The 72,089-nt window shown below is 32.6% G+C and overlaps 8 protein-coding genes across 12 annotated transcripts; 4 read left to right on the top strand and 4 right to left on the bottom strand.

Moving 5' to 3' along the window:
- On the bottom strand, positions 15,704-28,347 carry LOC105163836 (ABC transporter B family member 25, mitochondrial). Its single transcript, XM_011082326.2, has 20 exons — positions 27,827-28,347; positions 27,478-27,693; positions 27,204-27,390; positions 26,927-26,988; positions 24,947-24,990; positions 24,583-24,685; positions 24,310-24,417; positions 23,735-23,818; positions 23,574-23,634; positions 22,022-22,167; positions 21,783-21,899; positions 20,803-20,888; positions 19,732-19,820; positions 18,952-19,007; positions 18,531-18,611; positions 18,349-18,414; positions 18,179-18,271; positions 17,650-17,714; positions 16,604-16,739; positions 15,704-16,098 (listed from the first exon to the last, which is right to left on the bottom strand). Exons 1-20 carry the CDS (start codon positions 28,079-28,081, stop codon positions 15,955-15,957), a joined length of 2,199 nt encoding a protein of 732 aa, XP_011080628.1. The 5' UTR covers positions 28,082-28,347; the 3' UTR covers positions 15,704-15,954.
- Positions 29,124-30,685, top strand: LOC105163833 (NAD(P)H-quinone oxidoreductase subunit N, chloroplastic). Its single transcript, XM_011082324.2, has 4 exons — positions 29,124-29,760; positions 29,899-30,015; positions 30,104-30,189; positions 30,302-30,685. Exons 1-4 carry the CDS (start codon positions 29,380-29,382, stop codon positions 30,366-30,368), a joined length of 651 nt encoding a protein of 216 aa, XP_011080626.1. The 5' UTR covers positions 29,124-29,379; the 3' UTR covers positions 30,369-30,685.
- LOC105163834 (pentatricopeptide repeat-containing protein At2g13420, mitochondrial-like) lies at positions 30,247-34,166 on the bottom strand. 4 transcript variants are annotated; one of them, XR_002287323.1, is made up of 3 exons: positions 31,863-34,166; positions 31,610-31,657; positions 30,247-30,379 (listed from the first exon to the last, which is right to left on the bottom strand). XR_002287323.1 is itself a non-coding variant. In XM_011082325.2 (2 exons), the coding sequence occupies exon 1, from the start codon at positions 33,524-33,526 to the stop codon at positions 31,904-31,906; it is 1,623 nt and encodes a 540-aa protein (XP_011080627.1). In that variant the 5' UTR covers positions 33,527-34,166; the 3' UTR covers positions 30,959-31,248; positions 31,863-31,903. The 4 variants fall into 4 exon arrangements, 1 of the variants encoding a protein (XP_011080627.1); XR_847952.2 differs by lacking the exon at positions 30,247-30,379 and adding an exon at positions 30,818-30,943; XR_847953.2 differs by lacking the exon at positions 30,247-30,379 and adding an exon at positions 30,960-31,248.
- Positions 36,133-37,509, bottom strand: LOC105163971 (aspartic proteinase CDR1-like). Its single transcript, XM_020694879.1, has one exon. The coding sequence runs from the start codon at positions 37,507-37,509 to the stop codon at positions 36,133-36,135; it is 1,377 nt and encodes a 458-aa protein (XP_020550538.1).
- Positions 40,748-43,322, top strand: LOC105163832 (60S ribosomal protein L15). Its single transcript, XM_011082323.2, has 4 exons — positions 40,748-40,887; positions 41,001-41,167; positions 42,208-42,405; positions 42,816-43,322. Exons 1-4 carry the CDS (start codon positions 40,884-40,886, stop codon positions 43,059-43,061), a joined length of 615 nt encoding a protein of 204 aa, XP_011080625.1. The 5' UTR covers positions 40,748-40,883; the 3' UTR covers positions 43,062-43,322.
- On the top strand, positions 43,433-45,397 carry LOC105163970 (aspartic proteinase CDR1-like). Its single transcript, XM_020694873.1, has 2 exons — positions 43,433-43,498; positions 44,417-45,397. The coding sequence occupies exons 1-2, from the start codon at positions 43,433-43,435 to the stop codon at positions 45,395-45,397; spliced, it is 1,047 nt and encodes a 348-aa protein (XP_020550532.1).
- LOC105163831 lies at positions 50,701-51,675 on the top strand. The gene is made up of 2 exons (XM_011082322.2): positions 50,701-51,047; positions 51,506-51,675. The coding sequence occupies exons 1-2, from the start codon at positions 50,729-50,731 to the stop codon at positions 51,520-51,522; spliced, it is 336 nt and encodes a 111-aa protein (XP_011080624.1). The 5' UTR covers positions 50,701-50,728; the 3' UTR covers positions 51,523-51,675.
- On the bottom strand, positions 59,010-71,393 carry LOC105163829 (probable inactive purple acid phosphatase 27). 2 transcript variants are annotated; one of them, XM_011082319.2, is made up of 13 exons: positions 70,959-71,391; positions 70,384-70,471; positions 67,630-67,896; positions 64,734-64,845; positions 64,156-64,270; positions 63,062-63,194; positions 62,175-62,362; positions 61,588-61,774; positions 61,420-61,487; positions 60,766-60,865; positions 60,473-60,661; positions 60,150-60,230; positions 59,010-59,220 (listed from the first exon to the last, which is right to left on the bottom strand). In XM_011082319.2, exons 1-13 carry the CDS (start codon positions 71,366-71,368, stop codon positions 59,161-59,163), a joined length of 1,998 nt encoding a protein of 665 aa, XP_011080621.1. In that variant the 5' UTR covers positions 71,369-71,391; the 3' UTR covers positions 59,010-59,160. The 2 variants fall into 2 exon arrangements, with proteins under 2 accessions (XP_011080621.1, XP_011080622.1); XM_011082320.2 differs by lacking the exons at positions 59,010-59,220; positions 60,150-60,230 and having other exon boundaries at positions 60,543-60,679; positions 70,959-71,393.

The raw sequence follows: 72,089 nt of genomic DNA, 5'->3' as shown, positions 1-72,089 counted from the left end.
GAACTATTTATCATATAATTAATTTAAATTTAGCCAAATTTAATTTAAATTAAAATGTTCACTTTCATTATGATGCGGCCAAAAAAAGCACAAATTCAATTGATATGGACTATGTTCAAAGTTTGGACCGAAGCAAATACAAATCCTGAATCGGGGACGTGCAAGAAAGTCGTTAGCACTCCGACGCACAAATTAGCTTTGGATTTAGGAGAAAAATGATCCTAAGAAATAAAATGTAATGAGAAGTCGTGATAGAGTAAGCAATTTCATGAGATAAATTGTGCTAATAGTGCAATTCGAATGTTAAAGCAAAAATATAAGTAGTTTTCTAGATTCTGGAGGGTGTCTCCATAGAGGGATTGAAGGTGTCCCTATTGGAGGACTGCACCTATATATATAGGGCGTCCCCCTAGGTTGGAACTCTGCAGACCTCATTTATTCTCAGAAAATGAGGCGAAATATGTGAAGATAAAGTAGGATTCGATTTTATCTTCAACTGATCAGTTAACAACAAACACGTCTTTGCATAGAAAGGACTCCTTTCATGCGTGGACTCCTCTTTTGCAGTGAGTCCTAGATTTAGGAATCTTGGGTCTTTGGAGATGCCTCCCTTCTTCTAGGCTAACCTAGTTGTCAAGGAGGGTGGGTCCTCCTAGGGCTGATGTGGTTCAATGTAGATGTTGACCTCTAGGTTGATGAGATGCCACGTGAAGAGTGAACTGCCACATGTGTGAGCCATTCGGACCGAATATTTATCGAGCTTTGATCATAACCCGATTAGGAAAATACCTTCAACCTCCTTCCTTTGCTAATGTGTTTTCTTGGGCACCCCGCCAAGGCCGTTTGTTTGGCCCTCTTAGGCCTTTTAAGATGTTAAAAGCCTCTTTTTTCTTTCTTATTTTGGATCGCGTGGCCTCTTTGGGCCAACCTATTTTTATGCATATCACATTCATAAACCAATAAATTCAAATTCATATTCATATTCATATAAAAATCCAAAGATGTATAATCACTACAAGAAAATATGATATTATTGACAAATTATGAAAAAAATGTCATTTTTCGTCCTATAACTTAGAGCGTTTCCACCTTTGATTCATTATTTACAGGATTCTCACTTTTGATCCTATAATATTAAAAAAAATATCAATTTTGGTCCCATGACACCTGTTTGTTAGATGTTTAACAAAAAAGCATACGTGGTTGTTAAATGCATGAGACCGAAGATGCTACTTTTTTAAAGTTATTGGACCAAAAGTGAGAATTCCCAACATATAAGATTGAAAAGTGTAAAAGCTGTAATAGCCACGTAATATTCCATTAAAATATATATAAAAATGTGTCATGAGACCAAAAGTACTATTTTTTAAAAGTTATAGGGGCAAAAATAACAATAATACCATAACCAATGAGACCAAAAATGAAAAAATCTAAGTTATGTGACGAAAAGTATCATTACCCCCACAAACTATTGAGTGAAAATTCTAAACTTATACTTATTAGTGACAAAAAACATGTACAAAATTATCACTAAATACAATTAGTGACACGACTATAGTAACAATATAGTGACAATTATTATTTGTTATAACTAAATTGTCACTATAAATGAGTCACTAATCATATTTAGCACAATTTTGTGCACATTTTTTAATCACTAATTTATCCTAATAACAATATTACAAAATAATAGTAATTACTAAACTTATGATATTCATTATTATAACAAAGTAAACATTTTTGTCACTAAATATATATAATTAGTGATAATAATAAAATTATTACTTAATATTTTCTTTATCACTAATCTTCTATTTTTTATATAATGAATCCAACCCAATCTAACTCAACTCAACTCAAATCGTTCACATGGAAAAGGAAAAAACACAAATTCATACACATGAGTCAAAAAATTTAGAATCCAAGCCAACCCAACTCAACTCAACTCGATTTGTTCGCCAAAAAAGAAAACTCAAACTCGCATACAAGTCCGAAAACTCCCCCACCCAACCCAACTCGACTCGTTTAAAGAAACCATGATCACCATGCGTAAAAGCCACACGCAAGCAAGCAGACGAGCCCAACTAAACTCAACTCAAATCTTTTTATAATATATATAAAAGCAGAAGCATCCCCATACACAATCCCACACGAGATTTTTCTCAGACAAGTGAGTTGGAAATAAAACAACTCATCGTACTTGCGGTCTCGATCCGCACAATGAACTCCATTTCTTTATTGCTCCAACTGCATAGAATCCTCAGATGAGAGGAGAGACTTTCCACACAAACTTCCCCCCACGTCCGAGGACTTAAAATAATAATTAAGGGTTTTTGGCTTAGGGCAAAAACAAGATATTCTGGTTTGAATAAACTAATTGTCATGCCGCAGACACAACTGTGTGTGTCGTGTATTAATTAAGTGAAAAGGGCTGCACGAACGTCGACAAACACCAATAGATAATTGCATTAGCTTCAAGTTCCAAGATAGCATAGCATAGGCTGCCCACAAAAAACCATTTTAGGCACAAGCCGGAGTTTGTGAACTAGCCACTAGATTAGCTCAACCCTACACCACCACAAAGCTGCAACTGCATACACACACACATGTGTGTGTGTGTGTTTTTCATGTATTATTACACACCTATGCTTGTTTGTGTAAACATGGGACAAATGTAAGTTCTGTACATGCACTTATTTATCTGGGAATGGAAGAGTATATATGTAGATGGTGGTGACAGCTTTAAAGGGCTGCAGAAAAAGAGAAAGTGGTCTATACACTGTCATTGACAGGGAAAAACAAAGAAAAAAGAATCCCTCTTCCCACCATTGGTTTCTCCTCAAATGGAGAGACTTTTCATGTCAGTTTACCTTAACTTTATCTGGGAATTTTTCACTTTAGTGTTGGAGGTGTTGATATTCTTGGATGCTTGTTTGTCTTACTTTGTTTAACTATATGTATATATAGGAGCCCTTCATTAAAACAAATGAGAAATATATTGGTAAGTATATGATAAACATGTTAAATTTAAGTCCAAATATACCAATAAAAAAGGAGGTGAAAATGGAAAAGAACATTTTGATTGAATTTTCTGTTTCAAATTCTATTGAATTTTCTATTTCACCTTAATATATATACACGTTATGTGTATAAAAATTAATACAAAAGAATGTAAAAGAGAAAAATTTACCACAAAAGAGAGAAAAAGACTAGCTGGAAAAGGATCCTCGTTCATTGAGTTAGAAAAGCTGGAAAGGTGATTTTATGAACTGGTCACTATATAGAACAAACCATTTAATGAGTATCACTACCCTGTTTAATTATCAACTCATAATAATTAGTGAATGTAGATGCCGGAAATCCCCTTATGAAGCTGCATTCCAAGTTTAATGATATATAAATGAAATAAGAAGCACATTGAAAAGACAAGCAAAGGGAGCTCCCTTCAGTCCAAGCACAGAGAAGGGATAGGGTGAAATTTATCTCCCGCATCATTCACACATTCACAGTAGCAACGAGCTCAACTCCTCTACTGTGTTTGAATGAATGAGACGGCAGCAAATTCAGACCCTTCACATATCCATGAGTGGGCTGAAGGAAGCTCTCTCAAACCATCATCCACAACACGGAGCCACTTAAGAAATGCACGTACCAGTAAATCATTGGACAAGCAAAAATGTAACAAGAGGCATCGATATGTCTGCTCAGCCAAATACTATGCAACAGGTTTAGGCCATCTCTGAAAGGGAAACAATTCTAGATGGTCTAAGTTAAGGTAAATCCGATTAAAAATCGACAACGTGACATCCCTAGCATAGCAAATGATTTACATCGTAGCAGACCTCACCATATCTTGCAACATTGCTAGTTGTATATTGCCAAACTGAACATTACGACATCTACCAGCAATATCTGTCACGCCTTTTTCTCGAAATTTAACTATGACTATGTCACATTGTATATATATGTCTGATAATTTACTGAGGATTTATACTTAACTAGGAATTATGAGGAATGAATACTACATATTCTGGAACATTAATATCACAGAGGTGAAAAGAGAAACTGGGTCTCACCCCATCAGAAGAATTGGATCATCCCTAGACTAATTAATGCCTCGAGGTAGAGAAAGAACTGCAGAATTTTGTTTGGGGCAGACAATATATATAGAAGTAAACCTAATATCCTCCTGATCAAAGAAAATACCCTATGTTAGCCATTAGTCCTGGTCATAAGGCAATCAAGAATTTGCATGAACCCTAACCCTAACCCTGGAAAGAACACTAGGAACAGAACCCTTTAAACGTCAGATCCTAAATAATCAAATCACAAAGGACAATATACTCAGATCCATGAAAATTTATCTCTCCAGAATCAAAATTCAACGTGAGTTCACGAGCATATAATCCATTTTCTTAACACATATATTTCTTCTGCAATGGGTGTAAATTTTTCAGGAGAAAATCAGACGCAGTATAACATTTGAACCCCATTGAAAGATATCTTGAAAATGTATTGCACACACAGCAAATACATGTATATATGTGTAAAGACATGATCAAAGGAGAGAAGATTAGAGCTACCGAACTCACTGAATATATTTTCTTGAAATATAAAGCAAGTTCCCACCACAAAGATGAACTCTTTCGTCTACCAGGAGAACCATTCAGTGACTGAAAGGTAGAAAAACAACCAAGAAAGTAGGTAGATGACATAGTATTCTGGCAGTAGTGGGAACAGTTTGCAGAAATCACGGAGGAGAAGAAGTGTTGAGATGAGATGATGGGTCGCTGTCGTTATGAGAGTCAGAGAAATAGAGAAAGCGATGGGGAGAGATCTCTATGAAATCTGGAAATAAAAGAAGAGATAGCGAAAATGAACTGAAGGGGCCTTCCACTTTTCTTTTCTTTTCTTTCCTCAGGAGATTTCTTTTCAGAAGGTGTGATGATGTTGTAGTTGCAAGAAAGCTGGGAAATATGTGTATTTATACACATACGGATAAAGGGCCGAGGGCTGCACCACCGACTCCTCCTTTCCAACCCTCTTCCCCCTCTCTCTTGAGGAAAGGAGAAAGAGAAAAACATGATGTGGTGGGCTATTCTTTGACCATTACTCCTTTTGGTGTGATCTCTCTCTCTCTGTCTCTCTCTCTCTTTCTCGTCAGAGGTTGTAGGCAAATTAGCAGTGGTCATTGCATAATTAAACCTGGTCTGGGGAATGGGATTTCACATGTGGAGAACTATTCACTTGTAGGGTTCAAGAATGCACCATTTTTGTTTTGGATTTTCTTGTGAAGAATATTTTAGGAAATAATTTTGGGGAGATTTAATTAAGAGATGTGCAATTATATATATATAGATATATTTATTTTTTTCATTTTTTTCCATAGGAATCATGTCTTCTTTTCATATAATATTTTATTTTTTTAGTTGTGTCATTAAGGGGAATAGCATTTTTTTAGTTGTGTCATTAATTTTTTAAGGGGAATAGCATTTTTTATCCCATAATTTAGGGTCTTTTCACTTTTGATTATCATGATTATATAATTCTCATTTTTTGTTCTATAACTTTAAAAATATAACAATTTTGGTCAAATGTCACCTACTGTTAGCTATTGAACGAAAAGGTCGTCTGACAGTTAAGTGCGTAGGACCAAAAATACTACTGTTTGAAAGTTATGCGACTAAAAAAGTAAGAATTTTGTAATACATGGGACCAAAAATGTAAAATTCTAAAGACCACGTTCATGTTCTGTTAAAATATATGATAAAAATGTATTATGGGACCAAAAGTATTATTTTTAAGAAGTTATATGACCAAAAATGAGAATCTTGTAATTAATGGGATCAAAATGCAAAAGCTCTAAGTTATGGACGAAAATTGTCATTTTTCCTTTTTTTCATTATTAAGTGGGATTGATGTATAGTAACTCCTTTTGATTGGTGAATGTGTGTTAATTAACTTAAATACAGTTCGTTTTAATAAAAAATAAATAAAAGTTAAAAGGTATAAATAGAAAATCATACTCCCTAATACTAAAATCCACATTTGCAAGCGCCCTATATTGTATATATATTCTTAGTGTTATATTTTCAGAAAAAATCTCATTATATATACGTTATTTTTCATTTATATTTTATTTTAAAATTTTAATATACTTCATCAATCTTCTCAATGATATTTTTTTTCATTATTATTATGATTAAATTATACATATTTAGAGTGTTCATTTGACATTAATACTAACTTCTTTTTATAGTAGCATAAGAAGAAACATGCATTTTCACTATAGTTACTTATCATGATTAAAGAGAAAAAACAATAATGGTGGATATTGATTATTATTAAATACTGTGCAATAATTATTATATTTAATATAATTTAAATTGTAAATATTTATATGATTATAATCACTACAAGAAAATAGGTTAATAGCAATGTCGAGGTAGTTAGCAAGTAATTTTCTCATTGCTAAATCACATTATTTAACACAAGATTTTACTTGTATTTAGCAACGAAAATTTACTTGCTAACGCATTTAACTACAAATTGTTTATAATATATATTAAATAGTGTATTAGCAACGAAAATTGTACTTGCTAATTAGCTTGACCCTAACTTTAGCATCAAAGTTTTTCGCAGCTATTGAGCTATTTTCTTGTAATGAATATTGATTAACCATGGTCAAAGGTTGTACGTAAGGGATTGTTATACTTCCTCCCCTGAAACTTGATATAATTATACGTAAACCCCCTGTAGTACCCTTAAAATTGGTTTTCATTACAAATATATCCATTCGTTAGTTAAAATTTATTGAGTTTGTTGGTATTAATAAATAAATAAAAAGTTGAATAAAAAATAATAATACTACCTTTGATTGACTTATTACTGATTTTTTATAAATTAAATAATTTTTTTCTTACTAAATTATCCTTATTTTTGAAATTCAGAACATAATGATTTACAGTATAGAAAATAATTAATATTTTTTGCAATATAGTTTGTGGAAAAAAGTGTCGAAGAATACGAATATGATAACATTTCTGGGGAAGGGAAATAGTTTCAAGAAACAGTATATTCATTTTATTTACCGACGGAATCACGAAAGGTTGGCGACGGAAAGTCAGTCTAAAGTCTGGCAAGTAAAACTTCAAATCAAAATACATTTATAAGTGAGAGTCCGACGCTGTGCTTCGTTTTATTTTCAGTTTTAATTTTTCGATTTCTAGTGGAAGTATATGTTATTTTTTTTAATTCATTTCTATGTAGAAATATAAATATATTTAATTTTTTTCTTTTTGTTTGTGTTCGTAATAGTAAAATATATTTAAATTAGTTAATGATAATATATTATTTTATTATTAGTAATGTCAAATAAATATTTTTATATGAATGAAATTTATGGTTTGTTATTTTTTCTTAATATTTATGATTGGTAAGTGATGCCATATGATGTGTATATAACTAAAAATTTAATTTTATTATTATATTATCAAGTTAATGATTGAAAGAATATGTATATTAGTGTTTGTATATGTGTGCATGATTTATTAAAAATCAAAAGATAATTAAACCACTTACCAATGGTAAATATTAAAACAGATAATTAAATAAGACTATAAGAAATTAGAAAATGGAGAAAAAATAAATGTGAAAGTTTAGAATAAATAAAGTTGGTGAAATAATTTTAAAAATGAAAAAGAACATGGAAGTTGGTAAGAGATAGAATTTTATTTCTTTTCATGCAATATTTAAAAGTACAAGAAAAAAACACAAAAAAGATGCTTTTTGTCCTATAAAAAAAGAGAGATTGGCATTTAAGGACTCTTAATATTTGGGGGTGGCAAATTTAAAAATTGAATTCATAACTTATTATTAGAAAAAAAATGCAAGCAACTCTCTTGTGATATTACAAATGAGCAAATTACCCCCTTATGAAAAAACTAATAGCGATTTATCTCTCTATGTTTTCTAAAATGAAGCAATATACCTCCCTGTATAAGGAGGTAAATTGCTTCATTTTTAAAAGTAGGCGTTGGAGTCTTAACGGCTTTCTTTAGGTCCCTCCTTTAGGATTTGCATTCACTTCGATCCGAACTTTGAACGATAGTTTATATCCATTGACTTAGGCATTTTTTGAACATATTATATAGATTTTTTTGAAATAACTTTAAAATTGTTACTTGATATCTTCTCAATAAAGTTACATTTTTCCTAATGTAAATTAAAGCGGGATTAAAGATCTCTGATTGGTTCAATCCTCAAATTGCACAAATTTATCAACTCATGAGCTCAAAATTTGCTACCCAATCTCTACCAGTGCTTAAATGTTACTCTGTCATATTTAAGAGTACGTAAAAATGCATAAAATGTAATTTTTCGTTATCAAATCGCGTAAAATTTGTAAGTTATTAAATTCACTTGTAGCTGAATGTCTAAAATCATTATAAGGAAATAGCTAAATAATTGCAAAAAAAATTAATGTCGATTTAATTAGTAAGTAAAATTTTAGTTGTTAATCTACATTATTTAATACAAGTAATTTACTTGTTAATATTTAGGAACAAAAAGTTACTTGCTAAAGATTTAGAAACTAATTGTTTAAAATATAAATTAAATAATGTAGATTAACAATGAAAATTTAACTTATTAATTAGCTCGATATTGATTTTAAAATTAATTTTTTTCCTAACTATTGTGCCATTTTGGTAGAGTGAAATCCTAAAGAAAGAACTAAACCTAAACAAACCATGCGTTCATGTTGCCTGAATCAAAACATCAAACTCATTTAAATGTAACACTCACCTAAATTGGAATGTCATATGCCAAATATGGTTATGGCCCCATGTAATTAATTAGTTGTCAGGTAAAGTTTAGAACATTTTTTCAATTAATAAACACACCAATGTTATATATATATATATATATATATATTCATATCCAAATAGAATTTTTTTTGTATATCTATAGTGATCTTGCTCGAGCTTTACGATCTCAAGGGATGACCTCTGAGCTGGATACTTACTCTACCAAGATTGAGTGATGGGCTCCTAAGAACAAAACAAGAACGTGAAGCTCATTGGGTGCGTTCCTGACAACGACCCTCCAACACTTAAGTTAGTGGTGTTCGAGGTGAAAATGTGCGATCAGATGAATATAGGTCGAAAATGAGAATAACACAGTTACCTCTCAAACAACGCATTGGCGTATTTATAGGGCCCAAGTGGTTACTGTTGTTTGGGTCACGTGTAAACATCTGAGGCACGGGTGTCTTCAATCGGACGGCCCTCCGTGTACTAGAGTCTTTTGTAAGTAATCGCATCATAATCATGGGCTATCCGACCCGCTGAGTCTGATTTGCGAATTTGCTTTTATAATATCGAAAATGAAGGATATTTTTGATATTTCGTATTAAAAATGGGGTTTTCCCCATCACATAGTTTATACAAAATTCTGCCTCAAAGAAGTCAATAAATTAAAATGCTCTCATTGCCAAATCAACACTCTGATGAGATTTATTATGATCCTTTCTTTAGGGGTAATTAAATTACAGCTATTTTTTTTTTAAACTGTCGTAATTATAAATACAATCTCGTTATTAAAAAAATTATAAATGATCTTTTTAAATCGAAAATAATTATATAATCCCTAAACAATGAGGTAAAAGTTGTACTTTATCCTTGTTGATTTTTGTTTTCCGACAAAAATAAACATTTGAAAAAATATAAAAAGAATTTGAGGTTGGGTAAAGTAAACAATCCATAGAGCTTATTGGTCCACAATATTATTTGAGAAAATTCTAAAAATATGTAAAATTATAATTGATAATTCAAAATAATATTTTGGGCAACTCAACACAAAAATCAAATGAAAATCTATAGGAGGTTAATGAACTTGTTTATACGAACGTTAAAATTAAAGGTATTTATAATTTTTCAAATAATAAAAAAATATTTATAATTATAGTAAATTTTATACAACATAGTTCTAATTTACCCTTGTTTAAATGTCGGTGTGTCACGAAATTATGACATAAGCACCATATTTATAATTAAACAATATTTATGGGGAAAAATTCCTATAAAAACAGCTCATCCGACCAATAATATACTCTATTTTCTATATATTTATTATAATTACATATAAACTCTCTATAATTTGAAAAATTACATTTAGTATCCTTGAGGTTTGCTTCTGTCTAGCAAATAAGTCCCTCAATTAGTCAAAATTCACCAAATTTGATGATATTAACAAAAAAAAAAATTAGATACAATTTCATATCCACTCCAAATTGAATTGTTACCAACTTATATTTGGTCAAATAAATCTTTTTTTATAATCAAACTATCTTTATACATCTCACACATAATGTATATGATGAGGTATATCTTACCGTTATAGGGGTAGTTTAGTCATAAAGATTTGTTTGACTTAAAATAAGTCAATTGAGGGCAAATATTTATTTGTATTCGTTCGACGAAAACAACCCTATGTACTTTTTCTAATCATAAAAAAATTATTTATAATTACAATAAATTTCGTTAAGAGTATAATTATCCCTATATATATATCATTTACCTCAACACCAAATCATCAATTTTAAATTCCAACTTGTATAAAAATAAAAATAAAATCCCGATTCGACATGAGCAATCTTTTGATAATCGCACGAAAACTAGAAATGTGAATTATAATAAATAATATCCCTATGTATGTTTTTAAGGTAGGTAATTACAAATTAAGTGTACTAACCTAACCACGAATAAAGCCTTAAATTAAGGAGATATATGTCACGCAAGTTGTAATCATCACTCTAAGCAGCCATAAAATATTTCAAACTTAGGAAGACTATTGGAGTCCAATAGAGCCGTAAATAATTCAAGTCGAATCGGACACATCATTATTAAAATTTATTTGGATTAATATTAATTTAAAAAATTATATTTGTATTTGATTTGGTTATTATTATAATCAAGTTTTAATTGGATCAAATATGAGTTCCAGCTAGAATATTTTGATATTTTAATTAAATATATTTTATTATTTTACACTAATCGAAATCCAGCTAAAATCAAGTTTGCGCATAAATTAAATTCAAACAAATTTTTACAAATCAACTTCATTCAAATATCAAATAATTCGATTTAATTTTCAGCCTTGAGCTCATTTTTATTGTCTTAGCGTTGGGTAAAATTAATAAGAATATTACTTAAAAGTTAAGATAAAAAAATACTCCCAATAGGATCTTAAAATTTTCAAATTTGAAACCCAACATCCACGAACTTCATCGAGTTAGCTCGAACCCCATCTGACTCGACCTGACAATGCGGCACAATTATCGTCAATTTCCGACACTTAAAAGGTCGAGATTTGTGAAACGTGGATCAATATAAGTACAAAAAACTAACCTTTATATATACTCTAAGCTACCTTGAAGGAAGATACATATTATACTTGTATTCTACTTGTATCTTGCATCAAACGGATGTAAAAACCTTCCAACAACCCTAAAACTTATTGGTTATAATTTTTAAAATTGGGACATGACTCGAGCAGAGGAATATTGGGAGATGTAGGAAAAAGTTTTCTTGTGGCTAATAATATTGCTTTTGAAATGCAGAAGTAGACTCAGCATTCATCATCTTTACTTTGAGTGAAATTGAGGATGACCAGACATGATTGATTGGATGTTGTCCTTAAAGTTTTGCTTCGAGGGCCATTTGATTCCAAGAAAAATAATACCAATCAGCTCTATTAGTTCTCCATAATTATGTACATATTATTTAATTGCTAAAATTTAATAGTAAAACAGTAATTTTCGATGCATTGATACACTAAGTTGGTAATAAAATATATACTACAGTCTGATTATATTTATTTAGCAACTTTAATATATAGGAATATATATATATATATTTAAAAAGAATAAAATATCGTAATTAATCTCTTAAGTTTGTATATAAAATTACTTTATTCAATCATCTTCATTTCCTCATGTTAATAACCCTAATATTTAGTTTTGTTTCAACTTAGTCATTTTAACCACTTTCGACAAAAAATTGACTGGAAAAGGATGTGATCGTTAGCCCAAACACCTCATTGTAGCATTTTTCGGACATATTATACTCGGGCTTGATGTTCATTAGCCGGTTAATCGTCAACAATAAAGATTGATCACAACTGTTGTACAACGTCTGATTGACGCATTAAATACATTGAAAAATCAATCTGATAAGCTGAATACATCATAACCGTAGACTTCCAGATATAGTGTGAACTAGGAAAGGAGCCAGCACCCTCAGGTCGGGCTCGATATGCCATGACAAAAACAACAAACATCAGCGTAAATCATCTTCTAGTCTCAATTCATCTACTGGTAATCACCTCAGTGCATTTCTCGTGTCAGGTGCAATAGAAATTGGCGCATGAACCAATGCAAACAAATCATCATAGTACTCCATCACAAGTGCCTTGCTTTGGATAGTTGAATTGTAGTATCCCTCCACAAACGCTTTCATACATAAGTCAAACATAAAATCATCTGTCCTTTAAGACTTACAATTTTTGCACTTACAACATGTGAACATAATTTTCCCGCTACTCATGTATGCATGCTAATCCTTAACCTTATTTACGAAATTCTGAACACACCTTCAAATTCTTGCCCAACTCCTACATTTTTCTGCAGATTCTTCTTATACATGTATTCGATCAGTTGTCTTAATATTTTTAATTAATTATATCTATATATATATTAATATTAATTATAAACCATTAGAAAAAAATATGATTTTCTGCTATAGTTAATTACCTATAGCCAAAAGAAGAAAATCGTGGAAAAAATAAATCAACCACAACTTTCCAACAACCATTAATTGTTGTTTCTACAAGTGTGACCAAAATGTTAGCATGGCTAAAATCATGTGATCCGGGTAGCAAGTCATTAGTCACCTCACGCCCTCGGAAGAGTAGTGGACCTGAGAAAAGAGAGCAGATTGTTAGGCTCGCTAGGTGGTCCCTAGCTAAAAAATCATCTGATACTTAAGTCAATGAGGTATTCGAGATCGAATAGGTAATAGAAATACAAGCTGAAGCGATCTAAAGTGGGTTACTGGAGTAATTAATGTTGTACCATAAATGAATTGACCATATGATATTTATAATGTTTGAGTGGGTCCACTTGAATGCCTGAGAGGTCCACTCGCATTTTACCACGTATTGTCATCTTACCCCAATGATGTACAAATCAACAGTCTACAAGTATGGGTTTTCAGGGTCGAGTCACCATGGCAAACGTTTTGTCTTGATTTTATTTATCATAGTTAATAGTATTAATTTACCATAATTTTTAAATTATGGTCATTTATAATGTATCGAAAACTCAATTTTTGTAGCGAGCACCTTAAGAATTATAACCTTATCGTAATTAATAATATTAAAAACAAAAATAAAATAAGCGTTCCAATGGTTTAATTAGTACTTGGAATCTGACGCATTTCAATTTTCAAACAGAATAGTCAATCGCATTTCTAGACGTGCAAATTCAATAGTAATATATTGGGATAATTACACTTTTTTCTTTTAAAATTTGATGTAATTATACGTAAAATTCTTGTGGATTGAAATATTACATTTAGTAATCTTAATGTTTGTTTCTAAATAATAAATAGGTTCATCCGTTGGTCAAAATTCATACAATTTATTGATATTAACAAAAAAAAAAATGAATGAAGATATTTCCCTCGATTGATTTATTATTGATTTACTGCAGATCAAATAATTTTTTTATAACTAAATATAATTTTTCAAATCATAGAGGATCTACATGCAATTATACCAAATATTAAGAAAAATTTAAAGTATTACTTATATTAAATTAATATAAACAAAAGAAGAAACTCTGGATGTAAAGCCTTCAAGAAGAAAATTATTTAAATAATTTTTGAGGAAAAACGGTCCCCTTAGTTCTTACAATAAATTTTAAAAACTCATTCATATAATTTGATTTTAGGATTTTTCTATGTTGAAATTCATTGTTTAACCTTTTATTTTAAAATTTATTTATTTACTTTTTGTTAAGGAAGAAGGATAATTTTGTCCATTTTGGTTGAAAATTTAAAAGTAGGGGGTTTCTTGAAGGGTTTAAAACTAGAAGGAATTTTTAGTTTTTTTAAAAAAATATCATCTCCATATTACAAGGGACAAAATGAGTTTAAGCCGAATAGATAACACCAATTAGATTAATATAAAAAAAATTAAAAATCCAAAGTAAAAATATGAAATAAAAAAATTGCGACACAATTGCAAAAAATAAAATCGAAATATAGTGATATTTCAAAGTGGTAAATTAAAGAATTAATATAGATAATATTGTATCGAGTATAAGCTCAAAATATATTTAAAACACTTGAATGTGAAATTTGACTAGAATAATTATACAACCACACAATACAAGTTCAGATGCCATAGGTATGTTCAATTAGATCACTTTTTTATAAACAATAGTTCATAACTAATTAGTATAAAATCATTCAGAATTAATAATTTAAAGGTGCGGCTGGATCACCTTCTTTTGAGGGAGAGCTAATGTTTGTTCGGTATGATTTGACACTGCTTCACACCCAAAACAAAAAGAAGGGAGCTACGTCTGAGTTAAACTTGGAGATGGAAGTCTTCTTTCATTTCTCGACGGTGAAGTAACACCAAGCTCATGAGTTTATTATCCTAGATCCCTCATATAAAATTATTGACTCTAGAGATATAATAATATGGAGAAAACAAAATTGTTTCAAGCACCGACAGAACAGGAAGCGCCCCTTCTTTCAAAGAGAGGAGGACAGGTTATTCACATTTCATTTGATGGTCAGAGGCAAATTGTAATGGCAAAAAGAATATAATCTAGAGGAATAACGTAACAAAAATAAAATAATAATAGTACTTACGAAAAAACTAAAATAAAAAATAACTTATCTATGAAAAATGACTTATTTTATAAATATTTGTTTGTACTCTACTAATAAGTAATATATTTACTTCCAAATAAATGTTTTTACATATTCATGGTGCGTGATACTTCCTACTAATTATAAAATAGGGGTAATTACACTTAAACTTTCTCTAAAAATACAAAATTATACTTTTTTCAAAAAAACATCCCCTTCGAGTTTTGTCATTTACACTTGAAACTATTATGTTAGATTTGGTCCGAAGATGCTAACTTCAACAAAATATAATACATAAATTCTTAATTCTACCCCTCATTTAACATTTCCGTGTATATTTTTATATCTATAAAATGGTATCATAATATATGAAGTGAAGTTAGCATAATTATATTATTTTCCTTTGTAAGTACAAAAATATTACACAAGAATGTTAAATGAAGAATAAAATTAAAAACTTATATGATTTTTTACTAATATTAACATTTTTTATCCAAATCCTAATGATCAGAAAACATGTGTAAACAATGAATTTTCAATCAAGATATAAGTATAATTTCAAAACCTTTTAGAAGAAAAGTCTAGTTTCACATTTTCAAACCTAAGTGTAATAGTGTAGGTATAGAGATGACAAGGTGTTGGAATATTACAATTGTTGAGTTGCACCAATTCTTAACACAGACATAAAAAAGAATCATTTGAATTTTCTTTCACTTTATGTTCCAATAGCAAGTTACAAAAATGTATTGATGATGTTCCAAACAATCTTTAAAATAAACGAAAGAGAAAAAGGAACGAAAGAGAAAAAGGACCCTCATGCATATGATTACATGAATGCTGCTAGAGCCAAAATTGGTAAAAAAAAAAAAAAAAAAAAAATCAAATATAGACCTACAATAGTTACAATGTATGTGATTTCTGCAGAAGTTTAGATAACTCTGAGAATGAAACCTCAAATATATGCACTCTTTTTCCCTATTTGTAGCGCACAAGCAAATAGAGAATGTGGAGTTCAAGCCTCCAGCTTGATGGCTGCATCAATGGCATCAACGGTAGAATTTTGCTGTGTCCAAAGTTGGGCGTATCTGCCAGACTTCGACAATAGAACATCATGTGGTCCTTGTTCTACTACTCTCCCGTTCTCCAGAACAACAATCTGCCAACCGGCAACATAGAGGTAGTCAAACAAAAGCAATGTAGAAGTAGCTTGGAGTAGAGAACCCGAGTACATAAAAGAATGAAATTGGCAGACAGGTGTAGAAACGGTTTGCAATATGTAGAATGCATAAGTAGTTAGAAATGCAAGAATCTCGATTGCCTACAGTGGTCCTTGTATTACCCCATAAGAAGCCATTAGGGCATGTTACTTTATATGTTTGACATGGTGTGAAGACCTTGTTACTTTAATTCCAAAACATATGAAGGTAATCAACACAAAACTTTTGGTACAAATTCGTGGAATTAATACATTCAAACACTGGAGAAATTACATTGTGCACAGATCAGAGTAATAGGAAGCAAATCGTCATTCTATGTTGCTTTAGGTAACTACTAACCCTCTTCTGGGAAAACCTTAAAGAAAATGTGCAAAATAATATATACATATGTGGGCATGCATGTATATGTGAATATGTGTATAAAATATAATGCAGAACACATACCTCATCACATTGCATTGCCGTTGTGAGCCTATGAGCAATAAAAATTGAAGTCCGATCATTTGCCAGGGATTTCAGTGCATTTAGAATCTCTGCCTCGGTTGTGCTGTCAAGCGCACTTGTAGCTTCATCACAAAACCTAAGGCACAAAATGAGTTAACAAGGTGCAAGCGAAGCCAATGCTTGTCCCACGCTTCTAACCTCTTCAGTTCACCCAAAACTTCAAAAAGGTGGAGGAAAGCATTATGCAAAAAATCATCTATCACGTGTCTCCTTGAATTCAAGCTGCAGCCATAGGGTTTAATATGGACAGCAGCTTCCACAAGTTAACAGATCGGACAACATGCAAATCCATATTGACAAAAGCAACTAATATCCGTGCACTTTTTCGTTTATGGCAGATCCTTGGCCTGTCGAGGTGACTGCATAGCCTTTCATGTTGTATTGTACCGAGGTACTACTATTTATTTAATGAAATTTACATTTACCGAAAAAAAAAAAAAGCAACTAATATCCAGAGATTTATTCTCTTCACTAGATTGACCAATTAAACGGTACTCTAATATGGCATAGCTTAAGATTCCACTAGGGTTGGGTGAAAGGATAAATGCTTTAAAAATGTTGGGTAAACAGATATATTTACCAGATAAACAGGGGTGCCCATGTTGAATGCGTCCACACCATGAACATGGTTAAATGAGAGCAATACATTAAAAATAGAACTCTTTTTACTTATTAAAGGAGGCATCAAACAACTATATGATCCTTAGAACAGTGGCAGATGAAGGATATGAAGGACAACCTACGGATAGACCTGAAATCACTAGATAAGCAAGACCATCAATCTGATCTCTGGCTCATTATGACTTTTACCTGCCATGACCGAGATTTCAGGATGAACCACATTCAGAAAGAAAACGTTTAATATTTGTAAGCAGCCAACTCTACACCTCTTTCTCCGAAAAGACATACAAGAAACAGAAACAGAGAATGCTAGAGGAAGCAAAATGACTTAATTTGAATAAAGCACTTGAAAAAGAGATACTTACAATATTGGAGGTGCTTTCAAGAATGTACGAGCAAGTGCTACTCGTTGCTTTTCACCGCCACTCAACTGCAGAAAGGAGAGAGAGTATCATGTCCAAATGGGATTCATTGACTAATCAATTAGGAATCAGCACAAGAACAGACGTGAGTTTTCACTAGCATAGGCTAATTGTTGACTCATGTTTCAATCAACATGCATCCCTTTGCTGATCCATAGATCTCTAGAGGGGTGAACGCACACAACTTGAAATGGTGCAACCAGGGCCGAAAAGTAAAAAGACGCAAAAAAGAAATAGACACCAATATTCAAGAGACGTAATGGATACAAAAATAATTAACACAATCCTAATATTTTATATTAGATTAGTTCTCTCTAAATAAAGGTATTGTGAAGGTTCTCTATTTATATTCTTAAAGACTAAAACCAAAAAGACAAGAACAAATTATGACATGCAGGAACTAGAGCTATCTGATTAGCCTTTGTACTTCCAATGATAGTGGGATTAGAAAGAGAGAAAATAAAAGACATACCTTAAGTCCTCTTTCCCCTACGACAGTTGAATATTTCTCAGGGAAATTCATGATCGTGTCATGAATTGCTGCCCGACGAGCAGCATCATATACCTAATATTAGAAGGCAAATCAATGGAAAACCTAGAAAGTTAACAATCACTCGGTGTAAAAACAATTCAACAGATTACCTCCTCTTCTGTTGCTGAAAGGCGACCGTAATGTATGTTATGGAATATAGTATCATTGAACAGCACCTGCCACCAAAGTAAAACTTTTTCATCATTGGAACATGCTAAAATGTGCCGAATGCCCATGCGACCAACTAATCACCAATAATGAAGCAAATGCAGAGGTAATACTGCAAACTCACAGTATCTTGAGGAACAACACCAATGGATTTCCTAAGGCTTTCAAGTGTTACTGTTCGAATATCTTGCCCATCTATTTTTATCTGTTCAAATATCAAAGTGTCAATGGCATTTCATAGATAAAACCAAACAATGAGTTGAGCAAAACAAAGGAGGTAAGTGGAGATTCTATATGACATTTATATACCGTGGATTCTTTTTCATCTTTACCTTTTTCCTGGTAATTTGAATTAAGGAAGAAGCCATTATCATAAGCAGAAAAACATAACAAAGAACAAACAGATGATGGGAGACATGCTGTACTAGAGGTACCACGACAAAAAGGCTGAAAGAAGCAATATCAGAAGTAAAGGAGCTTGACAAAATTCCAAGCAGTAACTGTGAACTCTTGGCTTCTACAAAGGAAAGAGTTTTTAATCTTACACATCCAGAATGGGTGTCGAAGAATCTGAAAAGCAGTCTTAGAATGGTAGACTTCCCTGCAAATAAGTGCAGAGATATTAGAATAAAGCTGAATCTAGAAAAAGAATAAATATTTGAAATCGCAGAAGCAATAAATTAGAAAAAGAAAAAAGACATCAATGTCAAACACTATGTCCCAAGTCAACAATCACGTCCAAAAGATATACCAGCCCACATCAGTTGATGCGAAATCACTTCTGGCTTTGATTGAAACATATGTTGAAACACCAAGGATAGGGGATTGCCAAACCTATGGTGACTCCAATTGTTAGTGTCTCATGTAGTGGTCCATGACAAATTAATTCCATGTGAACAGATATTCAATGATTTCAACATACCCTTTTGTTTTTTTTTTTTTTTTTTTTTTTTTTCTGGTCAGAAACAGTTCAGTCAACATTAACACTTTGATTAGAAGAAACAAACCCTAGAAAGGTAGTAATCTTTTTTAACAATCAAATATTTGACATATGTCATGATGAAGCCGACTTGATTTCATTTTACTGTTAAACTGATCAAACTGCAAACAGCATAAGAGAAACTTAATTGCAAGTCTACATGGATACTCATTTCTTATGATAAAAACATACATCATATATATACACACACACACACACATAAATACATTTATTCAGTCTGAACAACAGTCATTAATCAAATTGGAACTCCATGAGCGCTAACCATGTAAATTACTGGGCCAAAAGATAGATCATTATTCTCTAGGAAATGAAATAATCTAATTACCACTTCCACTGGTACCAACAATAGCTACACTTTTCCCAGCTGGCACAACAAATGATATCCCATCAAGAATCTTCCTATCTGGCAGATAACTGCACAATTACAACACAGATTGAGCATCAATTAGCCACATTCTATGATCCTTATCCTCAAATGCAGTCAATTATCTTCATGGATATCAAATATGGCACTTGAAACATTCATAACAGTCATACAACCGAAACTAATAAGATGACGGAGCTGTTTACAAAAACACAACATTTTATTTTCGTCGTTATCAAAGGTCAGCATCAACATCCGCATTTCCAAATTGTAATTGAATGACCAAAGTTGTTTAAAAAGAATCAAAACATATGAATTCTTGAAAATCTTTAAACAAAGAGAAGTTTTCACAAGCACGGCTTGAATCACGCGCCTCCATTTGCACTGGAATCGCAGAATAAAATGTCATTCCAGATAATGCTGATATCAAGAAGCAAAGATTCCTTCAAATGATTCCGGGAACCCGCCAAGGAACAAATATACATGACCAAATGATATCATTCAGAAAGCTGAAGTCATGATGCAAGTCCCAAAGGTGGGAAACCTGGCAACTACCAGAAATCATGCATGTGTATCCAAGCCTAGGCTATCTATTACTTGTGCTATAATTTCCTTCTTCCCATTTGATCCAGTCTTCCAGCTGCAGATAACTTGCCTCTGAAATCAGTCTTATACTTCAATACTTAAATTTTCTAACAGAAGTAAACATAATTTAAGAGAGTTTCATTTATAGCATCTTATTTCTTCGAACAAATGTACTTATTTTCCATTTTATCCACTATTCCAGCTTAAGTTAACCTACCTCTACGATCAGTGTTTAATGTTTCTTGTGTAATTTAGCAGATTTTCACTTAGACTTATTCCCTATACAAATGTATACCTATAGGTTGATGACAGATCAACAATTGTCGCTAATGTTTTGAGCATCCGTACCACTTAGAAAAGATGATCTGGAAGATCTTGCAATGCTAAATCATTTTACACAAAGTTGACATATACCACAGTGATCCTAACCAGAAAAACTGGAGATACCTGAAGTGAACATCTTCAAATTCAACAGTACCCCCATATAGTTTCAAAGGCTTGGCATCATCCGCATCCACAATTTCGGACTTTTCCTGGAGATGTAAGGGGAAGACCGAGGATTAGTATTACAAGATTATAATACATGAAAATAAACAATCAGTGTCAATAAAGAACTCCTTGGTAATGCATCACACTACCCCACTCTCAAATCCTCTATAAGAAAATTCCGGTAATATACAACATTAACTCATCTTTACAAACAAACATCTCCATAATTGTGATGTAGGAAATCTATGAGTCATGAGGGGAGTTACACCGGTCAAAAACAAAAATCAGTAAGCACATTATAAGTCCACTATAATTATGGAAACATTTGAAACGTCCATAGAACAGGCATTTGTATTTTTAATAATCACTATATATTTGGGGAAATGGAGAGGAAAGCATGGCTTGGTCATGACTTCTATGATTATTCCTTGGAAATACAAACATTTCTATTAGAATGGAGGATGTGGGAATGCATAACCTAGGGCTTCTTCTGCAACATTTAATGAGCTTTTCTAGGTAAACTATTCAAAGTACTTCTCTTCCTCTAGTGCTTCTTTCCCTCACTTCTTGCCCATTGTATTTATAGCTGCAAGCTTCACTACACTTCCTATGTAAATCCTAGATTGACTCATCTCATACCACGTTTGTATTTTCTTTTGGTAGAACTTGAATAGAATATCAAGGAATAGAGAACAAAAAATATACGAGCAGCAGAAATGAAGCAGAGAGTTTAGAAAGATAGGTCATTTTGACAGGACTATTTAGATTACTAAGTTGCTCCCACAAGCTAGAAAGCAAGATCGAGACTGAGCATAGCTACTGGTTAACTCCCCAGCAAATAAACGAAAGAGCAACAGAAAGAAAAAAACGATGGAAAGGAAGAGCCTTCAGTACTATAGAAAGCAGAAAGTACAATTAACCAGAAAATCAGTAAATACCTCAAGTAATTGGAACATGGACTTCATGTCCACCAAACTTTGAATTGTTTCTCTATATACACTTCCAAGGAAGTTGAGTGGAAGAGAAAGTTGAAAAAGTAGCCCGTTTACCATGACCTATGAAGAAAACTGTTTAGTCATGATTTTATCAATCCCATATCGAAAATAAAATTATTCCCTATTCAAGTGAGCTCAAAACAGGTTTAACAGGAAGAACTTATTATAAATAACATTTTTACCAAGTCTCCAACGGTCATATTGCCGTTCATTATCCCACTTGAACACCATACCATGGCTGTTGAGATAGCTGCACTAAATAGCAAATTCTGGCCAAAGTTTAAAAAGGCAAGACTTCTTTGGGTTTTTAAGGCTGCATCTTCATATCCTGAAAGATGTCTCGTTGTTAATTAACTGAAATCCTCCCATTGCAGATGTAAAGAATAATTAAGCAGCACAAGGAGCAATATAAAAATTGTATTTCTCTTTCATTCAGAAGTGAAAAAAAAAAGAAAAAGGAAAGAAAGCTTCAATTACGGTTTCATTATTCATAAGATACAATGAGAACCATGGAACTGTTGAAACAATGGGCTCTCTAACATATCTAGAGTCCTAGACCCATAATTCGGAGGAGAGGAGTTACTGATTCGAAGATTTTGCAAAAAATAAAGCCATACAAACTATGGGTCCAGCATATTCTGGAGGTAACCAGTTAAGCAAAAGGGATCCATCAAGTCATTCATATAACATTTCATTGGCAATGAGTAACTAACATGATCGTAATATTTTGAGTTAAGATTATGAGAAGAAACACAAGATTCAATTATAAGATAAGCCCCTTTCTAGGTGAGATTATTTGCCTGACCAACTTTTGTTGAGCAAAAGATATATAATTTTGCTAGGAAAAGAGAGAAAATATCATGAATTTTCTAAACTTAGTTTACGAACTTTTTTGAGGATTTCGAATTCTAGGAACCAAGTTCATGAATTTATTTGAGGAAATCTGGTATCCTCAAAGCTCTTTTCTTTTTGCAGAAAAATTACATTTGATATTTGGCCCCTATATTACAGTTTTTGACACGGGTGTGTGTTTGTTACTTCCCTTGTTTAACTTGTCAGTATTAAAAGCTGATCCAACATGATGTTAATAATGCCTGATGCAGCTTTTTCAGCAACGTCTGCAATACAATGAAATATATACAGTGCTTCTATCTGTCGGACAATTTTATACTTCATGCCTTCAAAGACTGCTTTTTTCTGTCAAACAAATTTTTATACTTCCAAGTCTTTGTAGTTTCAAATTAATAGAGCATCATTCATGTTCTGAGGAAGATTACCTAGTGTTATTTATTCTATGTCATGGTATGCATAGGGCTTGCCACAGGTGTTGATAGGTCTTTCATATGTGTCCTCAGAGGCAAAAGCCAGTGAAGATCAGGCTCTCTTTACAAGTTGAAGTAGCTCAGTTTCAGCTAGTTTCTCTACTGAGCGAGAGAGGGTGGGTGCAAGATTCTTTATATCCCTTGCGCAGATATCCTTCTTCAATTCAGAGAATGCTTTCCTGAAGGAAATTATAATACTTCTTTATGACGTGTAAATTATATAAATAATCTCTACCTCTTTGCTTACTGGATTACGCTCCCCCTTTCATTTGCTAATTAGGTAGCTCACCCCCTTTTCCCCGCATCCAAACAAAGGCCTAAGAACTATTTACATCATTCCCATTTACCTGTATAAGGGTAGGAAAATGCTTAATCAATTCAAAGTAGACATTTTAAGAGGAAAAAAACTTACTCTCGAGAAACTCATCATACTTATCAGCTTCAAAAGCTTCATTGTTGAAATACTTGACAGTCTGAAAGCAAATATAAATGAATGACAACCATACTTCGAATTTAAATATTCCTATCTAGTTGAAGTGCAGAAAAATTCTCCAAGAGGGAGGGTGAACTCACCTCATAATTAATTAAAGAATCAATGGCACGTGTATTAGCATCATTATCAGCCTTATTCATTGCCTTCCTAAACTTGGTTCTCCACTGCAATTGAAAATCACAGTGTGATACTTCAAATGAAAAATATCACAAGTAGAACTGACTTAGAAGGAAGTAACAGAACGTATCAAGCGTCCCAGCAATAAATTTATGTCTCTCACAAGCAGTAACTCATAGAACGGAAGAAATGTGGAACAATTAAAAGAAAAGAAAAGGAAAGATGCAGCCTGTCCAGAGAATGGCACTCCTTATTAAAGAAATAAGTACTGCACAAATATGGAACAATTACAAGAAATAAAAAAAGAAAAGAATAAAGTGGTATGCATCCTGTCCAGAGAGCTCCTTCTAAATAAAGAAATAAGTACTGCAGAAATATGGAACAAATTAAAGAAATAAAAAAGAAAAGAAAAAAGAGGTGAATAGAGAAAGATGCATCCTGTCCAAAAAATGGCACTCCTTAATAAAGAAATATGTAGTGCAGAAACTAAAAGGTGGCTGAAACAGATGTGAAGATTTTGAATGAAAAGGAAAAATACCTGTGTCACAGCTAATGTGAAAGCTATATATGCTGCCATAGACAAAGAAGTAATCCATGCAAATGGTGCTCCAAACTTATAGGCAAGGATGCCAGATACCATTGATATCTGAAAGGCCATAAACTAATACTGTTAAAATTTTATCAAGAAACAGGCAACTGAGTTATAGCATTAATGATAAGTTCTTGACCAAACTTGCAGAAATAATTACTCATTGTAATGCAATGAAATTAAAGAGGAAACAGAAAAGTATATGTAGTACAAAAACTGTACCTCTAATATAGTAGGTACAACATTGAAGACCATTGATGAAAGAATAAAATTTATAGCTCGGCTACCACGATCAATAGTTCGATTAAGAGCACCTGTTTCTCGACTTCAAACAGAAAGAGATATAGAGTCAAGTTAATATCAAACTGTCTGCACATCAGGAACCATCAACAGCACAGCAAGCATGACACTCAGTTATACTGAAATTAAGCCAAAAAAATAGGATAACTCCAAAGAAAATGAAGGGCATTTGAGAACTTCAAGACACAAATACTTTAATATATCCCAATAGCACAGAAGATGCGGCAAGCAACTTCTGGCATCTCAGGAGTAAAGCTTTACTGAGAGAGTGTTGATTGATAAATACCTAAGGTGATATCGTAAGTCAAGCTCATGCAAATGTGAAAAGACCTGCAGGAAGATGGTGTCAATAACGTTCAACCAAAAAGCATTTCTAAACACGTCTTATCTACTGGAATATGTTATACTTGCAGGGACATATGGCATGTCTTGTGGCCATATAAAACTCAAGATTTCTTTATCAAATACAACCATTACAATCTCATCATCAGCTGTTCAGTTTGGTTCTCCACGTTGTTCATGTATTAAATTTGGCAATTTATAGGTAAGTCAGGGACATTGATGAATTGAGTTCTTCATACACCAGACAAGACAAACCGATTAACACCTCCACATTTCAATTTTATGTAGACACTTCTTTGTTATCTAACCCTTCCAACCAACAGTACATTTGTTTTTTCTCCTTTATTCTTTATTTTCTTCACTATCTTTTCTTACAAGTTCTCCTTCTCTTTACTTTCTTTCTCCTTCTAAAGGCATATCTCCCTATACGAGGGACTCCGCGATTTTCAATGAAGGGGGTCAAGAATTATTCTATAGTTCCTCTATCCCAAATTTACTGCTCCTATTGTTCTCTTTAAATGTCCCAAAATAAGAGTAGGTTTTTCCCAAAAAAAGATGCTCTCATTAAATAGAAATATGGCACTACTAACTACTATCTCAGAGAGCATAGTATACAATACTCAAAACTTACACTTTATCGATGCTCAGACATAACTCCATATTGGGTTAGAGCCCAGGACTGTAACATTAGGATGGAGAAAGTGGTCTTTGATTAAGTAAAGAATATAAGTCTTACCTAAAAGAACATTTTAAAATATCTTATTAACAAAGCTTTTGACTACTATCTGTTCTGTTTGTCATATTTTCAAAGTTGTGTGTATTATAATGCTATCATTTCTAGCACAATAGACACAATGTCCTAGTATATGCCACACTTTGTAGGCACCAAAATGTTAGAACTTGAAAAAACATATATGATACCTATTAGAAAGATTAACTTAGTGTAGTCATCTAATCTCAAATACAATGGTAGAGCCACCTCACTCGCACATCTATCTGCACAATTTTCTTATCTTTCTCTTCATCTCTCTTTCTTGCCTTCATTCTTTTTTATTTCCTTTTTATCAAGATCTTAGAGAAACAACTTCAGATCCAATAAACAACAAACAAATTAACTTGGGTCTTTGTTGATTTGGGTGGTGCTGGTGACTGTAATGGTGGGGAAAGGTAGGACGTGGCATAAGCTAAGGGGACAATGAAAGTAATGCCGATGAGAAGGACTGGGTGAGGACTGTAGCTGGGAACTTCAGTAGGGTGCAGGTGACAGTTTAGGAACACGAAAAGCTGGGCAAGCAGACATGAAAAGGGGGCTGAAGGAGGTTGAATTGACCGAAGAGTGGAAGGACTGGCTGGGAAGAGCCTAATGCATGATATTTTTGGAAGCCTTACAGTCTTTTCTTGGGCTAAAGCCTCAGCTCTTGTAAATCCAAGAAGGAAACCATTTTAGCTTTTAAAGCCAAAGAGTTTTTCATTGAGCATGCAAGACTCTTGTTCTGATTTCTGTTCTGCATTCATAAACTGCTGTGTGCTTGTAAGCTGGTTGTAATCCTAAAAGATCACCTAAATTTTCCCATATGACAATGATCTTCAGGATCTAAAAACCATTCATCTGAATCAATTAAGAGCAGAGAAAAGCTAAGAATAATCACATTCTCTAAGTTACTCCTTTTCAGCATTTACCCTCCTCTTGTTTTATATATTTAGAACTTTTTCTGCTTTCCCACCCCTGAATACAGAATTGTTTCATCTTGCAGACATATTCAAGCAGTCAACAAGAGAAGAAAGAGCGAAAAACAGCAGAATATGAACGGAAAAGAATATCAGCCAACATAAATGATATGCTCCTAAATGACTGCACAATCAGCATTATGAAATTTAAATTGGGAGATGATGAAAAAAAAAAATAAGGAACTTAGTCTCATACCTTCCGGGAAACCTGTCGAATTGTTCTCAAAGCCACCTTAGAGAATATTGCAGTTCGCAGTTCTACAGCAAAAGAATTGCAGTAAGTCCCAGAACAGAAGTAAAAGGTATATGTGTCATTCTACAGGGACTTTTTTCCATCGTAAGACAAAAGCATATAAGCTTGAAAGGCAGAATCATCATTTACCCATGACCAATTCTGATACTTGTAGGAGCAATTACATAGCACAAAGCAGAACAACTAAAAACTCAGGTCTGGTACGTTCACAGATATTTACCATTAAAAGCAGATGCCCCTGACCGCGCTATACCATATCCAATCAGAATCGCAGCTGGGCTTGCAAAAAGAGCTAATATAGTTGAATTAGCAGCAGTAAATTCAGCAAGAGCACCAGCATTGCCAGTGGCTGTTGCCAACCAATCAACAGCAAGCTTAAACAAGAACGGCACCTGAACATTAACAACCTACATATACCCAACCACAAAAAATTAAAAATGAAAAACAAAAATATTGTATGGCATGGACAGTAAGTGTGATTTTCGTCATGTTACTTTGGCGCCAATTAGGAGGCCCAAGGCCGCAATGACACGAAACCGAAATTCAACATTATCTTTCATCCAAAGGTATTTAGCGAGAGTTGCGATGATTTTAGTATCTGCGACTTGCTCTCCAGAAGCTCCAATTCTCTTCAATGTCGTCGTCTGCTCTTGCTTTGTTGCTGGTTTTGCCTCTGTTGAAAACAGAGCATGCCCATTGGGCGAGGAAATCTGTAAGCCAAAAATTTCCAGTCAACGATCATAAAGGGCCAGTTATCCATTCAATAAGATAAAGTTAAACACACATGAACAATTTTGAAGTGATAATCATAATTCAAAAGGAAATTGAAATAGATATGCTAACGGGGTTCTGAGGAGGTCTAGAGGGGAAATCGGAGAGGAAAGCGTTGAGCTTGAGCACATGCGGCCTCGTTCTTGCGGAGCTCCACAACCTGGGTTTACTTGACAGAATTCTAGCTCCAGGAAAAACGGAGCTCAGATTAGATTCAATCGCAACGCGAGGTGGGTGCAGAACTGCCTGCGAAATTTGATTAAAACAACGAGAAGGCGTGGAGCGACTCATGATCTCCAAACACCTCGAAGCAAATGTTGACTGCATGTTTTTCCCTTCTTGTCTCAGTGCATTTGAAGCAATCCCAAAAGGCGGTGAAAAGATTTTCACCAAGTATTCGATAAAATGCTTGAGAGTGGACTTTGGAAAGTAAATTTCGGCTGGCTATTCCTGATTTCAGACACGGTAGTTGCGGGCAAGACAAAATCTACACGTTGCTGCTATTCGGCGCTGAAATACTGCAAAAACGCAAGAATTCGTGTGCGATTTTGATAAAAACAGAAGAAAACCTTACACTTGAAACCGCACGAGAGTAAATGAGACATACTCTTCTTGTTACTCTCATTCACATTTTTGCACAGAATATTGTCCGTAAAGGGGTCCACATTCATTTATGTAATGAATTTTAGATTTCTCCAAACTAGTTTACCAATAAATAATTTTATGTCCCAAAAGTTTAATAACATCGTGTTCAAATTAATTGATCTGAAAGTAGGATTTCAGATAATTGATAATAGTTTTTTAAAATTTATTTGGATAATTTCATATTAAAAGTGATCCAAAATTTTCAAATCTCCTTCTGAACTATATTCTATAATTTTTTAATGGATTTTTAGGTCTTTTTTTTTTTAACAAATGTCGTTTGAAATCTTTTCCTGAACCCTTTAGTCCAAACGCAGCCTCATTCCTTGAATGCTTAAAAATAAATTGCAAAATATGACTTTCATCATTTTCTATCATCCATACCAATAAAATAAAATAAAATAATTAAACCATATAATAAATAATTTGAGTTGGTATTTGTTGACTGAAAAAATTCAAATTCATATGTCTCTCTTGTAAATTTCGTTCCTGATCTATATATATGATCTTAAGAGCTTAAAAATACAAGAATATATAAAAGATTTATAATTTCCGACTACTTCTGGATGGAAGGATTTGAACTGAACTCAGGGACAAAATTTCATATTATTTTATATTAAATAAATTTAAAATTCATCAAACACGAATTCGAAAATCGAAATGGATCCAAACATATATATTTGGAATTAATACAAGATCATTCAAACACACGAATGAAGTAAACAATGGCCCATGGACTACATGTTTGGACCACAGCATTTGTCCAAGACAAAATTCCCCTCATAAAGTTGTACAATAGTTCACATACTAACAATTGGCCAAACATGACTCAGTTTTTCTTATCTTCTTTTCCAACCATATAATATAGAACAACAGCATCTTCAATATGGTTCTCTCCCTTTTTCTTGCTTGCTTTAATTTCCATCTTTATGTTTATGGCATATTTTCTCCTTTACTTTTCCAGATAAAACTCTTGGACAGAAATGGCAGCTGCAGCAGCCTGCTCAGCACTTCTCCCTTCAATCAGCCAGAAACGGCTTCAACTCCACTGCATTACAAGTGCGGGAATAACTAGAAAGAATGCATCATCAACAGCAGCAAGAACATACAAGAAGTCTATAACAAGATGTAGTGTGAGTTTGGAAGATTTCATTGGGGGAGACCTCGTAAAGTTTGATTTAGGCCAGTGGTTGTCCGACGTCGAGGAGCATAAGGCCCTGGCTATTTACTCCCCGCACGAGGGTGGATATGAGGGCCGGTATCTCAACCGTCTCCGCTACCAAGGTTATCATTTCTTGGACCTATCGGCTAGGGGATTAGGCGACCCTGAGACCACCCTCACCAAGTTCCACCCCGTTTGCCCGGTGAGTAGGTTTGTCTTTTCGTTGATACATGTATGTTTATCGAGAATGTTGTTGAGATGCATCTATATATATATATATATATATATATATATATATATATATGAGAAAGAGATATGAGATAGTAGTAGAATATTTCAGGCTCATGTTGGGAAGCAACCAATAGCGAGGTGGTATTTTCCTCCAGAAGTTGATTACAGGCTCTCTTTGCTGCCTCCGGATGCCAAAGGGCTGGTGGTTTGGATTATTGAAGCTAAGGTTTGCTGTCATATCCTGTGCATGTATGGGAATATGACGTCCAATATTGTAAAGGTTTTATGATTTTTTGTACTGTTCCTATGTTCAGGTTTTGTCAAAAGCAGAACTGCAGTTTCTTGCCATACTTCCCTCACTGAGGCCGCGAGTCAGGGTCATTGCAGAATGTGGAAACTGGTAATGTGCCCCAACCTTTCCCAACAAAGACACACGCCACCCCTGGGCGGGCAGCTCTAAATTTACAATCAGAGCTTTTCCTAAACGACCGTTGTTTCACTTTCGCACGCAGGAGAAAGTTTATCTGGACACCACTGAAAGAAATTGCAGGACTACCAGCAGCAGCGGGACAACAATAGTTTCCAAATCACTGAAAGATGTACAGAAGTACTTCAGTCTATGTATCAGAAATTCGAGGAAACAATTGAATGTAGGTTCTTTACATTTCATGATCAGTAGTCTCCTGCAGTGAGGGATGGATGCAACATGAGCACCAAACATCAAACTACAGGCTACACATTGTACATTGGCAGGCATCACACGATTACATTGCAACAGAACAGAAATACACTCGGTTATCTTGTTGCTCTTTTGCGATCCACCATAGAATTGACTGTGAAGATTTCATCTGGATTTGGAAGAGAACTATGCAACATCTCTATTATTTGGCCAAAAATGTTTCACGGTTAGCAATCTGAATTATTGAGACTATTATCTGTTTTATAAGAAGAGTAAAGTGTTGCATGCAGACATCAGAAGACACCTTTTTGAGTTTGAGAGTGTAATACCAATGTTACTGGGTAGCTCTCCGCAGCACAATTTATGTACGAATTCAATGACAGACCCACCCCGTGATAATCAACAAGTTGCTCCAAAAGCCACATAACTTTGGTGAATCATTTATTTACAGAAGAGCTATACAAGGGACATTTAGCTGCTACCAATGTCAGGCATAGAAATGGCGAAAATTATTATAAAGGAATAATTGCATATATACAAAGAAAGGAAAGTATTACAAAAGCATGTTTCAATATATCATCTAAGTAATAACGAAAACTGCCCGAAATGAAGCCTAAACAAATATTAATAAATAAATGAACATGAAAAATTAAAATACAAACTACGGTGCTTCTAAATTAATAAATTAATAAACATAAAAAGTTAAATGTAAACTATGGTGTTTTTAACTTGCATTAGTGCATATTTTTGTGTTCTTCCGAAAGGCCATCTTCTTGTCAGCTGAAAAAAATTATCACAATAAATGATTTAAAAATTAAAGTAAATCTTGCATAATAAAAAGAAAAAAAATAAGAATCCAAAATTATTCAAATACTTTTGATGTAATTAAGTAGTAGTTTAGAAAGAAAAATTCATATGGCATACATATACACAAACTGATTGATTGCATGAGAGACTCAGCTAGCAAGTAACATGATCAGTCAAAAACTCTTTGAAGTATACTTGTACAAGGAGACTCAGCTAGCAAGTAACACTAAGCATTTATCGATCGATGTCTCAATTTTATAACAAGTAGAATAAGTCTACTTCTAAGTATATAGACATGCAAAATGCCAGTGTCAAGAGGATGAAACTTAATAACCTGGCTATCCGTTCGTTCAAGATTTCTTTTGAAAGTTTCTTCTGCATTCTGTAAAGGATGCCACAGCTATTCGTTAGAAAGCCAAAACATAATGTTACTCACACATTCTTATATATTTTCTTCAAATCTTGTTTGAATCTAACAACTAAATGTTAAAACTCATAACTTACTTTCAGCACCTTCACTTTATATAACTCTTCACTCTGTATAACTTTTTCATGAGATATGTCAAGCAAGTATTTTAAATTAGTACCTGAAAAGGCATAATCTTGCAACCAAAACATAGAACAAAGGTCATCTCTTATATGGCTTGAGATGATACTCTTTAAATTCTGAACCAAAAGTAATTGATTCTTCCTCAAGTTTCTTCTTCAATCTTCTCCAGGTCCTCAACATATCAGCTTGAATCAAGCCTCGGTAGAGTGTCTCAAAAGTAACCTTTTGTGGAAGAAACCCTTTCTCAATCATCTCCATGAAAAACTCACAAGCTTGGCTCCATTTCCTTCTCTCGCACAATCCGTGAACCAACATCGTATAAGCATCCAAATCTGGTCCAATCCCACTTGCATTCATATCATCCCAAATCTCCCATGCAAGACCCATTTTCCCTAATTTCAGGAACATTCCCAACAATATATTATAAGTGTGCATGTTAGGTGAAAGTAAAGAGTCATCCTCCTTCATCCTCCGGTACAACTTCATTGAGCCATCGACATCATTCCTACCTCTGTACTCCTTAAAAAAGCAATTGTACGTCTCTGCTGTGGGACTAACCCCAGAATGCACCATCTCATTCAACATCTCCTCAGCATCCCCCATCCTCCCACAAGAACAAAGACATTTTACAAGAGAAGTATATGTTGCAACACTCGGACAAATCCCCTTCTCTTTCATCATCCCCAACTTGTCTAAACACAACTGGGGCTTATGTGCCCTGCTGTACACATGAAGCAAAATTGAATAACTCGTGACATCAGGCTCCAACCCTCTGTCTCGCATTTCATCAAACACCTTCTCTGCTTCCCTAATCACCCTCTCGAACCTTCCCTCAGGGTGCAAACTGGCACGCCTGCAAATCCCATTCAACAAGACATTATAAGTGACTACGTTCGGTTCAATTTTCCTCTCCAACATCTCCAGCAGAAACCGCTTTCCCATCTCAATTCTTCCAACTTTACACCACCCATAGATCAAAACAGTATACAACTTTGCGTCCGTTTCCACTCTATATTTCTCCTTGTTAAACACTTCGACAGCAACCTTCACAAACCCATACTTGCAAAGCGTATCCAAAAGATAACAGAAACAAAAACTAAACCTTGACTCAAAAATCCGATTACCAAGAAAAATACCCATGTCGTAAAACGCGCGAATTGCAGTTCTCGTCAACCCTGCGGAAACCAGCCTTCTGATCAATATAAAGAAAGTCGTGAAATCTGGTTTCGAATCACTATTCTGGTTATCCATTTGCAAAATCAGCTGCCACGCGGCATCAAATTGGCGAACTTTGCACAAGATATCAATGATAATATTGTATGCTCCGGTATCGAAAAGAGGAGCAGAAACGGAGTGGTGATGGGACCGAGTATATTCAAAGAAAGCGAGAGCAATCTTGGAATGGTGCTTCAAGCGGTGGAGTGTCTGGTGGACTAAAGGCGGGGAGAGGGAAATACCGTATAGTTGGAGGGAAGATTCCATATGGTGGAACGGATTGTGGTGCCGGATTAGGACTTGGGATAGAGAGTCCGCCTCCGGCGAGTGCTGGAAAGGCGGGAGAGATGGTTTTTCCACGGAACCACAGGGTGGCCCAGATGGTTCATCATGTTCGGAGTCGGAAAATGAGTGGAAGAGTTTGAGCTGAAGAGTCATCTTCGCGAATGCGAAACGGGGGCGGAGGGAATGAGTTAGCGCCGCCATTTGAGGCCTCAAGCGGTTGCCGTTCGCACAGTATCAAATTTTTATCTTTATTTTTGCAGACTTTGTCCCAAAAAGCCTACCAAAATAGGGCATAAAAGCCCACAGGCCCCCTCATTTTCAGCAATTTCCTTGCACTGAGAACCACCACCTCTCACAACCCGTTTTGGCCGCCACCGTCACCACTCCGACGACCCACCGGCCGAGATGTACACCTATCGATTCCCCGCATCAAGGAAAACATTCCACTCCGATTGAATTGCATTTTCATCGACGTTTTCAGCGTACCGTAAGTTGCTCCGCCGCCTCGGTTCCAGCATCGATTCGCCGCCGTCTGAACGCTTCACGTCGCCGGACCACCACCATTCGTCTGCCCATCCTCCGACGAGCCCAACAGACCTTTCAGCAACTCTACGGCCAGATCGAGGTCCCTCGCCGAAGTCGCGATTGCGTTGCGTTGCCCCCTCGCCGCCGCGTTTCTTCACCACAAAGGGGCTTACAACTGCGTCTTCTCAAGAGAGATTAACCATTTTTGGACACAACAAGCTTGAGGAGAAGATGGTGCTGAACTCAAACTTTGTTCTTGAATTTGATGTTTTTTTCTTTTTTCTTTTACATCTTAATATGTATATAGTTTTTATTTTGTGTGTATTAATATTTCATTAAAATTTAATTTAAATTTTTTTAAGATACTTTTAAAATAAATTTATTGAAATTAATTTTAAATAATTTATTATTGAATAATCTATTTAAATTTATCAAGAATGTCCAAAAAATTCTTTTACCTGTTACTAATGTTAATAAAATTATTTATTAAATATTTAATTATTACTTAAAACATAAAGAAAATTATTTTGTAAATGATTTTATTATTATATATGAAGAATTACAATAATATATACTATTTAATATATATATATATATATATATTTGGATAAATTACATAACACCCCATGTATTTTAACAAAATTGCACAAAATCCCCTATGTTATATCTATAAATAAAAAAATCTCATGTGTTGTTTAAAAGGGAAATTACATTACCCTATGTTTTAATTTCTTAGCTAAAAATTCCTTGTGTTAATTTTACAGGCATAATTTTAAAATAATGCATACTTTCCCCTTCCGTTAATTTGAATTAACTGGGTTAAATTTTTCAAGGAGTTGACCGTTGTGCCCTTATAATTATAACTATTGATCTTCATTAAGTAAGAATGAATAGTTCAAATTTTAAATTATTTTAAATATATATTTTATATTTTATATATAATTATGTACATACATTTATATATATATATATATATATATATTATAAGGCGACGGTTGTATGGGTGATGACGCCCAACCTATGCGCGGCAGAGGTTGTCCACGTTGCCCAAATTCATGGCAAGGCGGTTAATTATATTTAAAATAGATGATTTTTTTTATCAATAACTTTTTTTATGATAATTAAATGATTTGTTTATAATTGTGAATAAGATTTTCAATTATAAAATAAATGTATAATATATTTAGAATAGATAATGTTTCTAGAGATCATGATCATCAGGTAATTATTTAAGATAAATATAAATTAAATTAGTAATAGTATTGGAGATAAAATTTAAAATAAATACAAAATAAAATATTAATATTTTTAAAATAAATAATATTTCTAAGCAATAAGACTTTTTCTTGATAATTAAAATATTGTGTAGATGATTATGTAGATAAATATAAATACAAATTATTAATTTAAAATAAATAAGATTTTCTAATCAATTAATTTCTTTTAATAATAAAACAATTCAAAAACACCCGAAAAACAGATTTGATCAAAATTAAATCAATTCAGTCAACCTATTCTGCTATATATATATATATATATACATAAATAGATTTGTACATTACTAGATTTGTATAATATACTATAAAATATTATTTACGTCTAATGCAGTTTTAACATTTAACGAGACATAACATTCGGCATAATTGTCTAATTTAGTATAATACAGTACATGGACTATAATAGTTGTTTTACAGGAGTTTATAGTAGTATACTATAATAAATTATTTTATTATATATTTCATAGTATATTATACTAAATATAATACATTTAAGAAACGTTAAAAAGTTTATGTAACTTCTTAAAATTAAAAAATTATTTCCTAGAAAGTGATCTAGCTATGATTCCATTCTTTTTTTTCTTAAAGGTCTCAATCCTATATTTCCTAATTTCACAAAATTAAGAAAAATGCAAGACACAGAAAATTCCAATCAGACCTAAGAATATTGCATCAAAATTTCACAAATTAGCTAGAAATTCACAAAAACTGAAAAATAGTTGCAACTAAAATTCACAGCCTCTGCATGTGTAGATCATTTCAGAAGAAAAAATAAAAAGAAAGAAAGTAGCCAATCAGACAGATAGTTCAGACATAACAAATATTTTCATTAATCAGACATAAAACAAATTTGGATGCATTCTGAAGTTGGTCAGCAGACCAGCCAATCATAGAGAAGCATATATAAAAGAAATATACATGATCATGAACCAAAAGAGAAAATCAACCGTTAAAAAGAAAATATAATTACTAGGACAGCAGAACCTAATAAAGATCAGAAATCCTTCAATGGGTCTTGCTGCAATCAGTTGGCAAGAAGTCCACCTTCTGATTCTCAAGATCATATCCAATTAGAAAATTCATCTGATGTAAGTTACCAAAAATGGCCAGATCTTGTGAGGGCACAAAAGTCAGACATACCACCCCTTTCTCTACCTCTATAAAGGTGCTTTCTTGTGTTAACTTCACATCAGCTCCTGTGAAATGTGCTATTATAGATGGGGCATTGAATTCTCCATTGCTAGGTAGCTCATAACACAACCCAAACAACCCTTGAGGATCAGACACACGCCTACCAGTAATCGATTTCTCCAATGTGGATTCCAATCCTTCATAAAGAGAACTAGGAAGGAACGTCAATGTTGTTCCAGAGTCGATGATTATGTTGCCTTCTTCGACCGATGCCTTGGAATTGGAGTTGGGAATGTAATTGTATGCCAAAGCCTCATTCCCAACACTAACACCCTCTAATGTGAGATAATAGAACGTATCGGGGGATTTCTGTACTAGAGGGGTAGACGAGAGGTTAGGCCCCGTCACGATAGCATTAGGTCCAAAACTAATCTTGCTAGAAGATTTCGAATCCAGGGTCGTGAGACAGTATGAGAATTTTCCACCGATGGTCGTCTCTAGTTGTCTCACTATTGAAACGGCGCCACCACCAAGGCCAACGATCCCAGAGCCCGTCTCGTTGAAAGTCCCGCCGTTGTTATGCCCGCAACCAAACACAATCTTAGGGAATACCACACTTTCTTTGGAAGTGGAAGAATCAAAAGTGAACGTTTCCACAGCTAAGTCACCATTGCTGTAGGAACTGTCCCCATAACTAACTTGGTAGAGACAACTATTTGATTTATCGCAGGATGAACTATCTGGTCCGAGTGATTGGCATTGTTGGGATGTGCATGAGACAGTTCTATAAGTTGTGGTTTTTGTGGGGTTGAAAAGTGGGGCATTTTGCTTGTAGCATTGTGTGCAAGGCACACACTGCGTCCACGTCAAATCGCTGCCCGTATCAACAATTGCTAGTATTTCAATTGGTGGGGTCCCGATATTGATTTTCATTAGGTATTCCCCACCAATGGGAGTTAGGGTAGCCTCGAATGAGTCTGGTGACTTTGAGGCTGACTTAAAAGAAGTTGACTTAAGAGAAGATTGGCGTGAAATGGAGCGATGAAACGAAGTCCTCAAACGCTCAAAACGGGTGGTGGAGGGGTCGTAGGAAGGCGAAAGAGGGGAGTCGCGGTGGATTAAATCAAGGGTTACGCCACCATTATTGATTGCTTGACTCAAAGAAATCAGGGAAATGGTAGTGAAGGAATTAGAGAGGAGGAGGAGGAGGGTTGCAAGAATGAGAGACAGGGGTTCGTAGTAGAAAGCCATTGTAATAATTAAGCAATATGCTTTGATTTAGAATTCTGTAGGTACGTAGATGTTGTAAATTGCAGGGGTTGGTACATACCTTAATTTATAGACAAAATGGATTAGTCGTTTTGGATTCAATTACGTAAATACATATATATGTGTTTCCATAGGGAGTGAAGAAATGTTGACGTACATATTAAATACATGAAAACCTTTCAATTTGACATTAATCTTTACAAATGTATTTGATTCAGTACATACAGTTGGTAATTAATCTGTGATTTCGTTAGCAATTTCACAAGCAATTGTGTTAAAGTCATACGTTAGCTTTCACACAGACACACACACATACAATATATATATATATATATAGAATCATGCAATACTGTATATATCAAAACCTGATTCAATGAATATACATACGAATATATATGCACATTTTAATCTGGACATGGATGAAATTAATTATGTGGGATTGCTTGAGGAAATTAATTACCTGGGATCCCATTTATGGTAATTTGTTGATTAATTAATTAATTAAAATTTTAAAGATATATATGAATCAAATCCCTGTAGATTTTGTCAATATAACTTTTTATTATTGTTATTATAATTATTGCATGTCTGGCGCCTCTATTCATAATTGGAGGCTGTAAAATGGAGATTTGGTTTGCAAACTTTGCGATTTTAGTCCTGGTCATTTAAGGTGATAGCAAAAATTAATTGGCGCACGACTTGAAAATATCAACTCCTATAAGTTATAGGACTGATAGAGATTTGGTTTGGAAAATTGTAATTTTAGTCCTGGTCACTTAAGGTGATGGCGAAAACCAATTAGCGCACAACTTGAAAATATCAACCCCTATAGTATTATATGTAAATTTTTAAATAATTCTTGTACATATCCAATTCTATATAAGAGATACAAAGTATATATAAAGCGACAACACTCTTTTGGTATCTCATTTAATTTTAGTATTTTATTTTTTATTAATGTGGTGATAGGAATGGCTTGAATGCTTACGGGTGTGGCATCCATGGGTCGTGCATAATACGAATCCTGCTTTCATCCTCGATTCTCCACCTGAGCCCTGCCTGTAACAATGGTTTCACCCACAACAGAGACCACCAAGTGAAAGAGGTTTGACCTTTCCCTTCCACAAGTGAGAATGAAGGGGCTGGAAAATACTTATCATGAAGCACATGGTACAATAGGCTATTAGTGTCCACCACAAGCCTCCACGCCTGCTTGCACAACATAGCCATATCAAATTCCTTTACGCTCCTAAAGTCGAGCCCCATAAATGCTTCCCCTTGCACAAGGTTTTCCAAGCCACCTAATGAATCTTTCTTTCACTATCCCGATGCCAGAAAGAATTAGCTGTCATACTCTCAATCTCATTCAACAACGTATGTGGGATCTTAAAATAGCTCATGACATAGGAAGGGATTGCTTGGATTACCAACTTGATAACCACACTTCGGACAGCTTGAGACAATTTCTTCGACTTCCAGCTCTGTGTTGGAATATCTTCTTCTTCAATGACTGCTGTGATTATGGATGTGGATGCTCATTTGCAGACTGCAGTTGCTGAAGGTGCTGGAGTTGCTTCAGACCTTCTTGATCAAGGATGACGTTGTCTTGAGCTTGCAACAAACGTGTTTCTATATTGCGTTTTTTGCTTAGTTAGTTGGGCATTGTACAGTCATCCTCCAGCCATTTATTCGCCTTTGTATTGGTCCACATCATCTGAAATGGTTGTTGTGGATTAGTTAGATTTTTGGAGGCTCTGTTATTTAAAACAGTCGTCTTCTTCCTCTGTTTTCATATCTGTAACTACATTCTGGTGAATAGAGAAGAATTCATGGCTGTTTCCATTTTTCTCTCTCAATCAATTATGTTTTCTGTTTGGTACTTCCACACTCTGGAGCTTCTGCTATATATATTATATCCTTGATTCCATTGAAGACATCCTGCTTACATTTACCGACTATAGATGGAAGCCCTAGGTATTTTTCATGTTTAGGTACGATCGCCACCCTCAATATCCAGCCGAGCTCCTGACATTCCAAATTCTAGCATATTCTTATTGAAGACCATGGCCGACTTTTGAAGATTAATCTTCAACCCCAATCCCACCTCAAACCTCCTCAACAGCTCATGTACACACATGAACTCCTCCCTCGTGGCTCGACAAAAAATCAAATTATCATCCGCAAATAACAGATGGGATACTCGTGGGCCATCTGGGCTAACAGAGAAGCCCGTAATGTGTCCATCATGTTCCTCTTGTTGCACCATACAACTAAATGTTTTAGCTTAACACGGAAAGAGATAAGGGGAGAGGGGGTTTCCTTGACGGATTCCCCTCTCCGACTTCAAAAAACCAAATGAAACTCCACTCAGCATAAATGAATATGACATACTAGAAACACATGTCATAATCAAGTCAACCAAATGTTTAGGAAACCTTGTGTAAGCAACACTCGTTCAAGAAAGATCCATTTCACGCGGTTGTAGACTTTACTGATATCTAGCTTCAAGGACACATGACCTAAGTGTATCCCAATATTTATGAGCTGGATAATGATAGTTCATAAGCTATAAGCATGTTATTGGTAATCAACCTGCTGGGGATGAAGGCCAATTGGGATAATTAAACAAATAAATGTGGTAAGCATCATGAATTCGATAATGTATTTACAAAAACATGTTGTTATTTTATTTTGGGATAATTGCACACTCCTCCCTTGAGATTTTTGGTATAATTGCACATAGACCTCATGTGATTTGAAATACTCCTAAAGTTTGCTTTATATAACAAATAGATCCCTCAATTAGTAAAAAAATATTGAATTTGTTGATATCAATAAAAAAAATAAATGATAACCCTCAATTTACTTATCATTAACTTATTGTAGGAAGGGTGATTTTATCATAAAATATTTATTTGATATGAAATAAAATAATAATAATTCAATTAAAAATATTATGCTTAATTACACTAAACTTTAAGAGTGACAACATAATTATCCCTTTTATTTTTTATTCAAAAACAATTTATTTCATACATATAATGCAAGTTAATATAGTTACTCTACACTCCTCAATCTTAATAATATGGTATAAATATTAAATATTAAGGGCAAAAGTGAAAAGATAAAATATTTAAATTTTTTTTATTTTTTGAACTAGGATAAAATATGTAAACGTGCTACAACACATATTAGTATTTAGCGCTAGCACGATTTTTCCTTTTCCTTTTTTTAAATTAAAGAGGTGGTAACTGAGAGCGAATCGAACCCTAATCCCAATTAAAAAACCCTAGCCGTCACCCTTATAAGCTTCTTCATCTGTCAGTCCTAAGCTTATTGCAGCTGCGGCGACAACAATGGGTAAACTTTTCTTCTCTTTCCGCCAAACCCTCATCCCCATTAGTGCTTCAGCATACATATTCTATGTAGATTTTGAATCGTTGTTTGATTTGGTGGGGTATTCGCCCACGCAGGTGCCTACACATACGTGTCGGAGCTATGGAAGAAGAAACAGTCCGATGTAATGCGGTTCTTGCTTCGGGTTCGCTGCTGGGAGTACCGTCAGCTTCCCGCTGTTGTACGTGTAACCCACTCCACCCGCCCCGACAAGGCCCGACGCCTCGGCTACAAGGCCAAGCAGGTATATTTACTACATTTCTGAAAGTTCTGATTATTCTGTTTTTTGACTCGTTTGTTCATGATGACTGTGTTAATTTAACAATCTTTAGAGGTAAAGAATGAGTAATTTGTAGATATCTGTAGAAAATGTTATTGTTTTCGATGTATGATTCGGAACGGCTTTATTGTTGTAGTTGAGAAAGTGGGTTCATTTGATAATAGACTGGGTTCAATCTAAGTGGTTTAGCGCGTGGTTTAATCTAGACAATTAAGTTTGTTCGCACTTATTTTCGGTTGAACTTCTATTTATTAAACTTGGTTTTGGGTTTAAACATGCAATCAATCATATTGCAAGTGCACAATATTGAGTCGCAATGAAGACTAAGTAGCTCGCTTTTGCCATATATTCGGCTAGACACAATGGATGATGCCCTACACGTTGAATACAATATTATATATTTGTTGGAACATTCTTTCTCTACTACTCTCTTCAAAAAACATTTAGCCAGTTTTTTTAAAAAGGTATATATTTTTCCAGTGGAAAAATAAAGAAGTTCAACCCTGAGACAAAATTGATGTCGATTAATTGCCAAAAGTTTGCAATTCATGAACATGCGTTAGTAAGTGTTGAAGGAATAGAAAACACTTGCGATTTACCTATCTCCTAAAATTATCCAGATAACTTTTCATGAGTGATTTTGCATGTGTGATGCAATAGTTAGTGATATGAGTGTGTTTATATATACCAAACATTTATGGTAGAAATAATAAATTCTTAACTAATAGAAATTTTCGAAATGTTTTTTCTTAAAGTACCACTAGTTGCATTTGTCTGCATCCGTTTCTTGTTTTCCAGAGTTTGTCTGAATATATGTACTTTTGTGTAAGACTGCGGCAGATCTGTAATCTATAGTGTCATATCTGCTTTTTCTGTTTATCAAGATACAAGTTTAATTTTGATTCCATATTCATCTATCTTTTTTTATTACTTTTCCTTTCTCTCTTTTTGTCGCTATTTGTGTTCTGTTTTTTCATGATTAGTGATTCAATTCTACCTTTCAGGGCTATGTGATCTACCGAGTTCGTGTTCGACGTGGTGGAAGGAAGAGGCCAGTTCCCAAAGGTATTGTGTATGGTAAGCCCACTAACCAGGGTGTTACTCAGCTGAAATTCCAGCGCAGCAAACGGTCAGTTGCAGAGGAACGTGCGGGCAGGAAACTTGGTGGCCTTAGAGTCCTGAATTCTTACTGGATTAATGAGGTTAGCATTCAGATGTCTTCACATTGTCAAGTTATATCTCTGTTTCATTTTATTATGGCCAATTCTTGTTTCAAATGGATTAAATGAGGGTTCTGGGATCCTGAAAATGTAATGGATGCAGGAAATAGGCTTCAATAACTGATAGACAACTTGAATATATGTTTTTTAATGATTAACTGGTTGGTTAAAACTCTTCAATTACCTATGTAATAAGAAAAAAGACCCATGTGGTTTTTTTGGGAAATTGAGTTTGTGCTTGATGATTCTCCTGAATTAGTAGATTTACAGACAATCAGGGAATTTGCTGGAAGGATGCAAAAGGAGTTATTAATCTCTGTTTAACTATTAACTTGACCATATTCGTGTCATACTTATCTCTGGAAAACCGCAACTGTGCGTCTACATTGCAGGATTCAACTTACAAGTACTTCGAAGTAATATTGATTGATCCTGCCCATACTACTATCCGTAATGACCCAAGGATCAACTGGATTTGCAATCCGGTCCACAAACACAGGGAGCTCCGAGGACTTACCTCAGCTGGAAAGAAGTACAGGGGTCTCCGAGGAAAGGGCCACTTGCACCACAAAGCACGTCCTTCGAGACGGGCCACCTGGAAGAGGAACCAGACACTGTCCCTTCGTCGCTATCGCTGATCTACTTGAAGTTTTTTGGTGTTCTTATCATAAACTTAGATCTTATGTCCGTCTCCTAGGAGTTTTCGGCCTCTTTACAAGAAGCTTAGTGTTTTTTTGGACTTACTACATTTGCTGAGTTCAGGTGCATCATGTGCTTGTTACTCTGTTACAGTGTTGATGAAAATTGAATTTTGTGATTGATGTGCGAACTCTTTTCGAGTCTTTTGACATTCGGATTTGCTGTTGTTCGTTGAGTTACTTTTTTGCTCTTTGCCTGAATTGTCAGTTGTTTCATTAACTTTTTAGGAAAGTGCGATTTACTTTCTTCACCCATTCTTTAAAAATGTGCAGTTTAAAAAATAATTAACTAGACTATTGTCTTTTATGATATGGCTGTAGATAGGGAAAAGTATGTTTTGCTTGCACTTGGTAGTTTTGGGAACAGGCTATCGGATGTATGCAGAATCATTATTGTGTTTGGTTTTGTTCTGAAATTGGTTAAAATACACTTAATGTTTGTCTGTTTTTTTTTTTTACACTTTATTTGTGTGGTATTTTATCTTGAATTTTTATATAAATACGATTAAATGTGGCACACTTATGTGTGTGCACAATGATTTAAATTTAAAAAAAAATATTATTATTTTAAAAATATATTAATTAAATTAATGAATATTAAAAAGTACAAAAAATGAGAGAAGAAAAAGAGATGTGGAAGTTGAGAAAAGAGAAGTTAAAAAAGATTGTGAAAAATAGAAAGTTGAAAAAAGAAAAAAAAGTAAATATTAAAAAAAATAAAAATTGACATATCAAAATTAAATAAGATAACAAATGGGTGCTATCACTTTATATATAGTATAGAAAGATATAATTTGACAATAAATAGTGACATTTGTCTCTCAAAACATAACATTAAACATATAACACTTATATATATATATAAAAGAGACATAATATAACAATGAACAGTACAACACTTATTTTAAATTATCTCGAAAAATAAATCTACACATATATATTTATTTTTTTATTTTTCTCTTTCTATCTTACAAAACACAACAAAATATTTAAAAAATGAATCCAAACTTTTCAATATCATTTTAACTAGTGATGGTAGTGGGACGAGTTTAGGACAGGTCTGACCAGACTATAGACCCCCCTCCCCCCCACCCCACCCCACCCCACCCCGCAAAGTGGGGTTTTGAGCTATGACTTTTAAATTTTAAATCTTTTTTTAACTACAAATGACTGTATTGTTATTTTAGATAACAACTACTAATTAGAGTTGAATAATTTAAACTAATTATTTAATTAGACTTAAATATATTCATAATTCAATTTGACGTGGACGCAGCGATTTGACGTGGACGCAGTGTGTGCCTTGCACACAATGCTACAAGCAAAATGCCCCACTTTTCAACCCCACAAAAACCACAACTTATAGAACTGTCTCATGCACATCCCAACAATGCCAATCACTCGGACCAGATAGTTCATCCTGCGATAAATCAAATAGTTGTCTCTACCAAGTTAGTTATGGGGACAGTTCCTACAGCAATGGTGACTTAGCTGTGGAAACGTTCACTTTTGATTCTTCCACTTCCAAAGAAAGTGTGGTATTCCCTAAGATTGTGTTTGGTTGCGGGCATAACAACGACGGGACTTTCAACGAGACGGGCTCCGGGATCGTTGGCCTTGGTGGTGGCGCCGTCTCAATAGTGAGACAACTAGAGACGACCATCGGTGGAAAATTCTCATACTGCCTCACGACCATGGATTCGAAATCTTCTAGCAAGATTAGTTTTGGACTTAATGCTATCGTGACGGGGCCTAACGTCTCGTCTACCCCTCTAGTACAGAAATCCCCCGATACGTTCTATTATCTCACATTAGAGGGTGTTAGTGTTGGGAATGAGGCTTTGGCATACAATTACATTCCCAACTCCAATTCCAAGGCATCAGTCGAAGAAGGCAACATAATCATCGACTCTGGAACAACATTGACGTTCCTTCCTAGTTCCCTTTATGAAGGATTGGAATCCGCATTGGAGAAATCGATTAGTGGTAGTCGTGTGTCTGATCCTCAAGGATTGTTTGGGTTGTGTTATGAGTTACCTAGCAATGGAGAATTCAATGCCCCACCTATAATAGCACATTTCACAGGAGCGGATGTTGAATTGACACAAGAAAGCATTTTTATAGAGGTAGAGAAGGGGGTGGTATGTCTGACTTTTATGCCCTCACAAGATCTGGCCATTTTTGGTAACTTACATCAGATGAATTTTCTGATTGGATATGATCTTGAAAATCAGAAGGTGGACTTCTTGCCAACTGATTGCAGCAAGACCCAATGAAGAATTTCTCATCTTTATTAGGTTTTGTCTCTCCTAATGCTGTTTAATGGTTGATTTCTCATTTAGTTCATGATCATGTAATATTCGTTTTATATATGCTTCTCAATGATTGGCTGGTCTATGGACCAACTTGACAATGTATCCAAGTTTGTTTTGTGTGATTAATGAAAATATTTGTTATGTCTGATTTTTCTGTCTGATTGGCTTCTTTCTTTCTTTTTTTTTCCCCCTTAATGTACACCTGTAGAGGCTCTGAGGATGAAATTTTTCTTTTTTTTTTAATGTTTATTTTGGGAATTTTGGTTGCAATTTTTTTGCATTTTTCTTTAGTTTTTGTGAATTTTATATGTGAATTTCTAGCTAATTTGTGAAATTTTGATGAAATATGCCTAAGTCTGATTGGGATTAATTGAATTTTAGGGAATTTTAGGGAATTAATTGAATTGGGATTAATATATTATATGAATCTAGTAACATAGAAATATCTATATCTATATATCTAAATAATGGTTGATCAAAATTAAGTTAATTTTGATGGAATACTAATTTTTGATAATTTTGAATTTTTTAAATGTCAAGAAAAATTTTGTTGGTTAGAATTTAGAAACATCATTCTACTTAAATATATTACATATTTATTTTGTATTTATTCAAAATTTTATATCTAATATTATAAAAAAAATTTAAATTATAAATAAAATCTTAATTAGAAACATCACCTATTTAAATATTTTGATATTTTGTTTTAAATCTCAAGAAAAAATCTTATTTGTTAGAAATATTATTTATTTTAAAAATATTAAAAATTTATTTTGTATTTATCTTAAATAATTACCTAATGATATTTTAAACATATAAAATATATTATTTTGTACTTATCCAAAATCTAATCTCAAATATTATAAATAATTTAATTTTTATTTATCTTAAATATTTACCTAATGATCATGGTCTCTAAGAAACATGATTTATTTTAAGTATTATATATTTAATTTATAATCCAAAATCTTATCTTGACAATTATAATCAAATTGTTTAATTATTATGACAAAATTTTGTTGGTTAGAAACATCATCTATTTTAAATATATCAAATATTTATATTTTATTTATCCAAAATCTTATTTTCAAGATTACGATACTAATTTAATTCCGATTTGTCTTCAATAATCACCTAAGAATCATGGTCTCTGTCATATTGTATTTAAATAGAAGGGAACATATTGTTGTTAAGAGACCGCAAAATTTAGTGGATCTTTTGCTATATCGCCTGCAAAAGCAATAAAATACATATTTCTAGTTCTAAAAGTACTATTACACAAAAAAGAAGTCGTGATTAATTTAATTCAAATGACATTGAAATCAATTTATGACATTGATGTCGCAATTAGAGATAGGGTTAGGAGAGAGTATTTGCTAAAAGGTGCTTATCAATGAATGATACCAAATTTTCAAAAAAAAAAAATAATAATAAGAAAATGAATAGACGCGATTTAGAGCTGCGTGGTTGAAAAGCAATGATTGGTTGGAGTATATACCTTTTAAAACAACCAGGAAAAAGTGCAAATCATGGGGGTGATACTTTTTCAAAGATTGGCTTTAGCAATTAGAAGAGGGCAACCGATGCCTTTAAAGAACATGTTGGTGGGGTTGATAGTGGTCACGATTATGCAAGACAATAAGTAGAGAATTTTATGAACCAAAGACAGAGTGTATCTCATGTATTTTTTTATCTTGTGTCCAAAAGTCGGAGAAAGTTTATCGAACTCGAGTTATAGCCGTTTTACATGTGAGACTTTTATATATTGATGCAAGGCCTTGCTTTTCGTGGTCATGATGCGTCAGTCACCTCCAAAATATGAAAAATTTTCTGGAGATATTTAATTGTTATGGGAAGAGGGTTTGATGATGTTCAAAGAGTAGTTAATAAAAATGCACCAGAAAATAATCAAATGACTTCTTCACAGATACAAAAGATTTGTTGAGAGCTTGTGGAATAAAAACAATGTCAAATATTATTAGTGAGAGTAGAGATATTTATTTATTATTTTTCGTGTTGATATAGGAGCGATGACTATGAACGTGAGGTTTGTGAATAAAAAAGGACAAGTTATTGAAAGATTTCTTGGTGTGGATCATGCTAGCGATACTTTATCTCCTTCTATAATAGCTCTAGACGGTATGTTTGCACGCTATCGTTCATCTATTTCTAGATTAAGAGGCAAGGATATGATGGTACCTTAAATATGAGAGGCCAATTTCATGGTCTGAAAACACTAATTGAAAAGGAAAATCCATTACTTTGCCCACTAGTGCAATTTGTGGTTGTTTCTGTTGTAAAAAATATTTTGGTTGTTTGTGACCTTTTCAATTATATTATTATGATTGTGAATATTGTGGGTGCTTCATGTAAAAGAAGAGATGTATTGCTTCAAAATCATCATCAGAAGATTGTAGACAAATTTAAAAAGCGTGAGATTTTTTCAAGAAGAGGCAAACATCAAGAGACTAATTTTGCTAGGCCAAGTGATACGCGTTGGGGTTCTCATCATATAACTCTAGTTCGTGTTTTGTATGTGCGTTTAGTTTTAGAAATATTGAGAAAATATCATGTCTTGACTCGAGAACTTTATTTGCCAAATTTGACCGTCAAATGCTCATTTGTTTTGCTAAAATTTATCCTGATGATTTCTCTTTTAATTGTTTTATTGAAAAACCTGCTCGAAACATATATTTTTTATGTGAGTAAAGTTATGAGTTTTTTATTGTTTGTGTTGTAACTTTGGATTAAAATTACATGTTAAATCCATATATTAGAAGTAAGGAATTGAGATATCCAACATAGGAATATGATGGGAAATAAAGAAACCTTGATATGAATATAAGGTGTGTGTGAGGTGAGTATGTTACACTCGTATTTCCTTGATATGTATATAGGAAGTTTATAATCAAAATAAACTTTTAATATTAAGTTCAAGTTCAAGTTGTGTGTGAAATGTTATGGAGACTAGAGTGAACATGGAGTTGTTTCACACAAGCATCGTCACTGCCCTCTCGCCCAACAGATGGTTAAATTTTTTTAAACTATTTTTTGATTTTAGCTGTTAAGTTTGAATGCCATTATTAGCAAATTTGAGACAGCCCTGCTATTTCAAATTGTGTGAAGGCTGCATTAAGAGGTTGTTTAATCGGTAACTGCTCGCCATGCCGGTAAAAAATTGGTGATGGTTCCCATTTTGAACATAAAACTAAAACACAAAAAACATAAAATTATCGAGATGCACAAGAGGAAGTTGCTAAGAATTTTTAAATATTTTTTAAGTTTTATCATTATTTTATAAATATTATGCTAATTATTTTGATATTCTACAGGAGGCAGCATTCAATCGGCCGCACTAGCATATGGAGCTAATTTCCAGATGCTACAAAAAGAAGGTGGACGGTGGTTGCGATATGCGATGACCGAGCACCAACTGTGGCTGGCTGCAGTTGGGGCCAAGAACAAGGGTCGTGTATTCGGCTTTGGTTTTAAGGCCCACGCGACAGCCCGTCGAACCTACACATCACCATCACCACCCTATCGCCACCGCCACTGCTACAAACAAACCCTGCAATGGAGGACCGCATCGACCTGCTGGAGTCGGTGATGGTCGACATGATGGCGATGATAGAAGAAATAGGGGCAGCTCCTTCACTGCGGGACCATCACAGTCGCTGGCCTCCACTACCACCCCAGCCCCAACCGAGCCTCCGATAGACCTCCCGTCCACGAACGAGGAGGATATGGACATGGAGGAATTAGATTAGGCTTTTTTTTTTTTAAAAAAAATGTAATTAAACAATATTTTTTAATAATTTAATATTTTTTATTAATTATTTATATTTTATAATGTTTATTACATTCCATTATTTTATTTTTTCAATTTTAAAAAATTAAATAAAATAATTGTTACAATATATAAATTAAATTATTTATTAAAATTTATTACATATATAAATATGACTGTTCCAAACATGTACACAATTACTAAATAAATTTCAAAAAGTATTCCTAAATTGCCTAAGACCATTCCTAAATGAATGTCAAATATAATATCTAGTATCATAAACATACAATTTAAAAGACCGTGCTAAATATATCCTCTTCATAAATACAATGAATTCCAAAATTTTATCAACAGTATTAGAAGGACCGTTTCAACTACGTTTCACAAAAGTATTTTTAAATTATCAAGACCGTTCCTAAATGTATGCCAAATACAATCTCCAATTCATAAGGATACAGTTCCTAAGATCGTGCCTAAATATATCCCCATCTTAAATACCATGAGTTCCAAAACTCTTTCACAAGTAGTATTAGGACTGTTCCTAAATTCATACTGAATTATTCCGTCGAACCGTTATTAATTTTATTCAAACCTTTTCAATAAAATAAATTATATTCTCATATTCAATTGTAATATTAGGAATGGTCAAGCACTCTGTATTACTATACCCGTGCCTATTTTTGCACAATTTTCTGTAAATCATTCCTAAATTTTTGTAACGCTGTCTTCGGCGACGGAATACAAATTGTTCATAAACAGTTCCTAGTACCGGTTCAAATTAATTATCCTATTCTGAACCGTTCCAAATGTTAAAAAACTCGTTCCTAAGCCCGTGCCAAATTTAGCATTTTTTTGTAGTGAGAGGCTAACAAGATAGACTCATTGTTAGACAAACGTTAAAATCAGGGGAGTATTTGTAATTCTTTAATCAATAATGAATTATTTATATTCATAACAAATCTCAGGAGATGTGATTATAATCTTTGGGTGGAGGTTTGGAATTGTCAACTTTACCCTTACTGTATTTTTTTTTTTTTTATAAAAAATCTGACGAGATGGATGGACTAATTAATTTTAAAAATTGTAAAAATTATCCATTTAATCCATAAAAAAATTAAAAAATTAAGTAAAATTAAATTCATAATCCACAAGGGAATTTTAATCAATTCAACACAAAAATAAATAAAAATACTGAGAAAATATTTATAATTATATCAAACTTGTGAAGAGTTGGTTTTAATTTATCTTACTTTTTTCACAAACCCTTTAGCTCAAAATCAGCTTGTTATAAGGAAGATATTATGACTAAGGACGATTGAGATACCGAAGGTGATATCACAAATCTCATGAATCAACTTCACATGCAACAACATGTCATAAAGTACATATCCTAGTCATTTTTCTAGCAAACCAACATGGAGTGTGTGAACCCTCTCCTTCTTACCTACCCTTTATATAGATCTAAGCTTGCTAAGCATACACAACACAAAGAGCGAGAGCGAGCAATGGCAACCTCAACAATCGGTTTCACGATATACCTAACCCTAGTTTCTACAATTGTCATCGCCTTCACAATTACTGTAGTATCCGCACAATGCGAAGGAGACCTCCAAGGTCTTATTGAACAATGTGCGAGATATGTTCAAAAGTCGGGGCCCCAAGAAACCCCGTCTCAAAAATGTTGTAATGTTGTAAAAACTGTCAATGTTCCATGTATGTGCGAGATCATCCCTCCTGAGGTCGAAAGAATAGTCAGCATGGAGAAAGCGGTGTTTGTTGTAGCATCTTGTGGCAAACCATTACCACATGGAACCAAATGTGGGGGTAAGAAACAATTAACCCAAAAGCCTAAATATCTTTTTTTATAGGAGAGGTAATTTGCTATAATTATTTTTCTTCAGGGATATTTGTTCATTTCACATATCATAGGGATAATATGCATTTAACCCTATATATATATATATGACTTGTTCATACCTTCTCCATCATAATCTTACCTATTGTTTTCTTACAAACTTATATCATTAGAAAAGGAATTACAATTTTTAGGTTACTCATTACTTTAGTCATGCAAGAAAAAGTTTTGCATTTTACACTTTGGGGGGATTTTGTCGTGTAATTTAAATATTTCCCTCATTGAGAATATAATTGACCAGAATTTATTAAAATGATTAGAAAAGTGTACGTGATCATCTCAATTAGGTGCACTTTTCATACTCTCGTCGTACGTATTTTTGCAAATTTGCTTACTTATAACTTTTATTGATTCTCATACGTTGCAGATTATACCGTTCCATGAAGCTAGAAATCGTTGTGGAATAATGCGTCGATGCTCAAAATTAGTCGATGTTTAATATCGAAAATAAGAGTATTAATTTGCAGATTATGAATTTCTGTATCATGATGTACGTATGGTTTTCTAATGAAGAAGGGTGATTGTATTTTACAAATATTTGTGTTTATTGGATTTAATTTGATTAATCTCACTTCATTCCACATTCTGATTTTGTAATTATTTTGGAAATACTACAAGAAAATGACTCACTACATAGTCACGAAGAACATTTGATTTGAGCTAGTTAGTAATAGCATGTAAAATTTTCGATTTCGTTGATAAATTTATTAGGGAGTAAATTTTTGTTGTTAAATTCATTACTAAGTAAATTTTTTATATTAAATAATTTAGATTAGGAACGAGAATTTAATTGCTAATTAGCTTGATGCTAATTTTTTTTTTTTTTTTTTGGTTTGTATTGACCAATTTTCTGGTAGTGAAATGGAAATTTGGAAGCCGAAATTGTAATTTTGCAATTAATGGTTTGCAGTCGCTAGTTTGTGTAAATTTATTTAATTAACTATGTATACTTTTACGGACAAATAAAAGAAAAAAACATGTGATTAACAATTAGTTTCATTATCTTGTCTTATACGACTCCGTCTTGGCACATTAAAGGAATTTGACGTCTTTGAGAATCTTGGAGCTTGTTGTTTTGTACGTACTTGTGATCAGTCCATCTTATTAGAATAACCAACTTCAGAGTCCAAGAATTCTAGTAAGCCATTATCGTCTTCTATTTTTATAATTAGAGTTTCATTTACTCGACTGAAATATCAATATAAGTGTTTAACGAATCATTTCAATAAATATTTATTACTGTCAAAATTTAAATATTTTTTATATTAATACATCTGCAGTTGTTTATTCCAGAAACGACTTCAGTTTATTAAAAAAAAAAAATTCTTCAAATAACTCCAAAATTAACGAATTCAACATACTTATTTATTTTTATATATGTATGTAAAATTGATTAGTTATTAATTTGAGAATAAAATATTAATAATATAATGAAAGTTTAATTATTTGTTAATAATATATTAAATATTTCTATTATTTAAAAATGTCAGGTAAGATTACAATTTGTAGAATTGACAAAACCAATTAATTCTAGGTGTCTTGGTAATATAAGAATAGAAATATTACAAAATTATTAAAAATTTCAAATTCTAATAATGTTCTCTAGTCCACTGGTGCGTCGTTGGTGTTGGTTGAGGTATTTTTCTTTTCTTACCTACCAGTCCTGCTGGCTCGTTTCATACTTGATTATCTTTATCGACATAAAAATTATTTTATATATGATTTTTTATTTTTAATCATGATAATTAACTATAACGAAAAAATTATATATTTTTTGAGGATCTAATATTAATTTATTATTTTGCATACACTTTATTAAATAATATTTTTTTTGAATATTTTATTATAAATAATATAAAAAATTATGCACATGCAGAGAGTGCGCGCAAATTACTAGTTATAATAATGTTTCAGTCCCAGGACTTCAATAACTTTTTTTTGTTGGTATGTACATTAATTTAAAATAAACTATGATAGGAGACAATGTTAAAATTTGTGTGAATGTGGGATATTATTAAAATTTATAATATTAATTCAAATATTTTGAAATAATTATTCTTTTATCATAAAGTCCGTCACTATTGATATTTCCACTTCTTTACAAACTATGATATTACATAACGTTTTAATAAAAAATAATAATTTACTATTAAAACTAATTAAACATTTTATTACATTATTAAAAATATATTTGAAGTTAATAAATAATCGTTTTAAATAATTTATAGTGTCGTACTCCAAATAAAAACTCCACTATATTGATTTAAAAAAAAGAATTGAATTAGAATCATTACTCGAAAAACGACTCCAAGTCATCAAAATAGAAAAAATTCGGAAGTCGTCATTTGAAATAACGACTTCCAGTAGTTTTGTAAAAGTCTCAAATTTACTTTTGTATACTATTAAAATAATTTAAGTTATGGGATAATTACGATCTCCTCTTTTTATCTGGTATAATTATGCGTAAATTTTTTATGATTTGAAAAATTATATATCGTACTTCGAAAGTTTATTTTCGTCTATCAAATAAGTTCATATCAGTAAAAAATTTATCGGACGTTAACATAAAAATGGGATAAAAATTTGAATTTATCTTTTATTGACTAATTACTGATTTATTGCAGGTCTAATAAAATTTTTTATGACCAAATTACCCCTATACATCTCCATACATTAATGCATACGAGGAAGTATATATTCACCGTTATAAAGATCGTTTAATTGGAAAAAAAAATTATTTGACCTACAGTAAATCAATAATAAATTAATCATGATAAATATCAACTTCGTTCAATTTTTTTTGTTAATATCGGTGAATCTTAATTAATGGAATGACCTATTCGTTAGATGAAAATAAATTTTAAAGATACTAAAAGTAATTTTTCAAACCAAAAGAGGTATGTGTGTAAGTATATCAAACCTTATGGAAGAGAGGTGCACTTATCCCTTATGTAATTAATTTTAAAAAATATTAAATTTAAAAAAAAATCAGAAATTCTTTTTTAAATAAATAATGCAGGGCTGCAAGCAATGCTATTGACCCATCTCATTCAATGGCCTCGATGTCGTCAGGGCCATTGAATGGTGTTGATTCTTGCAGACCTCGCTGCATGCATGCCGGTAACGTACATCAGAAAGCATGCAGCGTGGTGTCCCTTTTTGTTGTGAAAATTATTTTAATAATATTTAAAAAAATTACAAAACTATTGCCGTTGAGGAACTTTTAATAAAACTCTGCATTTAAAAAAAAGAAAAAAATATTATTTTGATCTGTTAAGTATGCTTAATTTTAATTTTAGTTTGATAACTATGTCCATTTTTGTTTAGGTCCAGTAACTTACGAAATTGCTTAATTTTAGTTCTCTGACAGATTTTTTTGACAATTTTACCCCTATTAGTGCGTATGGATTAAAACTGCATTTCAAAAGTTGCATAGGGATAAAATTGTCCGAAAATCTATCAAAGGACTAAAAACAAACAATTTCGTAAGTTATTGGACCTAAATAAAAATGGACATAGTTATCAGATTAAAATTAAAATTAAACATAAAATAATACTTTTTCCAAAAAAAAAAATAAAAATAAAAACTTCAGTGTTAGGGTTATTTTGACTTACCCAGCACACGCTGACATAATTCAGCAGTTCAACGGAATATGGAACAGACAATGTCTGTCCCATTTTGCATGCTGATGGGACATATGCATACGTCTCATCAGATTTGACTGGTCCGTTTGAATTATAAGCGTTTTTCCATCTATAAATACCCCTTCTTTCGTCCTCATCGTGTCAAAAAATTTTATCTGCTTGTTCGAAAAAAATTTCATCCACTTGTTCGAAAAGAGGTTGAAGATTGACAAGGTGAATTGAAAATTTTTGCTGTCGGAACTAGTATTGTAAGTTTCATGTATTAAATTTTGTTATATTTATTCATTTTGCTGTTTTCGTTATGATATTATTAGTAATTCATTTTTTTTTTATGCATATTGTATTATGTTGTGAAGATATGATGGAGCAAAGCAGTATTGACATTATTATATACTTTGGAGGTCGAAGAAAATTAATTGATTCATATGATTGTGTGAGTTATGATCGGCCTCCAGTTGGATATATGAAAATATGTCGTAGTATTATATTTGTTGAACTACAGTCGATTATATATTAAGAACTTTGGCAATGATTTTCAGTTACAAATATATTTTAAATATACAACATATAATGCTGCTCGAAGATGAGACATAGTATTGCCAATTAAGATAGATCGGGATGTGTAGTTTTTTTTTCAATCCAGTGAGTGGATATAATACTGTTGATATTTATGTTGAAACAGAGAAAGTTTGTTATAATATTGTATCGGATGATCCTTTTGTTGGTAATTAGGAAACATACACATCAATGTCATCAAGATCAGATTAATCCAGCTTGCCAATAGTATCTAATGAGATGGGAAGGTTTGGGATAAATGAAGATTATGTAGGTTCTTCTACACACAACCAACAAGACGATGAGCATGTTAACATTGACCCTGAAGTCGATAATTTATTAAACAAAGATCCAATGGACTTTGAACAAGATGAGGTTGAAGCAGAAGGTCCAAATGATGATAATCCTGATAATGATGATGAAGTCAGCATTCCAATTATGTTGGATGTGCTCGATAGTAATGCTAATGGGTTGACAAACCACCAAGAAGAGGTATTTGATTTAAACATGCCTGCCACATCGGAGCCACCTTCTCTATATCCGGTTATCCTATTTTTCAGTACAACACATCCAGAGGTACCTGCCGACTCGATCGATATCCCTACTGGTAATTGGGGTAACCCGTATGACTCGAACGTTGGAGAGCTCGCATTAGGAATGATTTTCAAGAGTAAAGACCACTTAAAAGCAAGTGTTCAAGATTTCTCTGTACGTTTTGCAAGGCGAGAATATCGTGTGCTCGAGAGCTCATCAAAATTGTGGAAGGTTGTATGCAAATATGATGCAGAGACTGGATGTAATTGGATGCTACGAGCTATATACAAATCCAATATGGGGTTATTCAAGATTACCAGGTACGCGGGACCGCATACTTGCCTCATGAATGAGAGTTCTGTTGGCCATCGTAACTTAGGAAAGAATATGATTGCAACATATTTGCTTGATATGGTTTGTCAAGACCCAACATATGATATCAGGTATGTCCAGCAAAATGTGAAAGATTGGTTTGGTTTTGAAATTTCATATCATAAGGCTTGGCAAGCTTTGAAGGCGGCTAGAGAAGAGGTATATAGAACTCGGGAAAACTCTGTGCAGAAGTTTCCTAGGTAGGATGATTTTATCGTCAATTAGGCTTGTACGTAAATCTAACAGATCGTTGAAGGGAATCGGTGCGAGGGTTATAATATGAAACCATGCCTAGATTTGTAACACTTGCATTGGCCTAGCTATATTGATTTTCTCTCTCTGCCATATTGTACGCAACTCTCTATACAGATTAGCCAATATTATTGTACACCAATTTGAGATAACACTTCCATAAATGTCTTGAATAGGACGCAAATATAATAATGAGACAATATTACAGATAACAACAAAATATAATACCCCACAAACAGTGCATAAAGCGCATATTTATGCCTCTTGGAATACCACTCCAAAAAATTATCACCGTCACTCATGTTGGCAAGTAATATTCATCTTGGAACACCACCTCCAAAACAACATAATCTCAAACTAAAATAATATTAATTAAAGGAAGTTTGATAATGGTTAAAATTTGTAAGAATATTCCTATAATTTAATCTAATATCAAGAAGTATCAATGTAATACTCATATATATATATAGGGTAATTTATAATATATATAACTGAAATAGTTTATTTGTAAAAAAATATTTTGCAGTATTAGCACTTAAAATGCTCTTCTAATTGTAATGAGCTTCACAAATACGCTTGAAGCCGTATTTACTCTAAGGTCATATTGGGATGGCAAAATTCGAATTTAAAAAAAAATAGAAAAAAAATTTCAAATGACTTGATATTAAATAGATATGAAATTTATCATTATATTACAAAATATAGTGCAAAATGTGAATTCAAGAATTTGAAATCCTTTACAGTATAGAATTATCTAAACCAGTTCAATAGACTAATTATAGCTGTGAATTTGAAGTAAAGATTTTAAATTTGTCGATTCAAACACAATAAATTATTAGGTACAACATCCTATTTCATTGTTTAAATAGTGGAATTGGTGGCTTCTATAGCACGACGAAATTTGACCAATTTGGTTCAATTTTGACCGATTACTAATTTATGATAATTTTGAATTTTTTAATTATCAAGAAAAATTTTCATTGGTTAGAAAATCTCATTATTTTAAATTAATAATTTAATTCATATTTATCTACAAAATCATCTACACGATATTTTAATTATCAAGAAAAAAATCTTATTTGGTAAACGCATAATTTATTTTGAGTATATTCAATATATATTTTATATTTATCCGAAATCTTATCTCCTCTATTATAATTGAATTATTTAATTATAAAGAAAATCTTATTGGTTAGAAGTATCTATTATTTTAAATATATTTAATATTTATTTTATATTTATCTAAAATCTTATCTCCAATATTATAATTAATTTAAGTTGTATTTATCTTAAATAATTATCTAATAGTATTTTAAATGTATTAAATATTTACTTTGTGTATATCCAAAATTTTATACCAATATAATAACTAATTTAATTAATATTTATCCTACCTAAGGATCATGGACCGAAATCTTATACCAGCATAATAACTAATTAATTTATATTTATCCTACCTAATGATCATAGTCTCTTGAAACATGCTCCATTTTAAATATATTATACATTTTTTTTTATTCATAAAAATTTTTATTCAAGATTATAATTGAATTGCTTAATTATAAAAAAATCTTATTAGTATGATGTGTATGATTTTAGCATGGGTCCAACGATCTTAAATTTGGACAATGGACTTGGGTTGGTTAAGCAAAAGAATTTGAGAACTAGGACCTGCAAAAGAACATGTTAGCACTCCGACACTAGAGTTAGTTCCGAATTTAAAAATAAATAATTAAAGAATAAATGATAATGAGAAATTGAGATAAAAATAGGAATTTTGTGAGCAAAATATGGTCAGAATCCAAGTTGACTATTGCAGCAAGAATAGCAAAGTAATTTTTGGATTGTTGAAGGTGTCTCTGTAGAGGAATTGAAGGTGTTCCTATTGAAAAACTGCACATATATATATAGAGGGGGCGACCCCCTAGGTCGGAACTCTGCACACCTCCTTTATTCTCGATCAAGATAATCTTTCATCCTCCATCTGCCTCCACCCTTTTAGTTGTCTTTCTTTTAACTTATTAACAAAAGTTTCTATTCTTGCTCTCTAAATCATTTTAAATTATGTACTTTAATAAAGTTGATGAGGAAGATGAATTATATAAAGAAACAATATATTTAACTAATTCCTTTTTTTTATTTTTATATAGGGTTAGATATATGTAAAAAGCTGATCTATCTATTCAAAACTGCTATATTTTATTCATTAGAAATGAAAATTATATTTTGTGTAAAAGATTCATTTATAGCACCATATATTATAAAATTTTTTTATTTGATTTTAGAAAAAGAAAAAGATATATATCCGAGCATAGCACAAGTTCTACGCTAGTTCATGTTGATGTAAGATAACACAATGTACAGATCGGCCCCTGGCTTCTTTAAAGCGAAACATGTAATTTACCCCATATAATATGAAAAATGAGTAAAAAAATCTCTTGTAAAAAAAAAATAACAAATTAGATTTCTTTGTATTTTGGAAAATGAAGCAAATTATTTCATATCTAAATCATTGATAGGGAGATAATTACTTTATTTTTCAAATACAGAAAATAATTTACTAATTTTTTTCATAGAATTTTTTATGCATTTCACATGTGACAGACCCTAAATTACATTTAAACCCTTCTTTAAATGGCTGTCTTCAACGCTGTGTCTGCCTGCCTAGCTATATCTGGTGATCCGGAAACTGTCATCAACCTTTCTTGACTCGGCATCTATGAACTGCATGCAACAAAAAATAATTATGTCTGGAAATAAGAGTTTAGTGTGAAAGCAAGAAAAGTTTATAGCTGCTCGATCAATCTTGGACATATAGAGCGTTTTATATTTCCTACAAGGAAAAAATATAATTTTAGTTTCATAATTTAAGAGAGCAATATTCGATTTTGTACGAATGTATTACAGTCCTATGACTTTAAAATTTTGACAATTTTAATTTTTTCCGCTTTGATACTCATTTATTAGTAGATTTTTTGTTTTTTTTTTTCCATTTGAACTCATTTCAATAATTCTTTCAGTAGGGTGCAATAGCTATAGCTCGTCAATTAATAATAAATCTTTAAAATGAGCAAATGGAAAGGAGGGGAAAAAAATGTTATAATCCTTTAATTTAAATTCGTGTCTGAAATTAAAATTGAATGGAAAATTTTTAGTTTTCTTTCGAACTAATACCAATTCATCCCTTGTTTTGTTCCATACTTGTCATAATCAAATCCATCGAATTATTGTTCGAATTGATATAAACATGAATCATGATTGATAAGGAGTGCTTGAACATATACTTGTGATTGCATTAATTTGATTTGTACATGATTCAGTTAAATTGCAGTTTTAGTCTGTAATTTAGAGGTTGAAATTTTTTGTCCTCCACGAATTGATTTACATGACTAAAATTACAATACAATTAGGTCATTTGCAGGTCACATACAATTTACAAACCAAAATGACAAAAATTATTAAAAGTTTGAAGATACACAACTAAATTACGAAAATCAATTCGCATTAGAGCAAAATTACCAAAATTTTGAAGTCACATAATTACGAAAATCACTTGATGTAGGACCAAATATACCATTCATTCTAAGTTAAGGGACTAAAACCATAATTTTTTTCCTTGGTAGAATCTAACAAGGAAATTCAAATAAACTGACCTCGACTATAAGCTCTTCCTTGGTCGCATGCGCTCTTATGTATCCAAACTGAGAAATCCTGCACAAGCTCCAACTGTTATCCTGTAACATCAAAGCAATTTTATGTCAAAACCAATTAAATTCACAATCTCACTTCTATGCATAAAATGTGGGCAATCAACCTCTGTTGAGGTGACATAAATAAGTTCAAGATCATGAGTTCGGATCACACTAAATGTGAAAGGTATTTGTCTTACTTATAAACTTATTGATCGAATCGATTATATGCCAGTTGTAATGGGTATTTGTCTAAAAAGGAAACCTTTGTTGAAGAAGAGCCTTACGTTCGTGGAGAAACTGTCCAATGTAAACCCCGCCATTCCAATGACAGCGTGAACCGGTGCGCTGTAGTTCGCGTTATTGTATGTGTCTACTCCGTTTCGGTCTTTTGTGGGCATTGCTTTGCATTCTTGCTGATAAACGGCACAGGTCCGCTCGTAGTTGTGAACGTGCCCGAAAAGAGCCAGATCAACCTAGGGCATGTATATTGCCTATCATAATCATTTGAAATCAACTAAGGAAGACGATGTTCTACAGCTAGTACTAATGAAATGAAATCATTGGTCATGCAGTATACCTTGTTTGCTAGTAGCAAGGGCTCGACAGCGTCGACGAAGTCTCTGTCAACGCTGGGCAGAATGGGCAGTCCAGGGCTGGATGTGTACATCGGCCTGTGCCTATAAGGCCATGCCCAAATATATTAGGAAACCGTAACATAGAGAATGCAACATGTGCAAGAAGTTAAATGGACCGGATTTTCTATTATAATTCCTATTGCATCTTCTATTTCATTTTACGTATACATGTCAAGTATATAAAATTTTTTATTAAATAAAATTAATGATGCTTTATACTCGTGGTATGTATATGTATGTGAAATTGCATTAAAAATCCAAGTGCAAGAAGATAGAAATTTTAATTATGGAATAAATGCTTCCAAGTGAGAAGTTTACTGCCAGAGACAATAAAGTTAAATGTTAAAAGACCAAAATTCTACCTTAAAAAGTTAAAAGACGAAAATATTAAATGACCTAATTAAATTATATATAGAAAAAAAAAGTACATTTAATCCTAATTATCTACGTTGGCACCTGGTCTTACTCAAACACGTGTCAGAGCTCCATCGACCATGTGGGTCTCATATTCATATTCGCACGTGTTCCACATTGTAGCAACAAATACGTACTTAAATCGAGGAACCAAATCTTCAAGAGAAATCGATCCAACTTACCCTGCGAAAATCAACCAAGGAGTTGTTGTTCTATCTACGGCAGCCATGTCCTTATTCATCCACTCGTACTGCACATGAAACAACTATTATAAGGAGATAGAACAAACAAGAAAAAGAGAGCTATGAGCCTGCAATCTATACAGGCTTAATTAAGTTCAAATAAAGTACCTGTTCTGAATTTACAGACCAATTGTGTTCTGTGGAAATGACAGTAAAATGGACACTCCCTTGTTCTATAGAATACCATGGCTTATCCTGTGCTGCTGTTGGCATTGGAAAGTAAGTCTCATAAGGAACTCCGCATTCTCCGCCTGAGTCTGGAGTTATGTATACCGATCCTGAGTCCACATAATCCCTGAAAATTCCATAGAATAAGTAGTATCAACGACACGAAACTTATTCAAATGCATGATGCATCTTAGTCGGGGAAATAGCATAGGATCAGTACATTTTTTATCCCATTAGTCATCGTTCTTATTAATGACCCCATTAGTTATAAAAATTTCCACTTTAATTTGGTAATTTTGTCAGATTCTAGTAGTATTTTGATAGAAAATGACATGTGCTGTCAACTCCCGGACACATCGTAAGTACATGGCTTTTTCCTTCAAAAACAACGAAATGACTATAAATGTGACAAAAGAAATGTATTGACCTAAAATATAGAACGAAAAATGCCATTTTTTTCATCTTAATCGGTACATATAAAAAGGGTTATGATAAAAAGATGTATTTCAGACAATAGACGACAGTACCTCTCATGGTTGCCGATGGCCGTCATGTAAGAAACTTGGGAGGCCAAAGGGCTGATGAGGTTAAGGAAGAAGTCCCATTCGACTAGAAATCCTGTGGCGTAGCTGATGTCTCCAATGTGGAAAATAGAGTCGATACTGCCCGAGGATACTTCATCGGCCATTGCTTTGGTAACTGATACGGATCCCGGCTACATGTGTAGTTAATTATGCAACACAAGGATCAAGCGCTACAAAAAAATTGTTCATTCTCTACGCTATAAATCACTATGATTTTATAAAACTCATAGTAAGTTAATACTATCTATCACCGTCAGACAGATGCGATATGAAAATTTAAAATTTGATTACCGTTAATGAACCTTCGTCATGATTTTATCTATAGCCAAAATATTTGTCACGATTTTTAGTTATAGTAAATATTTTGGCTTCGTTTGCAGAAACCACAGCTAGTAGCCGTTGCACAGCCATGGTTAATTAGTATCCGCCACCTTTATTCTTACTTTTAACTATGATAACCACAATGTAGAGTCAGTCATATTTCTTCTAGTGTTGTCATGTTTGATATTACTATTCTTACACAACACAAACAACCTTTAATCTGTGATTAAATTACAAAAATCACCCCCAATTCTTGAATGATTTCACTGTCAAATTATTTATTTATTTGAATTGAAAGCATTATACATAAACGCAAATATCCCTAGAAAAACATGACTGCCCGTCAATGTCGCGATAATGAGAACACACCATCGACAGGGGATGTTTGTGTAATTATTCAAATAATGCAGGCGGATACTATAATTTGAGCATAGTTAGAGGGTGTAAAATAAAATTATCCAAACATTTTTGGTGGAAACATATACATTGCATGCGCAGTGTTTATGTACCTGGATGTAGTGTTCTACAGAGGAATCAAGAGGAGCCTTTCCCATATCACCATAAGCAAGAAACGTCAGCTCGTTCGATCCCCCGGCAGGTGGTGTTCTCAACGTAACTTCATCGCTCCATCCAACTGAATCACTGCGCATCAAATACTTTTCCAGCAATCATATTTGGTGGAATGTCAATCCACGATAAATCCAGCAAAAGAAATCATGGTTGCTTATCTTTTGCCCGTGATACGTTAAAAGGAAAAATTGTAATTTTCGTCCTACAAATATGAGGGAATGACGTTTTTTATATTCACTGAGAATTCATTTCAGCAATGAAAGAAAATAACGGCAAATTGAAACTTTTGGTGTCCTCAGAAATTACAATTTTTATCTAAAAATATCACGTGTGTGTCACGTGAAGGTTCCAGGCGATAAATGTCCTTAATGTGCTATTTTTTTTTAAAAAAATTTTTTTTTGTTTCATTGCCAAAATAAATTCTAAGTGGACCAGAAATGCCACTCACCCGCATATACTTATGGGACGAAAATCGTACTGTTTCCTATGTTAAAATGTACGTAGAAGCAAAATTTCTCGAGACATTGTTGTGGCTTAAGTATATATCCCTTGTTATGTTGGTTGGGGATTTAGGAATTTGTTTAGTACTTCTTAGTCACTAGAAAAAGGCAAAATATATTTTTAGTATTATAAAATAGGGGTAGAATTTATTTTGGTACTACAATTATGGTAGGTGTCGTTTTTAGTTCATAATCACGTATTTTTAGTTCCAAAAAGTCACATGTATTGTGGTTTTGACACTAAAAAGACGTAATTCGGGGACTAAAAAGACCCAAAATCACATTTTTTGGGACTAAAAAAATATAATTTTGAGTTTTTATGAGACTAAAAGCATCATCTGCCATAGTGTGGTACCAAAACAAATCCTGACCTTAATTTATGGGATCAAAAAAATATTTTACCCAACCTAAAAAAAATATAATTTTTTTTTTTCGTTTTGATTTATAACAACAAGAACGAAACATTAGATATAACTAAAAATGATGTCAAATATTTTGTTTGTGAGTGATGTTAGGAAGTTAGAGTAGTATACCTTCCATATTTGTAGGAGTAAGTGGAGGAAGGATTGAGCCCTGTCATGACTGCTGAATGGATGTAGCCAGGGTCATGCCACCCGAAATCAATGGCAGGACTTTCTAACAGGGAACCTGTGTGTTTTAATTGATCAAGAAATTTACAAAACATCATAGTATCAGAACATTTAATTTGGCAGCATTAATAAAAAAAACCGAACACGAGTTTGCTGCAATATATGTATCCAATCCAGCTCAAAAAGCAGATACTTCATAAAATGATACTCCTTTTTCTTGTTCCCAAATAATTCAACATTAAAAAAAAATTGAAATACTTTATTAGATGACCGTCCCATCTAAAAATTTAAATTGTTATATAGAAGAATCATTTAATATTAATACTTTAACATATTGCATGTAAAATATTTCTTTTATTAATGAGTGGCAATAAAATCGACTGGCATGAATTTAATATCATGTTAAATGATCACTTCGTTTAAAAGTTCAAACAGTTAAATGTTAGAAAACTGTATCGTCTAAAAGTTTAGACTGTCCTAAACAAATTAAAAATTTGATATTTACATGTGAAAATACTCACTGGTGCACATGTCAGCTTGTGAAAATGTAGAAACTGAGGAGCTGGCTTTCTGGCCATTTCCGTATTGAACTTGTTGAGGCTTTTCATCTCCACTCACCCATGTTAATCTCATCTGTCATTATTCCAATCAACATCATCTGTTACACTCTATGTAAGAACATGGAAATGGTATTTTTTCCTCCCATAATATATCTTTAATATATTTTTAGTTTTATTATTTATAAAATTTTAAACAATAGTCGAACAACGCCAAAAGTCTCAATTTCAGTGGACTTGCCAACTTCCATTAAAAAATTGATAGAAAAAATCACGTACGAGTAACCTAGCTATTATATTTCCAAAATGGAGAGAAACGACTGCGTGATTTGCACGTTTTTTTTTTTTTTTTGTCAATTTTCTAAAGGAAGTTATTAAGTGGACTGAAAGTGAAAATTTTCTAAAATCCCATAAGGACTGAGATTAAAAGTGAACATGGTCTAAATAAATTATGGAACGAAAAATACAAATTTGGCGTAAAAACAGATACTCATACCACTAGAAAAAATTGACATTTAACCATACTTAATTGTCATAATTAAAATAAAATAGTCATTGATTATGGTCACACAATGATTGTTGGCCGTGATTTTTGAGAGTGTAGCTAAAACATTGACCATGACAAAAATCGTTTTTATGGTGGATACCGTAAGTTTTTACATCGATTTTTATTTAACCGTAGTTAATAATAATTATATATCATGATTTTAGTTCATAGTTAATAAAACTATAGTCAATAAATTTTTTTATTTTTTTAGAAAATACATAAATTTAAACGTCAAGCCATTAAGAAAGTTGCAGGTATATACAACTGATGTAGAAGACATGAACATCAAGTTTTGGTTAGAGATTTTGACTACTGAATTTTCCTTCTTGGGGAACTCCTAATCTTATTTGGAGGTATTTTTAAAGACATATTATGGAAATGTGGTCCAAAAAGTTGAGAATAAGATGTCTTCATGTCATTGTGTTCCTTCTTGCTCCTAATCTTATTTGGAGGTATTTTTAAAGACATATTATGGAAATGTGGTCCAAAAAGTTGAGAATAAGATGTCTTCATGTCATTGTGATGTTGAAAACGTAGTTGAAAACTTTATGTTATTTCCAAACCTTAATTGATAAAGAATTAATTACTTTTCTTGTGGGAAAAAAAAGAGAAAGATGAAAATTAGGATTTTGAAAAATGGTGTAAGTTTTTTTCTTGTCAATAGATAATTTCATATGAAAACATAAATATAAAGACAACTGGAAAGTAATACAAAAGAAAACAATCACCAACAGATGCTTGGGGTTCGAAAACGCATAGGATGTTTGCAAATGTTGAAAATAAATTAAAAAAAAAAGTGTTTTTGTTTGGTATTGTTTAAATTAAATTGATTTAAGCTAAAGTGAAAATAAGTCACTATTAATTTCTATAATTTATTGATAAAATTGTACGTAAATTATTTTTCTAAACACTTCAATTTTTTCTTTTAAGTTTTTTAGGTTGAATTAAAATTCATATTCGTCTTCGATTGGCTTGCAAATTTATCATAGGTTAAATAAATCTTTTCTAACCAAACTACCATTGTAAATGCGAATATATACCCTCTTTACACCCATTAGCATGTGGCGATGTATAAGGGTAGTTTGATAGAAAAGATTTGTTTGACATGTAATAAGAATAAGTCAATTGAGGATAAATATAAAGATTCATTAATTTTTTTTTGCAGATATCAATAAATTAAATGAATTTTGGCTAATGAAAACTTATTTATTGGACGAAAACAAACGTCAGAAATACTAAAAATAATTTTTCAAATCATAAAAAATTTATATGTAATTACATTAAATTTTAAAATAAGAAAATAGAATTATCCCTATTTTTAATGAGTGGAAATGCATCAAAAGCTTCAACAAAAATCTTGGTATTCCGTCACAGTTGTTTGATTAATTAGATGGTTATTTGTCAATTATAAAACTCGTTGTCTCATTTATATCTATAGTTACCTTTTCTTCAAGAAATTGGCAAAAGAGGGTGTCCAATTTTCATGCAATTAAATTCTAATTACTACTCTCCTAACTATAAAAACGACGAAAAATAAATAAATATTTTATTCCTTTTATAATATCGTTTCTATAAATAAATAAATATCTACTAGCTGTCGTACCATGATGTTTCTACGTGTATACAATAAATATTTTTTTATATTTTAAATATATTATAAATAAAAATAAAATATACATATCAATACATCACATTCCACATACAAAATAATAATAATAATAATAATAATTATAATAATAATAACAATAACTTTAATAATAATAAAGAAAACTAACTTGAGGTATTGTCAACATAACAAAAAAATTGGTCTCATTCATCCAGTTTTACGATCCTCCATACATAGAAAAAGTTGTACTCGTTTCAAATTTTGAAACGCTTTAGAAAAAAGGAAAGAAACTTTACCGAAAATCTCCGTAAAAGTATAATTTTGTTAGTCACCAACTCGAATTTATATTTTTAAAGTATTATTTTATGATGAAATTTATTTAATTTATAAAAATAATATATATATATTTTAAACTAGCTAGCACCGAGAATGCCACGTATTGCTAAAATATATAAATAGGATAAAAATACAATTTATCCCCCTGAAATATGTGAAATGAGTCAAAAAATTTCCATGAAAAATAAAATAGTAAATTTTTCCCTATCTAAACCATTGATCAGAGGTAATTTGTTTCATTTTTTAAAATATAAGGAATAATTTACTAGCTTTTTTTTTTCACAAAAAAATATTTACTTATTTCAGAGAAGTAAATTGCATTTAATTCTGTGTATGCACGTATGTATAGTAAGTGGGTGGTACATACATACCGATGTTCCGGTGGAATCTGTACTAGATATGTGGCCATACAAGGGCTTGTTTGGATTGGCGAAGGCCACCGGGAGGGATCTTTTCAAAATGCAGGGTGTCTGAAATCCACCACCAAACAGCACGAACTCGATGTCTGTCCGAATGTTGATGACATGAAAGGATAAAGAAGCTCCACACGTGGTTTTCACGCATTTTCGGCCCTCATACTTCTTGCACTCTTTCTTGCTGCAATTGAGGTAATCTGGGTCGTTGCTCACGTATTGTGCCTGTGATTTCATGAACATAAAGAAAGGATAGCAAATTTGGTCACCAAAATAAAAAAGAAATAATTAAAAATTCAATACGAAAAAACAAGCAAAATACCACTTTTGCCCCTTCAGAAGTTGGGCTTAATGTAATTTACCCCCTATAGTATTGCAAAAGAGTAAATTATCATCTGTGATATTGCAAAAGAGTAAATTACTTCCGTGTACTTTTTAAAATAAAACGATTTACCTTCTTACCTAAAGAGGTAAATTGCTTTATTTTAAAAAATACAAAGAGATTGCTATTAAGGGGGGTTGCTTGTATTTTTTTCTTTAGCAGTTAGGAAAATCACATAAAAGGAATAGAATCCCGCCTCTTTTTCTGTCGATTGGCTTGGATCGAACCACCCAATTTGACCCAAAGACCCATAATTGGGGTCATTGATTGAATGACATGTGGCACCAATTGGGCCGTAGTCCCAAAGTGGGCAATGGTACAGCAAAGGGTGCCTATGAGTAGTCCCATATTAATTATCCAGGTATATTGACTAGTATGTTATAATTTATCACGAGGGTATTTGTATGCCAAATTTTAAATAATACAGCTATAATTAATTTATTCTTAAATTTTTAAATAATGTGAGATTAAAATATTAAAAATTAAAATAATTTAAATCTCATAAGCATCTTATTTTATAAAAGAAATGTTTGAGGTGACGTTTTATGAATTAGATATGGTATGTGGGGGCAATAGATTTAGGGTTTGGGGGTGTAGGTGAAGGACAATAAATGTCACCAATATATACAACAAGAATGCACATGCACTAATTAAATGATCAACCAAATCAACTGTTGGGAGAGGTTGTTAGTTGATAATTGCATTTACGTGATTCTCAATAACATATATACCTCGTGGATCCCGAAAGCATGACTATAATAAAATAAAAAAGGAAAACATATTATAAAATTTTATTATATTTATTTAATTAAGTATAATAGTTGAAAAATCAAATGAATAATTACTCCAGAGTTAATTTTAAATGTGTGTAATAAGAGTTTATTGACATACCAATTGGGATAAATAAGTTATTTTATAAAAAAAAAATAAAATAAAATATAATATTTAAGAATATTATAATCCGTAAGCTTTCTGTCAACCCAAATAATTATTATAGGGAAAAAAATTGTAAGTTTAGTCTTGAAATTTAGGAAATGTGGTATTTTTTTATTCTGTATGAATTGATTTTTGTAGTTTAGTCTTTGTAACTCTACAATTTTGATAATTTTAGTCATTTTTTTTGCTAATTTTATTGAAAAATTGCATGAGACTTGCATATGACTTACTTAAATTTCAACGTTAGTCCTGTAATCAATTTGCACATGACAAAAAATTAATGCAAACTCTTATAACTTACAGGACTAAAAATGAAAACGTCACATAAGTTACAGAACTGAAATTGTAGCTTAATTGGGTCATACACAAGTCATATTTTCAGTTAATTTTTGGTTGAAAAAGGATGAAAATTGACAAAGTCTTAAAGTATTATAGAACTAAATTGCAAAAATCAATTCACGCAGGATCAAAAATATATCCCCGAAAATCAATACACTAATCAAAATTGCATTTTTTTGTATTATAGGGGTTTCTTTTTGATAAACTGTGTAGATTTTATGCTACATCTACGATCGAAACGCACCCAGTAGGTACGTGTGGACGTTTATTTTTTTTTTCGGAATAATTGAGGTTTGGTGTAATTACACGTATACCCCCTGTATTTAAAAAATTATATCTAGCATCCCTAAGGTTTGTTTCCATTTAACAAATAAGTCCGTCCACTAGTCAAAATTCACCGAATTTGTTGATATTAACAAAAAAATAAAAAAATATTCTATATTTACCCCCAATTAACTTATTACTGATTTATGATCAAATTACCCTCATATGTCTTCTCGCATTAATACATGTAAGGAGGTATATCCTCACTGTTATAAGGGTAGTTTAGTCGGAAAAAATAATTTGAGCTACAATAAATTAGTAATAAGTCAATCGGGGGTAAATATCAATTTTCATTCAATTTTCTGTTAATATCGACAAATCAATGAATTTTGACTAACGGAAGGATTTAATTGTTAGAGGAAGCAAACATCGGAACTGCTAGATGTAATTTCTCAAACCACATGGGGTTTATATGTAATTACACTATATCTCAGCATAGGGGAGTATAATTATCCCTAGTTTTCTATTGTATTATTTAATTGAATGTAAATAAATAACCGAACAAAATTGATAAAATGAATTAACTTTAAATGTGTATAAATAAAAAACAATTATTTGTGGAAGAAATGATTAAACATAATAAGGGGCATTTTAAGCGAGCTATATTCTATCAACACGTAATTATATATATATAATATAGTTTAAAAATCTCCTCATCTTAATAAATAGTTCAGATAATTTTGCGTTAATTATGTAATAATCAGAGATAACTGGACGCAAAGTGGTCTCACCTTAACAGGATAGTGGCAGAGAAGAGGAAGACTGCTAAAATCCCCCGTCTGTTCGTACTTTATTGCATTCTCTATGCACGTTTTCACACTGTAAAACCCCCCACAACAAAACGGACTTAAAGAATTAATACGCCACGTGTATAATATTTTTTTATTGATAAAATTAATAATATCATATTTATACACGTAATCGTATTTATATAAAAAAATAAAATACAAAATACAATAGGAATTGAAATACGAAATTCAGTCCGTCTTAAACGTTTGAAAATAGTTAGAATAGGCCAATATGGATTCTTGATGCTATTATATATGGTATAATATTTGAAATGTGTGTGTATAATTAATTTTAAATTCAAAAAATAAATAAAAAAAATTAAGAAAATATATAGAAGAAAGTTATGGCAAACTATTGGAAGAAGAGGAAAGAAAAAAAGATACGGAAATTGAGAAAAGAAGAATATAAATAATTAAAAAAATAAAATAACACAAAAAATATTTATATATATATAGAGAGAGATGGTGAAAGAGTGCCGTTCAATTATATGAAAGTATAGATATATAGTAATGCGTACTTGGAATGAGAAGGTGAGATCATGGCCACCCAATCGCCGGTGGAAGGGAGCAGAACTCCGGTGATGTTCACCGTCACGTATTCATCGTCGGAGAGGGTGGTGTGGCCGTCGACGGAGCTGATGTTCACTTGGAGAAACGGGTTGTTCCCGGGGCAGTTGATCAAATGCCTCCGGTTGACAAGACGAAACTCCGATATGGCCGTGTGGTTGCGGAGGTGGATGGTGCTCCGGAGCAGGCTTTCCGACAGGGATGAAGACGACGTCTTCACAATGATGATGAAAACAAGCATGAAAAATCTGAAAACCCTAAATGCAGCAGTTGGCATGGTGATGAAGAGAAAAGGGAGGGGTAGAGAGGTGATAGACTTTTTAATTATGATGAATGGGGTGTGTGTCGAAGCACCAAACATTACTTATACACAAATATGATTGTGATAGTATTTTCATTCACATTTCAAATATTTATGGTTTTTAATAATAATTGTTAGGAGGGATATATATATATATATATATATGTGGACTTTGAGTGTGGACAAGAGAAGCTGATTTTTTGGAGTTTTTGTAAAGGTATTGCCGGTTGAATGTTTTTATCTTCTATTCGATTTATTTTAATTTGAATAGCACTTAATAATTAATAAATATATTGTTGATAAATGTCAATTTTATATTAAATAATTTATATTAATAACGCAATTAGCAAAAACTTTTTCTTGCTAATTAGCTCGGTAGCGTCAAATTTTAAGTCATTTTCTAGTAGTGATATCCTTTGTACACATAGTAGTATGTGTATATGTATATATATATTAAATGTAGTAGAAGATACAATATGATTTAGAGTAAAATAGAGCTTAATGCAATTTGCTCATTATGATATTGTAAATGAGTAAATTACTCTTATGAGAAAAGATAGCATTTACCTCACTATTTATGATATTTTAAATGAGTAAATTACTCTTATGAGAAAAGATAGCATTTACCTCACTATTTAAGAAGGTAAATGACTTCAGTTACATTTACCTCACTATTTAAGGAGGTAAATTACTTCATTTAAAAAACACAGAGGGATAAATTAGAGGAGTTACATTTACCTCACTATTACAGATGTAAATTACTTCATTTCAAAATTAAATT

The sequence above is a fragment of the Sesamum indicum genome, linkage group LG6 (assembly GCF_000512975.1).
Source record: "Sesamum indicum cultivar Zhongzhi No. 13 linkage group LG6, S_indicum_v1.0, whole genome shotgun sequence".
In the NCBI taxonomy this organism is placed as follows: Eukaryota; Viridiplantae; Streptophyta; class Magnoliopsida; order Lamiales; family Pedaliaceae; genus Sesamum; species Sesamum indicum.
This window is presented reverse-complemented; position numbering and strand designations above follow the sequence as displayed.

Excerpts from the sequence above, each read along its gene's own strand:
- LOC105163836 (XM_011082326.2), bottom strand. The coding sequence starts at position 28,081 with ATGCAGTCAACATTTGCTTCGAGGTGTTTGGAGATCATGAGTCGCTCC. Across the intron at positions 19,008-19,731 it reads TGTTGGTACCAGTGGAAGTG|GGAAGTCTACCATTCTAAGA; the intron begins GTAATTAGATTA and ends ACTTATTTGCAG. Across the intron at positions 18,272-18,348 it reads TTTCAGCAACAGAAGAGGAG|GTATATGATGCTGCTCGTCG; the intron begins GTAATCTGTTGA and ends TTCTAATATTAG.
- LOC105163833 (XM_011082324.2), top strand. The coding sequence starts at position 29,380 with ATGGCAGCTGCAGCAGCCTGCTCAGCACTTCTCCCTTCAATCAGCCAG. Across the intron at positions 29,761-29,898 it reads AGTTCCACCCCGTTTGCCCG|GCTCATGTTGGGAAGCAACC; the intron begins GTGAGTAGGTTT and ends AGAATATTTCAG. Across the intron at positions 30,016-30,103 it reads TTTGGATTATTGAAGCTAAG|GTTTTGTCAAAAGCAGAACT; the intron begins GTTTGCTGTCAT and ends TCCTATGTTCAG.
- LOC105163834 (XM_011082325.2), bottom strand. The coding sequence starts at position 33,526 with ATGGCGGCGCTAACTCATTCCCTCCGCCCCCGTTTCGCATTCGCGAAG.
- LOC105163971 (XM_020694879.1), bottom strand. The coding sequence starts at position 37,509 with ATGGCTTTCTACTACGAACCCCTGTCTCTCATTCTTGCAACCCTCCTC.
- LOC105163832 (XM_011082323.2), top strand. Across the intron at positions 41,168-42,207 it reads TCGGCTACAAGGCCAAGCAG|GGCTATGTGATCTACCGAGT; the intron begins GTATATTTACTA and ends TCTACCTTTCAG. Across the intron at positions 42,406-42,815 it reads ATTCTTACTGGATTAATGAG|GATTCAACTTACAAGTACTT; the intron begins GTTAGCATTCAG and ends TCTACATTGCAG.
- LOC105163970 (XM_020694873.1), top strand. The coding sequence starts at position 43,433 with ATGGCTGTAGATAGGGAAAAGTATGTTTTGCTTGCACTTGGTAGTTTT. Across the intron at positions 43,499-44,416 it reads TTGGGAACAGGCTATCGGAT|TGTGTGCCTTGCACACAATG; the intron begins GTATGCAGAATC and ends ACGTGGACGCAG.
- LOC105163831 (XM_011082322.2), top strand. The coding sequence starts at position 50,729 with ATGGCAACCTCAACAATCGGTTTCACGATATACCTAACCCTAGTTTCT.
- LOC105163829 (XM_011082319.2), bottom strand. The coding sequence starts at position 71,368 with ATGTTTGGTGCTTCGACACACACCCCATTCATCATAATTAAAAAGTCT. Across the intron at positions 67,897-70,383 it reads TCTGCCACTATCCTGTTAAG|GCACAATACGTGAGCAACGA; the intron begins GTGAGACCACTT and ends ATGAAATCACAG. Across the intron at positions 61,488-61,587 it reads GGTCTGTAAATTCAGAACAG|TACGAGTGGATGAATAAGGA; the intron begins GTACTTTATTTG and ends TTTCATGTGCAG.